The following is a 68,695-nucleotide window of genomic DNA, read 5'->3' on the forward strand; positions in this document are numbered from 1 at the left end:
AGCATTGGAAAGGAGAAACAAGGTGCACAAAGGATCAGGAGAGAAAGATAGCACTAGAGCAAGAAATAGTACGGTATTAGGTGGGATCAGACTAAGAGAGACTACAGAAAGTCTAAGACTGATTTGCAGTGCATGTGTGTAAACGCACGAAGCATGGTAAATAAGGTCGGTGAGCTGCAGGCACAAATAGCCACATGGGAATATGATGTGGCGATATTGGAGACCTGGCTCAAAAAAGGTCAGGATTGGGTACTAAATATTCCTGGATACAAGGTGTACAGGAAAGATAGGGAAGGAAAGAAAGTTGTGGGGGGGATGGCAGTATTGATTAAGGAGAATATTGGAGGGGTCAAGGACAGAATCTATTTGGTTAGAATTAAGAAACAATAAAGGTGCCATTACACTACTGGGTGTATTCTATAGGCCACCAACTATTGGGAAGGATATAGAGGAACAAATTTGCAGGGAAATTACAGAGAGGTGCAAAAGCTATAGAGTAGTGATAAGTGGGAACTTCAACTATCCTAATATAGACTGGGATAATAATATAAGGGGCAAAGAGGGGGAGGAATTTGTGAAATGAGTTCAGGATAACTTTCTTGATCAGTATGTTTCCGACCCAATGAGGAAGGAGGCATTGCTGGTCTTGGTTCTAGGGACTGAGGTGGGCCAAGTGGAGCAAGTGTCAGTGGGGGAGCATTTAGGGGGCAGCGATCATAGTATCATAAGGTTTAGAATAGCTATGGAAAAGGACACGGACCACTCTAAAGTAAAAAAACTCAATTGGAGGAGGGCCAATTTCAGTAGGATGAGAACAGATCTGGCCCGGGTAAATTGTAATCAAAGATTGGCAGGTAAAACTGTAACTGTGCAGTGGGTGGCCTTGAAAGAGGAGATGGTTCGGGTACAGTCTTGGTACATTACCACGTGGGAGAAAGGTGGGGCAGCTAAAGCCAGAGCTCCCTGGATGACAAAAGAGATAGGGAGTAAGATAAAGCTGATAAAAGGGGCGTATGACAGATGTCAGGTTGACAACACAAGTGAGAACCAGGCTGAATATAGAAAGTTCAGAGGAGAAGTGAAAAAAGAAATAAGAGGGGCAAAGAGAGAGGATGAGAATAGACTGGCCGCCAACATAAAAAGGAATCTAAATGTCTTCTAAGACATTTAATAGTAAACGGGTAGTAAGAGGAGAGGTGGGGCTGATTAGGGACCATAAAAGAGATCGACTCATGGAGGCTGAGGGCATGGCCGAGGTACTAAATGAGTACTTTGCATCTGTCTTTACCAAGGAAGAAGATGCTGCTTGAGTCTCTCAGTAAAGGAAGATATAGTTGAGATACTGGATGGGCAAAAAATTGATAAAGAGGAGGTACTAGAAAGGCTAGCTGTACTTAAAGTAGATAAGTCACCCGGTCCATAGAGGATGCATCCTAGGTTGCTGATGGAGGTAAGGGTGGAAATTGCAGAGGTACTGGCCATAATTTTCCAAACATCCTTAGATACGGTGGTGGTGCCAGAGGACTGGAGAATTGCAAATGTTACACCCTTGTTCAAAAAAGGGTGTAAGGATAAACCCAGCAACTTTCAGCAGTCAGTTTAACCTTGGTGGTGGGAAAACTTTTAGAAACGATAATCCAGGACTGAATTAACAGTCACTTGGACAAGTGTGGATTGATTAGGGAAAGCCAGCACGAATTTGTTAAAGGCAAATCGTGTTTAACTAACCTGATGTAGTTTTTTGATGAGGCAACAGAGAGGGTAGATGAGGGCAATGGAGTTGATGTGGTGTCTATGGACTTTCAAAAGGCGTTTAATAAAGTACCGCATGGTAGGCTTGTCATCAAGATTGCGGCCCATGGAATAAAGGGGGCAGTAGCAACATGGATATCGAATAGGTTAAGTGACAGGAAACAGAGAGTAGTGGTGAACAGTTGTTTTCCAGACTGGAGGGAGGTGTACAGTGGTGTTCCCGATGGGTCGGTGCGGGAACCTCTGCTTTTCTTGATATATATTAATGACTTGGATTTTTGTGGCCAGGGCACAATTTCCAAATTTGCAGGTGACACAAAATCTGGAAGGGTGTTGAACAGTGAGGAGGATAGTGATAGACTTCAAGAGGATATAGACAGGCTGGTGGTATGGGCGGATGAAATTTAATGCAGAAAAATGCGAAGTGATACATTTTGGTAGGAAATACGAGGAGAGGCAATATAAACTGGAGGACACAACTCTAAAAGGGGTACAGGAACAGAGAGATCTGGGTGAATATGTACACAAATCATTGAAGGTGGCAGGGCAGGTTGAAAAACGATTTAAAAAGCATATTGGATCCTGGGCTTTATAGAGGCATAGAGTACAAAAGTAAGGAAGGCATGATGAACCTTTATAAAACACTGGTTCGGCCACAACTGGAATATTGTGTCCAGTTCTGGGCACCGCACTTTAGGAAAGATGTGAAGGCCTTAGAAAGGGTGCAGAAGAGATTTACTAGAATGTTTCCAGGGATGAGGGACTTTAGTTACGTGGATAGACTGGAGAAGCTGGGGTTGTTCTCCTTGGAACAGAGAAGGTTGCGAGTACATTTGAAAGAGGTATTCAAAATCATGAAAAGTCTGGGCAGAGTAGATAGAGAGAAACTGTACCCATTGGCGGAAGGGTCAAGAACCAGAAGGCATAGATTTAAGGTGATTGGCAAAAGAACTAAAGGTGACATGAGGAAAAACTTTCTTACACAGCGAGTGGTTAGGATCTGGAATGCACTGCCTGAGAGGGTGGTGAAGGCAGATCAAACCATCACCTTCAAAAGGGAACTGGATAAGTACTTGAAAGTAAAAAATTTGCAGGGCTACGGGGATAGGATGGGAGAGTGCTGGATTGCTCTTTTGCATAGAGCCGGCATGGACTCGATGGGCCGAATGGCCTCCTTCTGTGCTGTAATGTTTCTATGATTCTATGTTCACTTGCCCCACTTCTGATTGTCAGGGAAGCCATTTCATGGTACTGGCAGCTGAGGTAGATTTAAAGGAGCAGGGTCTCCTTTCCTTCTCGGCCACCTATTGTGGTGTTTACTGGGAAGGGGACATCTGTGTCTTGGAACAACCCAACACTTGAATCGGGCCTGATATTTGGGACTATTCTCAGAACCAGTCCAAAGCCACCTGATGGATGAAAGCTCTCTGCCAGCTGAGTAAGTACCTGTATCTGGACAGTACTGCTTTTTCTTTCCAGTATTATGACAGAAAGGTAGGGCTTTCGGAGGCAGTAAATTCAGTATTTTATAAAGTGTAATATATCTAGTTGCTGTAGAACTAAGCTCGGGGGTTGTACTTTGAGCAAAAGTACTCCGCTAGACTTTTCCCCTTTAATGGTAATATTCACTTTATTTTGCAGTTTAGAAAATGTCTTCTTTGTAATGAAAGGAAACTGAGCATAGAGAAGTCACCAGATTTGTTGCTCTTAGTAAAAAAGCTACCTCCAGGATGAAGTGTTCCCTTTAAAGTGTAATTTTACTTCGATCTGGATTTTCAAGAAATAGCCTTGCTCACTGGGATATATTAGACACTGCTTATAAAATCACAAAAAACTATTTGCTTTTTTCCATTAAAGATGTATGAAGGTAAATTAAACGTACAATATCTTCATTGGTTGAAGAAGCCAAAAAATGTACAGTAATAAACAGGAGTAGGTTCCATCAGGCAAACGATGGGTACATTACAATGCCAATTTTAGGGACATTACATTATCAGTGTTAGAATACAAAGATACAGAATCTCATGATATATTGTTTGTGTCCACCTTGTGAGTAATTCCAGCTTTTGATTCATAATGTAAGTTGCAAATGTAAATTTGACACAGTGACTACACTTCAAAAATACTTCATTGGCTGTAAAGCGCTATGGGACGTCATGGGGTTGTGAAAGGCGCAATATAAAAGCAAGTTATTTCTTTCTTTCATTATGATAGCATCATTAACCTTTGACGCATATAAATTTTCTGTTTATTGAATGCTCAAATATATTATCTAATTGATTTAAAATATTCAAATATGCTTAAATAATGTGTTGAAAATGAATTAAATCTACAAATAACCGATGGCATAATGGCATTTTCTGCAATATCACTTGAAATAAGGCAACATTTGTTTATAATCTCATGGGGGGAGGGGGGTTGTTGGGGATGGGGGGAGGGGGGTTGTTGGGGATGGGTGGGGGTTAGGGGTGGAGAGAACGCAGTTGGGGGTGGGTGAGGGGGAGGGAAGGATGGAGACATTTGTGAAAGTCAGACAGTTCAGTTAGGTCTGGGAGGGGAGCCTAGATTAAGGTGAAATTTAATTCTAAACTATTACTCTATGTTCACATGCTGTCCATAAAATTGAAGGCAGCTGAACGATTCACATCAGGCCTCACCTCACTAAAGTGTTTTCAGTCAGCATACTGGAATATTGAAGCACATATGAGGGCACAAATGAAAAACACAATATCAAGTTAAGTTTGCAAGGGGGTCCTATTATTATGCCTGCTGTTGTATAATTAGATATTGAGCAGTGCAGGCACACTGATGAATGTAAGAGACATGAAACACTTACAAGTATTGTTGAAGCAGAGAGAATCGCTGGAGCTTTTCGACGGGGGCACAAAACAGTGATAACAGATTGGCCGCCCTTTTTACACCTGACCTGATTTTCCTTTCCATTGAAGAACATGTATTTCAGGGAAGGGACATGCCACATGCCCACCTGGTCTGATCTATATATGACTCAAGTCCCACACTATGTGGTTGACTCCTGATGCCCTGAGGGAAACAAGGGATAAATACTACCTTGCCCAAAAACAAAACAAAAATCAGTTCCTGGGTCAACGTAGATTGAACACTTTTTTTTAATTTCAGAGATCTCCATACAAAGAAATTGATGCACAAATAAAGGTTAGATTGATGTATTTTAAGTTTATTCATTACAAAATATAATCAGATTACAGGATGATTACCCATAATAGAAGTACTCAATACAGTGAAATAACTTTTATTCAATATGTACACTCATTACTGCAAAGCAGGTTAAAGTGCTGCATACCTATTGGGGGTCAGTGGGATATTTTATTAGAATGAAAGTTGATGCAATTTCTAAGATCTGAACTATTTTAATCAAAATGTAATTCTTAAATTAGTTTAATAAACATTCCATCCCTGACATCATTGGCACTATAACCAGACAAGAGTGGACAACTATGTATTCAAGGCACTTTGGGGTAACAAACTTACTTCAGTGTTTTGCACAATTCAACTTTAAATTACTTTGCTATGGACCAAATTTTAACCTACACCAAAAATGATTAGTTTTATTCAGGGGCAAGTTTGCAGCTTTCTTTGCCAGAACTAACTCAGTATAACTCTGAGGCTGGCCAGTGGAAACATAGCCAGAACCAAACATCTACCTGCTTGGACTTCAAAATAACTCTCCAATCAATTTGGAGTTTATAGAATTTCCTCAGGATCATCTGCCTTTCACAGTACTGATTGGAACAAAGTGTCTGACTGATGTCGCTCTATGGCTGTTCAGATTATTGATTACAACAGTCCCATCACGATGCATTTATTAGTAATTTAAAGGAAAAAGAGACAAGGGGGGAATTTTCAACTTTGCTGTTCTACAGTTGACAGTGCCACTGGGCAAGGGACGAGAAAAATAAACACTGGGGCCCTGTTTCTCCTCCCCTCCATATCTATTTTCGGTAGTTTAGAAATACACTGCTTGACGATGCAAATCACATCAATTGATCACCACATTGTTTGACTATTATATCATCACAATGAAAATAGCGCATGACTCATCTACATTACAAAATCAAAAAAAAAGGGGCCAACAATACATTTTCAGGTGAAGTTGATGCCCTGTTACAGTGTACTAAATAAAGGCATGAAATGTATTTTAGTACTAAATGATTGTAGCTCAAATTCACCAATGTATGAAGTCAAGTTCTTTCAATGCCACAGTATCTTTCAATACAAAGAAGAGCATTTTTGAGGACCTCTTCCTTTGAAGCACTGGCATCGATTACGACACAAGCTGGATTCTCCATTCTTCTGTAAGTTTCCTCCAGCCTGTTGTGCAAAAGATTAGAAATGCCTTTTAAAGAAAAGTCAAAACAGTTCTTGGTACAAACTAGGAAATTTGTTTGAGGCAATCGGTTCCTGTCAGCAAATAAGTAACCTGAAGTTTCAGTATTATGATCTGCTGGTTTTTGTTGCTCGTAATGTAGTCCTTAGTTTCATCTTCAGTACTTGGAGCTAGCATCTAAACTATGCTGCAAGTGACTTGGGAGTACTATACTGAGTCACCGCAAAGACTATGGAGGTTCATCTAATCTGCAGTAACCTCAGTAGATGACCAGAAGAGGCCTCATGTAATTTCAGGACCAGAGTTGTTCTCTTTAAAGAAGAGTAATGTTCTACCGTTACCTTATCTCTGAACATTCGATTGACAAATGCACCCACCAGGACTACACAGAACCTCACAACCACTGAGAATATGGCGGCCCTAATTGTGAGACTAGCTACGGAGTGGCAAATGTTCATTATTGCACGTAAATAAACTTGGTCGTGGAGGTACATTTTTCAAACAAATATTTGATACAGCTGTTGAAGGGATTTGTGGCACATTCCATTAACATTTCCATCCTGCACAGGCACGATGGGCTTAATAGCCTCCTTCTGTGCTGTATGATTTTATGGTTCTATGATTAGTTGCTCCATAAACTTCAGCATGAATTATTTCTTCATATAATATATTCTCCTATTGCGTTGCTCACAGGTGCCTGGAAAGCAGTTTTTGATTTTCTCCAAGAGAAAAGACAGTCCCAGCTGTTGCTCACTAACACCTTGCCACTATTGTTGGAATTGAGGGCCCAACACTGATCTGCTGCTCCAGTTTCCTGCATGCTGAGTTACCAGTCCCCCAACACTCTGAACCAATCCCAATTGCAGAAACATTTTATTAAGAAAGCAAACAGGGACCCTACAATCTTACAATTAGCAGAAATTATAAGCATACATTTATATAATACTCTTCATGTAACAATGTCCCGACACTTTAAAAAGCTGGGAGGTGAACAAGGAACAGGAAGTAAAGGAATTGGGGGAGGGGAGGGGGGTGGGGAGGGGAGGGGGGTGGGAAGGTGAAAGAGTCAGTGAAGCAGAGGGTATATAGTGCTGGAGAATAAAGTCCTGGAAGGATTCAAAAAAAGGACAGGGATCTTGGAGTGCTGAAACTATTTTGTTGTCCTTTTAATGAATTAAAAGTAAATTCCAGTAACAATCACTTGTATTTATATAGCACTTTTAATGTAGGTGCTTCACAGAGACATAGCAAAACAGGTGCTGAGCCAAAGAAGGAGCAAATACTTGGTCAAAAAGGTGGGTTTTAAGAAGGGTCTTAAATCAGGAGAGAGAGGTGGAGAAGCAGAGTAAGCAGTTTATTCTGGATAAACACTTAGTAAATAAGCCAAAGGTGGCTGCCTGTCTCCTCAGTTTTAAGTAACAGCTGTCTTACTTTTGTCGAAATGGACTGTTTGCTTCCAGCTCAATTTCTTCCTTTGTCCTCATCTGTCCTCTTCGTTCCAAGCGGCGGACTCTCTCCTCTGCACTGACTGTGAGCAACAGCACTAAATCTGGTTGAACTAGATCCAGGGGCCACTGGTACAATTCGTGGTGAGGTGGAGGGAGGTTCTCCACCTTTCCATGGACTTCTGTGGCGATCGCATACGCTGCAGTGCTATGCCAGAATCTAGAACACAGCACAACATACCCAAATCCTTATAAAGACATACAGTATCTATAAAAAGTGTGATGAATTTGGTAACTTGTGGGAAAGGTTGACAATAATTTGTGCAAAGGATATTCTTAATGAATTTTCTTAACCTACCAAAACTGGAAACCTATTTGTGATAGTTATTAGGAATAGCTTAATTTACAATGTGAACAAGGCCAGCTTCTTTGGTGACTTCATGCAGGCCTGTCGCTAAGTGGAATAAGTACTGCCAATTTACAGAGTTGTTATGTTTGCTTTGTCAAATAATGTATTGACAAGTGTCTAATAATGTAATTTTTTAACATAAGAAACTAGAAGAGAGCTGTGGATGCTCAGTCATTGAGTACATATCCATTATCCCTACTCTCTGTCTCCTACCTCCTAACCAATTCCCTACCAATGTCAATAGATTGCCTCCAATTCCATGCACTTTCATTTTTGTTAACTGTGTCTTATGTAGAACCTTATCAAATGCCTTCTGGAAGTCCATATAAATAACATCCACAAACGCTCCCTCATCTACGTTAGTTACCTCCTCAAAAGGTTCAGCTAGGTTCATTAGAAATGACTTACCCTTTACAAATCTATGCTGGCTCTCTCTGATCAGTTCATGTTTGTCCAAGTGCTCTGTGACTGTCCCTAATAATAGATTCTAGTAACTTCCCCACAACAGACATTAGACTAATAGGCCTATAATTTCCTAGTTTATCTCTCTTGCCATTCTTAAATAGTGGAGAGACACTGGCAATTTTCCAATCCAAGGGAACAATTCCTGAAACAAGAGAGTTTTGGAAGATCATGTACAATTTTCTCACCGACTTCTTTTAATACCCTGGGGTGGAAATGATCAGGTCCTGGAGATTTGTCTATCTTTAGTCTCATTATTTTCTCCATTACCATTTTTTAAACTTATGTTAACTCTAATACATTCCTCCCCTTGATTTATTTTTACTTTTCCTCATATCTCTGGTACTTTATCCTCATCCTCTACTGTGAAGACCGACACAAAGAAAGTATTTAGCAAGTCTGCCATTTCCTGATTTTCAATCACAGTATTTCCTGTGTCTGTATTTAAGGAGCCCACATTACTCTTAGCCACCCTTTTTCTCTTAATATACTTGTAAAAACCTTTGGTGTTGCCCATGATATCCCTCACAATTTTTTTCTCGTATTCCCTTTTTGCAGGCTCTTTTTGTATCCCTTTTGTATCCCCTTGCTGTTCTTTATATCTCTCCCAGTCCAGGGGATCTCTACTGTTCTTTGAATTCTTATAAACCCTTTCTTTTAGTTTTATACTATCTCTCACTTCTCTTGTTGACCAAGGTCCTTTAATTACACAAGTAGAGCTCTTGCCCTTTAGGAGTATGTACAGGCCCTTATTCTACCAAATACTTCTTTGAACACTTCCCCCCCACCCCACTGTTCGTCTGTAGTCTTATCCGTTAATAGTTCTACCCAGTCTACTGTGGTCAATTTCTGCCTCATCTCGCCAAAGTCCGCCTTACCAAAATTTAAACCCTCAGTTTGTGATTCACCCTTTTCCCCCTCAAACCTAATATCGAATTCAATCATGTTATGGTCACTGTTAGCTGGGTGTTCCCTTACTGTTAGATTATTGACTAATTCAGGCTCATTACTCATCACTAAATCTAATCTGGTCTGTTCTCTAGTTGGTTCAAGAACATATTGTTCCAGAAAGCAGTCTCGAATATACTCAAGAAATTTGCTACCTTTGGAACTCAAGCTGTTCTACTTCTCCCAGTCTATGTGAAAATTAAAGTCTCCCATTATTACCACTCTGCTTTTACAACAAGCTTCTCCAATCTCTGTGTTTATGCATCCCGCTACGTTATCACTGCTATCAGGAGGTCTGTCGACAACTCCTACCCGTGTCTTGCATCCTTTTCTATTCCTCAATTCTACCCAGAACGTTTCTACTGCCCTCTCACCGTTACTGATAGCCCCTCTTTCTAATACTGTAATAGTGTCCTTTTTCAATATTGCTACTCCTTCTCCTTTTCCAGTTTCCCTGTTCTTTCTAACGACCTTATAACCTGGTATATTTATCTTCCAGTCATGCCCAGCTTTAGCCAGGTCTTAGTGATGGCCACTACATCATATCCATTAAGCTGAATTTACGCTTCTAATTCATTGTTTTATTCCTTATGCTACGTGCATTAGTGTATAGAACCCTTATTTGGGCAACAGATTCTACCCTGCCCTTTTGCCCTGATGCAGTTTTTCTCATATATACACTTCTTGTTTTTCAATACTCCTCTTGGATTTTTTATCAGTTATTTTATTATTTCCTATATTTTTTTCTGAACCAGAATTATTTGTTACCTTTAACACCATTGATGATCTGGACTTCGCTCTCATCCCTTTTTCTTATCTTTAGGTTATTTTCACTTTTAATTTTATTTCTGCCTGAGCCCTTCATCCACCCCCCCCTCTCCTTTATTGGTTTAAAGTCCTTTCTACAGCCCTGTTTATTCTTTCAGCTAGGTCCTTGGTCCCAGCCTGGTTCAGATGCAGCCCGTCCCAGTGGTACAGTTCCTTCCTGTCCCAGTACTAGTGCCAGTGTCCCATGAAATGGAATCCCTCCTTCCCACATCAGTCCTTCAGCCATATATTTACTTTCCTAATCTGTTTGTCCCTATGCCTTTTTTAATATTCTCCGAGCTCCTAATAATCCCTCAGCAGGATCTTCTCCCCGTTCTTTCCAATATCGTTTGTCCCAACATGGACTACGACAATTGGATCTTCCCCCTCCTTTTCTAGGTTTCATTCCAGGTGCTTCAAGATATCCCTTATCTTGGCACCAGCTGGGCAACACACCCTTCGGGACTCTCGTTCGTGACTGCAGAGGATGTTATCTCTCCCCCTAATTATTGAATCCCCTATAACTACCACATCTCTATTCAGCTCCTCCCCACTTTTGACTGCCTTCTGCTCCACAGTGCTTTGGTCAGCTTTGTGGCTGTCCTTCCCAAAGCCTTATCCTCACAAGTGGCAAGTACCTCATGCCTGTTGGCTAGGACCAGTGTCTGCAGAACCTCCTTCTCTACCTCCACTAGGTTCCCCCTACCTTGCTGATTAACAGCCACATTCTCCCCTTCCTGCACCTGTGCTTTCCTCTGAGGTGTGACTGTACTCCGGAGAGAACTATCCAAATATTCCTCCCTTTTCTTTATGTGTCACAGTGTCCCTAACTCACACTCCAGCTCAATGACTCTGAGCTGGAGTGATTCAAGGCAGAGACATTTCCTGCAGATGTGGCAATCCGGGACAGTCTTACCGTCCACAAACTCCCACATACAGCAGTCCCGACACACTGCCTTTGCTTCCATTACTATTCTTTCTTTATTAGCAATAATTTATTTCTAGAGCTAATAATATCATTTCACATCTAGATTATATTTAGTAGATGGATTTTAAATTGATTAGTAACTAATTACCCTGAATATTTATTTATTTAACTAAGTTAATAGATTGATTTATACTGAGCTCAAATTCCTCAGACTCTGCCGCTCCTCCCTCTGCCTGACTATGATGTAACTTTTTCAGATTTTTCCCTGCATTTGTTTTAATTCCTGACAGTTCTCCCGCCCTTTTTTAAAATGCTGCCCCTCTGCTGGTTCTCCTGCCCTTTTTAAAATGCTGCCCCTCTGCTGGTTCTCCTGCCCTTTTTAAAATGCTGCCCCTCTGCCGGTTCTCCTGCCCTTTTTAAACTTCTTCTAAATAAGGTCGCTGTTATTCGTTATCAATGATTGCACCACCTGACAAACAGCTACAGCAAATAACACGCAGCAATAACCAGAATCGTATGTCACAGTCTGCACCCTCTGTTGCAATGATCAATATGTAACTAGACGTGACAGTCAGTGCTTTTGGAAGATGAAGAAGATAATCAATTGGACTTGCAGTCGTGTTCTGAAGGAGGCAGTATGTTTTAAAGTTTCAATGAACAGCTGGCACAGCGCTACATAGTGCTCCATTAGGGGGCATGATGGGTGCTCTGCCTACTTCTACATGTGTAAACAATTTTACAACACCAAGGTAAATTTACCTGAGGAAGGAGGAAGCCTCCGAAAGCTTGTGAATTTAAAATAAAATTGCTGGACTATAACTTGGTGTTGTAAAATTGTTTACAATTGTCACGCCCAGTCCATCACCGGCATCTCCACATCATTACTTCTACATGGCAAGTTCCCAGTCTCGGTTGAATGATTGGGAGTAGCCACAGAATGAGTGTTTGACACTACCCCAGAGAGATGGGGGGGTGGGGGTTGGAATCAGAGTGCAAGTTAACCCGTGTAGGTCTGCTAAGATGCAAATTAGTTTGTGTAAAAAATATGTAGTACATGTTCAGAAGCGCACAGGAGGAAGCTCAGAATGGTTAATGGTTCAAAAACCTCCCTTTTCCTGTTTTGTTTTAAAATATATTTATACATGTGTCAAGTTACTAAGTAGTTATTCATATGTATAAGCATCAGACTCAGGTTTGAGATTTTGAGAAACCATTTGTAAGTGCCGAGAGTTTCTGCATTGGGTACTGTGTTGGTAAAATTCAGGCTGCTCCAATTTGATGATAAATTCAGTGGATAATTTCTGAGTGATGAATAATAAGTGTGGCTGTTGAAGGAGACGTTACTGCAATAGAAGAATTAGCCCACTAATGCCAACATTGTGTGTAAATTCTTGATCAAAGAAAAAGTGATTATATCTGATTAACCCTTTGTTAAAAAATATCAAAATAGCATCATATTTTTATGTGTATGTTGATCAAAGTCAAGTCAGAAATGCTGCAATTTAAAGCTGTATTCCCTATCCGACTTGTGCAATTAATTCAAACCATTTGGCTTGTATATAAGGTATCTGAATTTCTGTGGTATTTCTCCTGATCCCGTGCAGGAGATTGCTGGAACTCCTGGAGAAACAGCCATTGTTGCCATTTCTCTCGAGGTTTTTCCAAAATTACAGCAAGAGATCAGGGGAACCCTGTGGAAATTCAGGGCCAAAAGCATTCAATGATTGCATGCTAATCTGTGTAATGAATTTGGAATTTGTATGTAGCTTTGTTTTAAAATGTATTAGGCGGCTACTGAAATAATTATGAGTAAATAAGAACTTTATTGAATCTTAAATGAATAGATGGTGATCATTTCCAAATTGTACCCAAGTGTATATGACCACTTATGCTGCCTTTGTATCAACTCAGCTTCTTTTATACATAGCGAAGCTGGAAACAGAAACTCATCAAGTGGAAAATTCCTGTCATGTTTTCTGCACCACCTACTTAATCTCCAGAGGGAAAGTTCTATATAAATATTTCATGATCCCCAAAAGTAATCAATCAAAATTCCAGAATATTATTTTGTCCTCAGATCTCTGGTATTCACCCTGGCTTGATACCCTCCACACTATGTTTCCCCTTCGCATCCCATGGCTCAAGAACTATTGTGTCCTATGGATTATTTTATTCAAACAATGCAACTCATCAATAATCCCTTTAAATATCATAGAGTCATAGAGTTATACAGCACGGATAGAGGCCCTTCGGCCCATCGTGTCCGCGCCGGCCATCAGCCCTGTCTACTCTAATCCCATATTCCAGCATTTGGTCCGTAGCCTTGTATGCTATGGCATTTCAAGTGCTCATCCAAATGCTTCTTGAATGTTGTGAGGGTTCCTGCCTCCACAACCCTTTCAGGCAATGAGTTCCAGACTCCAACCACCCTCTGGGTGAAAAAGTTCTTTCTCAAATCCCCTCTAAACCTCCCGCCTTTTACCTTGAATCTATGTCCCCTTGTTATAGAACCCTCAACGAAGGGAAAAAGCTCCTTAGTATCCATCCTATCTGTGCCCCTCATAATTTTGTACACCTCAATCATGTCCCCCCTCAGCCTCCTCTGCTCCAAGGAAAACAAACCCAATCTTCCCAGTCTCTCTTCATAGCTGAAGCGCTCCAGCCCTGGTAACATCCTGGTGAATCTCCTCTGCACCCTCTCCAAAGCGATCACATCCTTCCTGTAGTGTGGCGACCAGAACTGCACACAGTACTCCAGCTGTGGCCTAACCAGTGTTTTATACAGCTCCATCATAACCTCCTTGCTCTTATATTCTATGCCTCGGCTAATAAAGGCAAGTATCCCATATGCCTTCTTTACCACCTTATCTACCTGTTCCGCCGCCTTCAGGGATCTGTGAACTTGCACACCAAGATCCCTCTGACCCTCTGTCTTGCCTAGGGTCCTCCCATTCATTGTGTATTCCCTTGCCTTGTTAGTCCCTCCAAAGTGCATCACCTCGCACTTTTCCGGGTTAAATTCCATTTGCCACTGTTCCGCCCATCTGACCAACCCATCTATATCGTCCTGCAGACTGAGGCTATCCTCCTCGCTATTTACCACCCTACCAATTTTTGTATCATCAGCGAACTTACTGATCATACCTTTTACATTCATATCCAAGTCATTAATGTAGACCACAAACAGCAAGGGACCCAGCACCGATCCCTGTGGTACCCCACTGGCCACAGGCTTCCAGTCACAAAAACAACCTTCGACCATCACCCTCTGCCTTCTGCCACTAAGCCAGTTTTGTATCCAAAGTGCCAAGGCACCCTGGATTCCATGGGCTCGTACCTTCTTGACCAGTCTCCTGTGGGGGACTTTATCGAAGGCCTTACTGAAATCCATGTATACCACATCCACTGCGTTACCCTCATCCACACGCCTAGTCACCCCCTCAAAAAATTCAATCAAATTAGTCAGACATGATCTTCCCTTGACAAAGCCATGTTGACTATCCCTGATTAATCCTTGCTTCTCCAAGTGGAGACTAATTTTGTCCTTCAGAATTTTTTCCAATAATTTTCCTACCACTGATGTTAGGCTCACTGGCCTGGAGTTCCCCGGTTTTTCCCTACTCCCCTTCTTGAATAATGGTATTACATTAGCGGTTCTCCAGTCCTCTGGCACATCCCCTGTGGCCAGAGAGGTTCTGAATATATGTGTCAGAGCCCCCGCAATCTCCTCCTTTGCCTCACACAGTAGCCTGGGATACATTTCGTCCGGGCCTGGGGATTTATCCATTTTTAGGCCTGCTAAAACCGCCAATACCTCCTCCCGCTCGATGTTAATATGTTCGAGTATATCACAGTCCCCCTGCCGTATTTCTATGTCTACATCGTCCTTCTCCATCGTGAAAACAGATGCAAAAAATTCATTTAGAACCCCTCCTACATCTGCCGGCTCCACACACAGATTGCCATTTTTGTCCCTAATGGGCCCTATTTTTTCCCTAGTCATCCTCTTACCCTTAATATACTTATAAAACATCTTAGGATTTTCCTTTATTTTGCTCGCCAGTGTTATTTCATGGCCCCTCCTTGATCTCCTAATTTCTTTTTTAAGTATCCCCCTGCACTTTTTGTACTCCTCTAGGGCTTCCTCCGTCTTTAGCCTTTTGTATCTGCCAAAAGCCCTCCTTTTTTTCCTAATCCATTCTCGTATATCCCCTGACATCCAAGGTTCCCTGGAGTTCTTGGAACCACCCTTGACCTTTACGGGAACATGTTGCCATTGTATGGTCTCAATCTCCCTTCTGAAAGACTCCCATTGCTCCGATGCGGATTTTCCTACAAGCAGCTGATCCCAGTCCATTTTGGCCAGATCCTGCCTTATCCTATTAAAATCGGCCTTCCCCCAATTTAGAACCTTTATTTCCGGCCCCTCCCTGTCCTTTTCCATGACCACCTTAAATCTCACCGAATTATGGTCACTCTCACCAAAGTGCTCACCTACTAGCACTTCTTCCACTTGGCCGGCCACATTCCCTAGAATTAGGTCCAGTACCGCCCCCTCTCTTGTAGGACTTTCTACATGCTGGCTCAAAAAGCTCTCCTGGATGCACGTTAAGAATTTTGTACCCTCTAAGCCTTTTACACTCTGAGTATCCCAGTTAATATTGGGGAAGTTGAAATCCCCCACTATTATTACCCTATTATTTGCACATTTCCAACCCAACACTTATCCAACTGCTTTTTCGAACAAATATCTCAGACTTAAATGCTCTGACTAACAGCCTAATCTACATATCCACTGCTGTCTAGTTGGATGGGTGACATTTAGGTGCACTAGAAGCTGCTTTTATGTTGGCCTTCAGCTGCTGACACCTGTAACACGGGTCTTCTGCAGTTTGCAGAAACGTTAAGATAAACTCCCTAGCAGCCCGGAAGATCTGTTTCTTACTGGGTCTTCCTGGGACCAGTAAACAAGCCATTCTGATTGCAACAGTACATTATGGCAGTGATGTTATCACGGAATTAAGCATATAAGTGGTCTGTTCTCCTCTGTGTGACGCAACATCATGATTGTCATTACTTTCATGTGCGCAGCAGCCAAAATACCAGGGCTAGTTTGGGGCTCATTATTCCACACATACTCAAAGTGTAGTGGATTTACATGAATCCCGGCTGCACTATCTATAACTAAATGTGGGAGAACAGTGCAGTTAACTTGCTCTCCCAAGACTTGGGCCACGATATAAAAGCAGATTTAGGCTTGTAAATGTTAAACCAATATCCTTTAGTTCTGAGCTCATAGTAATCTTTCCCTCTTCGTTGTTTGTTTAAATTTGCAGTGTTTGTGTTTCTGTACTAACCCTGGGAAAGGAATCATATTATGGACTGCCTTTCTTTCCAGCAGTATTTCCATTTACTGCAGCAATAATGATGCTGACAGCGAAGTGTATTTATGAATGTAATGAACAATTGTACATTGAAAGTTATAAATTCATCAGTTTTCACTCGAGGTATACATTGTTATACATTGTTTGTTCTTCACTGCACACCATTGAAAGTTGCACACCAATGGACCATCACTGGATATATACGAAAGTCAGTGGACCATTACTGCACACCACAGCAAATTACACACCAATAGACCATCATTGGATATCCATGAAGGTTATTCATTAATGACCACTCACTGGGTATCTCTAAAGGTTATACTTACCGATCCACGATTACTGGAGACTTTTCCGATTCACTAGCGATGACGGAGGCAGTAATGTGGTTGCCCAAAGCATAAAAGGCCCGTCGAATGAGAGGTGGTTCTGCATCAAATGTTTTTCTCAAATGGCCAATGCAGTCTGGTGGGGATTTCAGAAGTGTTGCTTGGATGGATTCTCTTAAAGCCTCAGTCAAAGTAGTTTTTCCTATAGATTACCACAATAAATATAAAGGGTTAAAAGCTACTACCATAGAGCAGTTCTATTTAATTGTTTATTATTCACTTAAAGTGCACAGGATACATACAACGAGAGATGTCCACGGCAATGAAGGAGGAAAATATATGGGTTTTAAAATTCTACATGCTCAACTATCCAATGGCTTACTGGTTAAATGGATTATCTGGTGAGCGAAATAAATCAGAAGGTCCCAGGTGAGGTTCCCACTCTGTGCTGATTTAGCTGATCTGGGACAGTAGATGCTACAACTGACCTCTAGGTTAAGGAAAGAAAAAAATCCCACTCAGATTCCTATCCCCCTGTAGAAGGTGCGTGTACGTGTTTGTTGGGTGAGGAGAGAATGACAGTCAGCTGTGATGCCCTTTATTGTCAAATAGCCTGCCAACAGTCACTATCTAGGCTCGTGCATTAAAAAGAGGCACTTGAGCGAGGTCCTCAGACATCACTCAGCACTTTTCAGAGAGGAGGGGGAAGAAATGTCAACAGTTCAGCGCCCCCCCCCCAGTATATTTTGAGGAGCTGAATGCTATCACTGAAATTACTAAAATCTCAGTTGCAAGGTGTTCAGGCTCTAGCTGAACAAATGGAGTTACAATTTAATTTACTTTCATGTTTAATTACAGTAGTTGTTTAAAATCTATTTTATTGACTGAATCACTACCTAACACTGCCAATATCAGTCCAATGATATCTGACATTTAAACTTCAGAAGACTTTAGTCATTAATAGAACTAGCTCCTTCAAGGGTAAGCTGGCCTTTTGTTCATGCAGGGAATAATTTATGACATTTATACAGTACTAATTTACACAGACTTTTGAACTGAATTCACAGCATATTTTGTGAAGGCTGTTACATGGTACATATTCCAGTTATATAAAATATCTCGATGTTTCTCACCTGTTGCGTCGAGTCCTTCTATCACTATTACTGGAAGTGGGCCCTTTCTGGAAGTCCTCTCGCATTGATCCGCTAATTGTAGAACATCCTTGGCTGTGGGAATTAATTCTGTACACTTTGATGAGGAGAAATAAAAACACAGCATTCAACATAAGAGGAATCTTCAGAACAGACTGCAAATAATTGTTATTTTTCTTAGTTCTTGGTGTCTGAATGCTATTGCTTAGCTCTCTCATCTGTGTTCCTTATATGTTTAGTAAAAAATGATGCAATCAATAAAAAAATAAGTTACGCTTTTATCGCACTCTTTAAAGGAGCCTGTTATGTTAAGTTGGTGGAGTCCACTGAAGCTCGGCCCAGGGTCACAGGATCAGGATTCATGTTCCCAGTGCTTGGCATGGAATCTCCCCTCTCACGAGGAAGCCAGACTCTCCCCATGAAAATGAGGGCCAAGCATAGAGTTTATTCAGGTTGTCCGATCGTACTGTATATCCCAATGGCCATTTTCAAAGTGACGTTGGTCTTAGAGCAGGTCCCTTGCACACCCACCCTCTCCACCAAGCAGCGAACAAATCAAGAACGGAGAAGGAAATAAATACCTTTAAAAAGCGGGAGTCCCACCTTCAACACACACACAAAAACTTTCAAATGAGAATTCCTTAAGGTATTTTGAAAACATGGTGCTGTTGTATAAGTTTAAGACAATGGAATCACATGAATTAACTGATTGCCTCTTTCTTTGCCAGACACAAAACAGCATCTAATGGGGATGCACACAAATATCACGAAAGTCATCAGCAATACAAAATCACTGAAGGAGCGCCCATATCTAGGACTACTGCTAGTATTATTGCTATTTTATCCGACCTGCCGTGTTGTGACTTTTAATTGACCTCTGCTGCTCCCAACACTGAGCCACAGATAAGTGAGGCAAAGCACTATTATTGAGAAGCGCTAATCTCTGAAAAATAAGCCAGCTGATTAAATTGTGATCATTTTCAATATCTAACGCTTCCACCCCCCTGAATACTAACATTACTGCCTCTAACCCAACGCTTGGGTCCTGATGCTGCTGTCTGTCCCGACCACAGTTTCAGAGACAAAAGGAGGTTAAAAAACACATAATATGGGGAAGAGATAAAAGGGAAAGTGAAAAGATTGAGAGAAAAGCAAAAGAGTAAAAAGAGAGAAAAAAGAGGAGACAGAAGTGAAGGTGGCGGAAATGGGTCAAGGATTCAAAGAAAGACAAAATAGGCTGGGATTTGTTCATGATGCTGCCTGACTCAAAAGCAATTTAACCAGCTGCCGCCTACTTACTAGTGGTATCATAAAGATCTGGCCCATCTCTTCAAAAGGTCAGCACACCTGCTTTAAAGAATCAGAAACACCCTTATACTTCTGACTTACCTCTTCTAAAACGCTATAAGCATCTTCATACTTGCAGAATACAACTGAGTTTTTGATGTTTAACACAGAGGGATGAAGCTCTGGCCTTTCAGCCAGGGAGATACAGTTTCTGAAGATCTCCCTTTCCTGCCCATCAGTGACCAACCCCAGTCTCTGCCATATTCTGCCCCCATCGTCCCTCATGTAGCTGCAGAAACTTGTCTGCCCACTTTCACGGACCAGATCTTGCAAGAGACGCTCTGTGCCCTGATCATTTTCACCATCTTGAATCAAAAAACCCTTGATCAAAGATCCCTGCTTGTTTGGGAAAAACGCCATCAGTTCCATAACGCGGCATCTTTCGGGCAGTCTTGCCAGTTTGTCTCGAAGATGTAGGTACGATTCTGCACCTTGAATCCTGTTTTCAGAGGAGATGCAAACTGAGTAGGTTTGACCGCGGGTGAGGAGTCGGTGCAAACGGGAATTCTCATCCCAGGGCCCCTCAGAGGTTGGGTTTAGGGCAAAATAAAGCGGCTCTGAGTTATTGTTGAACTCGATTGCAAAGATCCTTTTAGCCCACTCCTGAAACAGAGTCGACCCGAGTGACTGGGCCATCTTTAGGCTGCAGCGGACATTCATTCCGGCCACAGTGACTGGCGATCGGTGGACACTGAGTCAGGGGTCCACCCAAGGACACTTCGTGAAATTAACACTGAAACTGCTGGGGCTGCGGAATAGAAACCCAGCCGCCGATAAACAAACGTGACGTTTCGAAAGTGAAAGTCCAAAAACCCTGATGAGTTCCCGGAGAAATTAAAGTGAGCGGCACCCCCTCTCCAGACTTCTGTCTCTCCAACTCTCGCTTTCTAGAAATGGGTTTGCTGCAAGCAGCCCGGGAGATCTTGGAGCTTTAAATTTCCCGTCGTAGCAGCTGCGCCCCCTCCGCACCATGGCACCGGCTGCCACTGCAGTAATACACCGGCTCGGTTTCGACAACAGCACCGTCCCCCTCCCCCCGAGAGCCGGGACTAACTCGATTGCCCGGAACAGTCGAGAATCGGGAGGGCGGGCAGTCGGTGCGGGCTCGGGAATGGGTGGAGAGGGAGACTAGGGGATGGAGGAGGCGGGATGAGGGGAGAGAGGGGGAAACTGGACGATGGGGAAGAGAGGGGGGCTGGGGATGGGCAGAGAGGGAAACTGGAGAGGTAGGGGGAATGGGGTGGGCGAGGGGTTAAGCATTTTCTGCAGAACCGGGAGAAGCAGCAGGAGAAATGTGGTGTTTGGGAGCAGTGCCAAGATAGGAGCAGCCAGTAAAGAGGTCAATGAAACCTGGGGACCTCACTCTGGGTAAATAGTGAAAGATTGTGTATGGAATTCGCTGCCCGAGTTGGTGGTAGAGGCAGGGACCCTCAACTCTTTAAAAAAGTACCTGGACCTGCACTTAAAGTGCTGTAAGCTGCAGGGCCACGGACCGGGTGCTGGAAGGTGGGATTAGAATGGTTGTTCTTCGAGCCGGCGCGGACACGATGGGCCAAATGGCCCCCTTCTGTGCTGTATCGTTTTTATGGTTCTATGGTTCCATTGAGCCAGAATTTGCTGTAGCCGGTCAACGAACAGCACCGGCAATTAGTTGGATTTGCCTTTGCCCATTTAATTTCCATGAGATCTTGCATTGGATGTTGCTGGAAATGTGAGATGGAAACGGCGCGGTGTCCTCAACAGGGCATCTGGGATCTCTGTGAACAGGGCAAGCACCTGTGTATCTCCTTAACCAATCAGATTGAAGGATTGTTAAATGAACTGCAGTCTGAACCAGGAAGTGCAAGTTTGAATAGTCAATTCAATGTCAAATCAGGTACAAAAATAAAGAGAGGGAAAGAAAGATTGGGTTAAGAGGGAGAGAAAAAGAGACTGAAAGAAAACGTTTTTAAAAATTTAATTAACATTTTTAAAAAATCTCCATCAACAATTAAAATCTGAAGGAATGAGACTCCACACGTGTAATAGTTAATTTTCAGTGCCAGAGAGGTTAACTGGCAGTAATTAATACTTAACCCGCCTTCAAAAGGGTTACTTAGACAGAAAGGGAATAGCCCTAACTTTCTGTGGCGCATTTACTTCGTATCTACCATCCAAGTATCTACCATTTAATGTCCCAGACTTTCCATCACCATCCCCGGGTATGTCCTGTCCCACCGGCAGGACAGACTGACCAGAGGTGGCGGTACAGTGATATACAGTCAGAAGGGAGTGGCACTGGGAGTCCTCAACATTGACTCTGGAAACTCATGAAATCTCATGGCATCAGGTCAAACATGGGCAAGGAAACCTCCTGCTGATTACCACCTACCGTCCTCCCTCATCTGATGAATGTTGAACACCACTTGGAGGAAGCACTGAGGGTAGCAAGGGCACAGAATGTACTCTGGGTGGGGGACTTCAATGTCCATCACCAAGAATGGCTCGGTAGCACCACTACTGACCGAGCTGGCCAAGTCCTGCGGCAGGTGGTGAGCGAACCACCATGAGGGAAAAACTTTCTTGACCATGTCCTCACCAATCTACCTGTCGCAAATGCATCTGTCTATGACAGTGTGGGTAGGAGTGACCACCGCACAGTCCTCGTGGAGACAAAGTCCCGTCTTCGCACTGAGGACACCATCCAACGTGTTGTGTGGCACCACCACCATGCTATATGGGATAGATTCAGAACAGATCTAGCAGCTCAAAACTGGGCATCCATGAGGCGCTGTGGGCCATCAGCAGCAGCAGAATTGTATTCCAGCACAATCTGTAACCTCATGGCCCGGCATATTCCTCACTCTACCATTACCAACAAGCCAGGGGATCAACCCTGGTTCAATGAGGAGTGTAGAAGAGCATGCCAGGAACAGCACCAGACATACCTAAAAATGAGGTGCCAACCTGGTGAAGCTACAACTCAGGACTACATGCATGCTAAACAGCGGAAGCAACATGCTATAGACAGAGCTAAGCGATTCCACAACCAACAGATCAGATCAAAGTTCTGAAGTCCTGCCACATTGTTGGCCAGGGGTTTCAGAAACTACTGAGTTTATTCCGAACTGCTGACACACAGGCAAAAGCAACTTTTGAACTGAAGTAACCTGAGTTCAGTCGCTGGCCTGAGCTGGCTGGAACCAGTTTGAATTAGCTAAGTTACATGAAAGACAAAGGAGATGTGATAAGACACAAGTCCTTATTTAGAAAAGGAGTAATGAGGTAATGCTACCTAAGTCCATGGGACAGAGCCAATGAGGAGAAAACACGGATTAGATGAGCAAGCCTAAACCAACGGGAGAGAGACAGCACAGCTTGAAGAGATAAGATTCGGAATAAGAATGAAGAATCTCGGGTGTGGAGCCAGCAAAGACTCCGGAGACCAACCATCACGGAAGGGGAAGAACCTACGTCAGGGACGTAGAGACGACGTTGAAAGAGCGAGAGAGAACGGAACGCCTGGCCAGCGTCAGCTCTCCTTTTCGGGTATTATCCTTTATATTCTGTGACCACTCAGGGAGTGTCAGAGAAACCTAGTGGGTGTGCGTTTAGATCCTAGTTTGGGTATAAAACTGTATAACCTGGTGCAAACTGCATGTCTATATCTAACCAGACGTATAAGCTATATGTATATGATCTAATGACGTGAATAAAGTGAATTGAGAGTTACGAGAGAATTGACTCTTCTCCTCTTTGTACTAAGCAAATAACTGTAACCGGTGACCTCCGGTCAACAACATCCAGTCGTGAATGGTGGTGGACAATTAAACAACTAACGGGAGAAGGAGGCTCTGCAAACATCCCCATCCTCAATGATGGCGGAGTCCAGCACGTGAGTGCAAAAGGCAAGGCTGAAGCATTTGCAACCATCTTCAGCCAGAAGTGCCGAGTGGATGATCCATCTCGGCCTCTTCCCGATATCCCCACCATCACAGAAGCCAGTCTTCAGCCAATTCGATTCACTCCACATGATATCAAGAAACGGCTGAGTGCACTGGATACAGCAAAGGCTATGGGCCCCAACAACATCCCGGCTGTAGTGCTGAAGACTTGTGCTCCAGAACTAGCTGCGCCTCTAGCCAAGCTGTTCCAGTACAGCTACAACACTGGCATCTACCCGACAATGTGGGAAATTGCCCAGGTATGTCCTGTCCACAAAAAGCAGGACAAATCCAATCCGGCCAATTACTGCCCCATCAGTCTACTCTCAATCATCAGCAAAGTGATGGAAGGTATCGTCGACAGTGCTATCAAGCGGCACTTACTCATCAATAACCTGCTCATCGATGCTCACTTTGGATTCCGCCAGGACCACTCGGCTCCAGACCTCATTACAGCCTTGGTCCAAACATGGACAAAAGAGCTGAATTCCAGAGGTGAGGTGAGAGTGACTGCCCTTGACATCAAGGCAGCATTTGACCGAGTGTGGCATCAAGGAGCCCTAGTAAAATTGAAGTCAATGGGAATCGGGGGAAAACTCTCCAGTGGCTGGAGTCGTACCTAGCACAAAGGAAGATGGTAGTGGTTGTTGGAGGCCAATCATCTCAGCCCCAGGGCATTGCTGCAGGAGTTCCTCAGGGCAGTGTCTTCGGCCCAACCATCTTCAGCTGCTTCATCAATGACCTTCCCTCCATCATAAGGTCAGAAATGGGGATGTTCGCTGATGATTGCACAGTGTTCAGTTCCATTCGCAACCCCTCAGATAATGAAGCAGTCCGAGCCCGCATGCAGCAAGACCTGGACAACATCCAGGCTTAGGCTCATAAGTGGCAAGTAACATTCGTGCCAGACAAGTGCCAGGCAATGACCATCTCCAACAAGAGAGGGTCTAACCACCTCCCCTTGACATTCAACTAAATTACCATCGCCAAATCCCCCACCATCAACATCCTGGGGGTCACCATTGACCAGAAACTTAACTGGACCAGCCATATAAATACTGTGGCTACAAGAGCAGGTCAGAGGCTGGGTATTCTGTGGTGAGTAACTCACCTCCTGCCTTTCCACCATCTACAAGTCACACGTCAGGAGTGTGATGGAATACTCTCCATTTGCCTGGATGAGTGCAACTCCAACAACACTCAAGAAGCTCGACACCATCCAGGACAAAGCAGCCCGCTTGATTGGCACCCCATCCACCACCCTAAACATGCACTCCCTTCACCACCGGCGCACTGTGGCTGCAGTGTGTACCATCCACAGGATGCACTGCAGCAACTCGCCAAGGCTTCTTTGACAGCACCTCCCAAACCCGCGACCTCTACCACCTGGAAGGACAAGAGCAGCAGGCACATGGGAACAACACTACCTGCACGTTCCCCTCCAAGTCACACACAATCCCGACTTGGAAATATATCGCCGTTCCTTCATCGTCGCTGGGTCAAAATCCTGGAACTCCCTTCCTAACAGCACTGTGGGAGAATCTTCACCACACGGACTGCAGCGGTTCAAGAAGGCGGCTCACCACCACTTTCTCAAGGGTAATTAGGGATGGCAATAAATGCCGGCCTCGCCAGCGACGCCCACATCCCATGAATGAATTTTAAAAATGTGCAGGAATTTCACGACGTTCAATGCATTTGAATGGTGAGTCAGACAGCGAGGTGCCGTTTTCACAAAGAGTCTCCTACAGCAACTTCCAGATTGTCCCATTTAACTGCACATCTGCCCTCGCCTCATGTTGCTGTGCGATTTGCACATAAATAATGGTGAACGCCGTTAGCCTCACCATTATTTTGAAAGGAAAATCTGGGCCATTACTTCCATTTGTGGGCGAATGGGGAGTAATGGGGTGGAGACCGAAGATTTTCATTGGTTGGACCAAGGAGGAAGGGAGAGGGATGGTTCTTGATCCATGGGATGCTTCACCACAAGTGGCTATTGAGGTAGAGACTTGAGAGCGCCAACACTGGCACAGGCAGTGGGGACCGAATGGCCTCATCCTGAGGTTGACAAGAGGCAGTCGCAGCACAATGGTGTGATGGCCTGGTGAGCAGAGGCAGTGATAGTACAGTATTGGAAGAGCAGGAGTTTTTTTTAATATAGTACCTGTTAATGACAGTGATACTTGTGGCAGTCAGTTTCTGATTTTACAACACAGCTGAAACCCTAGGCCATTTTGGGACTGCTCACCAATCCTGGAGCAGTAGAATTCAACTCTGACGAGGGAGGTCCAATATTGCTTAAGATCATCGAGCAGATGGCCATCGACTATACCAATAGCACTGGTAACTGCCTGCAACTGAGTTAAGGGCACATAGAAACATTGAAAATTTAAGGCACAGAAGGAGGCCATTCGGCCCATCATGTCTGTCCCATTTGAAATAGAGCTACCCAGCCTAATCCTACTTTCCAGCACTTGGTCTGTAGCCTTGTAGGTTATGGCACTTCAAATGCACATCCAAGTACCTTTTAAATGAGTTGAGAGTATCTGCCTCTACCACCCTTTCAGGCAGTGAGTTTTAGACCCCCACCACCCTCTGGGTGAAATTAGTTTCCTCAGCTCCCCTCTAAACCTTCTACCAATTACTTTAAATCTATGTTCCCTGGTTATTGACCTCTCTGCAAATGGAAATAAGTCGTCCCATTCTATCTCAGTCCCTCATAATTTTATATGCCTCAATTAAATTTCCCCTCAGGCTCCTCTGTTCCAAAGAAAACAACCCCAGCCTATCCAATCTTTCCTCATAGCTAAAATTCTCCAGTCCTCTCAACATCCTTGTAAATCTCCTCTGTACCCTTTCTAGTGCAATCACATCTTTCCTATAATGTGGTGACCAGAACTGTATGCCTTAGCTATTAAAGGAAAGTATTCCAAATGCCTTCTTAACCACCTTGTCTACCTGTCCTGCTACCTTCAGGGATCTGTGGGCATGCACTCCAAGGTCCTTCTTTTTCTCTACACCTCTCAGTATCCTCCCATTTATTGTGTATTCCCTTGCCTTGTTTGCCCTCCCCAAACGCATTCCCTCTCACTTCTCTGGATTGAATTCCATTTGCCACTTTTCTGCCCACCTGACCAGTCCATTGATATCTTCCTGCAGTCTACGGCTTTCCTCCTCACTATCAACCACACGGCCAATTTTTGTATCATCTGCAAACTTCTTAATCATGCCCCCTACATTTAAGGCTAAATCATTAATATAGATCACAAAAAGCAAGGGACCTCATACTGAGCCCTGCCGTACCCCACTGGAAACAGCCTTCCAATCACAAAAACAGCTGTCGACCATTACCTTTTGCTTTCTGCCACTGAGCAAATGTTGGATCCAATTTGCCATGGATCCCATGGGCTTTTACTTTTTTGACCAGTCTGCCATGTGGGACCTTGTCAAAAGCTTTGCTAAAATCCACGTAGATGACATCAAACGCGCTACCCTCATCGACCCTCCTTGTTACCTCCTCAAAAAATTCAATCAAATTAGTCAGACATGACCTTCGCTCAAAAAGTCCATGTTGACTGTCCTTGATGTCACAGATGTACATATTGTGTAGAGAGGAAAAGTGATTTTAACAGTAAACTAGCTCATATGTATGCAGTTGTGCCATGGGCATTTTCGGAACACCAGATAATAATAGTTAACTGAAAAACCCAACCAAATGAATGCTGCTGGTCAGGAAAGGCTTGTAGTCGATCGGGGAAGTGCAGTGCTAAAATCAGTTATGGAGAAGTTAGCACTCCCTTTGGTTCATTACTGATAAAACACCTACAGAACGAAGTTTTTCTCGTGCAATAAAACGACTGAGCAGCAGAGAGCAGTAGCTTGTGTGAAAAACAGTGTATCTAACTCCCCCAATTCAACAAACACAGCTCAACGAGTTTGGAAATGTGAAAGAAAATTATACATTCTACAGTTATAGTCCCTGAAAAGTAAATCGAATGATAAGAAAAAAGTCAGAGATCTTTAATCCTTTCGTTCCATGAATGTATCTTTTTCCAGGTGATCTTTCGTTGTGTTTTTAAAGGATGAAAGTTCTGCATTGTTGAAGTGGTGGTAATTTTGAGGGGCGGAGAGATAATAATTTTGTGTGAGAATAAAGAAGGAAATGTTACTTGTGGGGTGGATAAAAAGAGACTATGTTTCACTGTGTCAACCAGGCTGCACTGCAACGTCTATTCACAGGCGCGATCCGACTACTGATGAGCACGGGGGCTTTGACCTGCTCCGTTTCCGACCTGGGCCGATTCACCCCTCTTTACACAACCTGGTGATCCTGGATTCCTCCGGGGACACCATATTGACGCCCAACTTAGTGAGGACACCTGATCGGCACAGTCCGCAGCAGCCCAGAACTCCTGGCCTCAAGCGATCCGACAGCCTCAGCCTCCGAGCGGCCGGATTACAGGCGCGCGCCACCGCGCCCGGCGACAACTCGCCTCACAAAAGGGATACTTCAACCCGACGTCACCGGCGCCGCGTGTGCGACGTGATTCACGTCTCCCTGACACGTCACTGTAGGAGGCGGGGCTACGAACGCCGGCCCAGGTTCGACTCATTAATATTAATATAGGGGCGGGGCGGAGAGAAAAGTTGCTCAAACTTCTCGCTCCTGGAGAAGGAAAATGTTTTTATTTATCATCTTGTCGCCCGCAAAAAGTTATTCACATTTCTCTACACATCTGAAATGTAAAATTAATGTCAGATATTACAAGGAGAACACGATTATTGCACAAGCTGAAAAACACTGGACCTGTTGATCGATATTACGACCTGTTGGCGCCTCTCCCGTCGCTGCAAAGTGGGAAGCGAGTCGGTGGGTTTTATGGTCGAGAACCGGTACCGGGGTCGGGAGCTAAATAATGGGCGGTTGTGTCCGAGCAGGATGCAGAGACAGTGTCAGGTTCTGGATTGATCAGAGAGCCTGTCAGAAGCTACGAGCCGCTTGAATTTTTCTTTTAGGGCAGAGTTTGCTTTTTACAAAATAAAATCCATTGAAAAGGTTTTTTTTGAAGGGACGGTTAGTATCAGTCTTGCAGAGGTACCTTGTCCCCGTGCCTTATGGTGTAAGACTACTGCTTCTGAGCAGGTATTTCATAACGGTGCCCTGCACAAAATCCGCCAAATTCATCATGGTGGGGATATCAGGTGGGGTCTGCACAATCCAGCAGACTCTGACTCACCTGGTCCCATGAATACCAGCAATCCTCCGCTGCTTCATTCATGTGCAAGCCAAGGAAATGAGTCACTTGACTCAGCACTGTAGTCATGGGAGTGTACGCTCACCATCCAGCACTTCTCTTGGACATTTATTTTCAAGTGTTTTAGCACTGCGGAATTTAGCATAGAAATAGACTAATAGCTATAGTTGTTGCCATACATTGGTGAACTGAAAATATTAGATTTCCATTATTTGTTTAGTTACTGAACGTTGAAGTTCACAAAAATGAACCTTTCCCAGAATATTCCTCTAAAGTGCCTGTTGGTTGGGCACACCAGTTAATAATATGGTCACTGACTTTACCACATTTCCAGAAGCAAATTGACTTAAATAGCTTCAGTGTCCAAGTACTTCATCCATTTTATTAATGATCTGGAGTCTGGGTTCCTTTCTCTAACTACATTGTGAGACAAAGATTGGCAGGTTGACTGGACCCCATGAAATATCATGGCATCAGGTCAAACATGGATAAGGAAACCTCCGACTGATTACCACCTACCGTCCTCCCTCAGCTGATGAATCAGTCCTCCTCCATGTTGAACACTACTTGGAGGAAGCACTGATAAAGTGGCAAATAACATTCGCACCAGACAAGTGACCATCTCCATCAAGAGAGAGTCTAACCACCTCCCCTTGACATTCAATGACATTACCATCGCTTAATCCCCCACCATCAACATCCTGGGGGGTCATCATTGACCAGAATCCTAACTGGACCAGCCATATAAATACTGTGGCTACAAGAACAGGTCAGAGGTTGGGTATTCTGTGGCGAGTGACTTACCTCCTGACTCCCCAAAGCCTTTCCACCACCTACAAGGCACAAGTCAGGAGTGATGGAATACTCTCCACTTGCCTGGATGAGTGCAGCTCGAACAACACTCAAGAAGCTGGACACCATCCAGAACAAAGCAGCCTGCTTGATTGGCACCCCATCCACCACCCTAATCATTCACTCCCTTCACCACCGGCGCACTGTGGCTGCAGTGTGTACCATCCACAGGATGCACTGCAGCAACTCACCAAGCCTACCACCTAAGGACAAGGGCAGCAGGCACATGGGAACACCAACACCTGCACGTTCCCCTCCAAGTCACACACCATCCCGACTTGGAAATATATCGCCGTTCCTTCATCGTCGCTGGGTCAAAATCCTGGAACTCCCTACCCAACAGCACTGTGGGAGAACCTTCACCACACGGACTGCAGCGGTTCAAGAAGGCAGCTCACCACCACCTTCTCAAGAGCAATTAGGGTTGGGCAATAAATGCTGGCCTTGCCAGTGATGCCCACATCCCATGAAAGAATTAAAAAAAGGATTATATTGCTGATATTTCCTTAACTGTTTACATCTTAGGATTTAATTTTGTTTTTAAAATTGTCTTGTCCAGGTATGGAGAAATTTAATTTTTTGGGAGGAGAACCTTTTCTACGCAATCATGGGGAGTTCCTGGGGGCGCTGGTACAGTACTGTAAACAGGAGCTGAAAGTGCCCAGTGTCAGTGTTGGGAGCAATGGGAGTCTGATCACCGAGAAGTGGTTTAAAAACTTCGGTAATTCGTTTTCTGCCTGTACTCAGGTCTGGGAATGGGGGTGCATGTGTGTACATATTATATTCGGATTACAGTTTACATTCTAATTAAATACTATGGAAAGGAATTACACTTAAACAAACATATATATATTTGTGAATTAAAATCTCCCAATGGCCCAGTTGATAAATATACTGTTTGATGTGGAATTAAACCATACAGACCAAGAATCTGGTCTCAACACTCAATGTCTAGGCTCTTGGGTGAGCTACCGAGGGCAGCTGGCATCTGTAGAACCAAAACCCAGCAAGGTGCCAGTACCTTCAAAAGTTGCCCTCCGGAAAAAAAACTGATTGGTGTGGAATATTTGTTAAGCGTCGCTAACATCATCTAAGGGCAGAATATCTTTCCTGAATCCATTTTTTCTCTGCTATGAATTCCTGAAAATGGGAGCTAGGTATGAGAATTAACTCTTAGTATTGTAAAACTACATTTATTTATGCGACACATTAAAAACTATTCATTAATATCAGACCAAGTGCACTAATGTGCTGTACCATTGGGCATTGGGCATTCTATCTTCACGATTCCACACAAAATGAGTTCCCAGTTTCACTGGGGTATGTGGTGAGGTGCCAAGCATGGTTATGAGGAACCTTGGCAGGGAAGGGAGGGAAAGTCAAAGACCTCAGTCAACATCTCCAACCAGCTTGGTTACAGAGCAGAATTTGTAAATTAATACTCTGTAGCTTTTTTCTCTGTTTTACTGCAGCAAGCAGAATCGACAATTGTTATTGTCCAACTTTTGAAATTATATTGCTGCAGCTCAATGCTTAATGTCAAACATTCATGTCACAGGTAAGGATCACATTTCTTGTGACAGTTTTGAAGAGGACATCAATGGCCTGATAAGCCGTGGGCAGGGGAACAAAAATCACATTGAGAATCTCAAGGTCAGACAGTGGTGCAAAGATTACAAAGTGGCTTTTAAAATCAACTCTGTCATCAATGTTGAAGAAGATATGAATGAACAAATCAAAATTCTGCATCCAGTAAGATGGAAGATAATTCAATGAATTCACACTTCTTGGTGTAATAAGATTGGTAGCTATAAAATTTAAGAACAGGGAGGCAGAATTCTGGTGTAACTGTGGTGGGGGGAATTGCTATTTTGGGTGGAACTGCGATTTGCCAGGTTTCTGCACCCCCCCCGCCCCCCCACCAAAGGTGGCACCAAAATCCTGAGCTTGGACGGGCAGGCTCTTCTTCTGCTCTACAGAATTATGCGGAAAAGCCAGCTTAAGGGCATGTGTGAGAGCTTCCCTCGGCTTCCTTGGCAATTCCACCTTGCTCACCCTGATAGTTTCAGCTTCGGAAATCAGGGCCCCAAGGAGAAAAATGCCAAAAGTAATTGATTATCATAAATAGGCTACCCCTCTGCTCCATGAGTGGAATTGTAAAAATTTAAATGGTTCTTTTCTTCAGCCTGATTTGGACCTTGGGTGTTCCTCCTTGCAGTGGCAGGATGCCAGCATATGCTCCACCACGACAGGCACGGTTGACACCCCGAATATTCAAATGATCCTGTCCCTGGGTCAATGGCTGGTCAACACAGTGGGCGGGAGTGCTGAAAGAATTCTGGGAATTCCACCTTTTCCCTGAATATGTAAAACTTTGGCCATTGGCCAAAATCCTAAAATGGAAGGATAGGTGAGAGGTCACCAGACAAATCAACAACATACACAGTGGAATGTGGGAGAATTACTGCTTCAGACATGTCTCTGTTTTAATGCAAAACCTGCAGCAGGTGGTCAACAGTCAGCACTAATTCGAGAGGGAGTTGGCCATTGAGAGAGGCAACTGCTCCAGACATGGCAGGGCCATGCCTCGGTTCTGATGCAAAACCAATCGACACCTCGGACGTGGGATGAAAAGGAAGCTTTGACAAGTGCTCAACAATCGGAATGAATTCGTAGAACAATGGCCCATCGACAGAAGCAATTGCAACATGATGAGAGACCATCAAAAGCCATCAAAGATTCTTAAGGACTTTGTGAGAACTGTTTAAACAGACATGAAGTGCCTCATTTAACAACGAAGACCATTGTAAGAGAGGGGTATATAAGTGAAAGCTCGAAACCCCTCTCACTCTTGTTTTGCTCTCTTGCTCTTGTTTGCTGTCCCTGGCTCTTGCTTCTTAGCTCTTTTCCAGCTTTCTCGCTCTCTCTCTCTTTCTCTTCCTCTTAGTTCCTGCTCTTCTTTCTTTTTTTTCACCCGAGCTCTCCAGGGAGGAGAGCAGCTTCCAGCGAAACCAACAAACCCTACGTGAGAGAACCGGTCAGCCAGACCTGCATGTGCAAAGGATTGGTGAGCCTCGACCATACGTGTGTGTATGTGATAGGTGTCCCCAGGGTCCCCACCAACCTCTTAGTTTAGTGGGATAAAGTACTGTAGTGGGTGTGTGTAACTCAATGTACTGTGTAGGACCGTTTTTATCATTATTTTCTTTGTGTTGATGGTATAACAAAACCAACATTCCAATTCAATTCAAACACCGAGTTTTTGTGTTCTCTGTGCTATTCGGCTACTTAATCCATCACCGGGTGCATTAGCATAAGTCCCATTTTCCTGAACCCCCGATCTGTGAGGTATAAGTGTTCCTTGGCTAGACCGGGGACCAGATATCGGCACCGATCAATAGGATGAGCATAACCCCAAAATACCCGACAGTGCCATCTTGGCACACTCTATTCCCTCTGGATTTCTAGGCTTAGAACTTTTTCTTTGTTCGTCTTGCGATGGTATATAAACAGATTTTGAATGACTTGAAATGTGTGCTTGATTGAAGTATAATAAAATATACCAGAAAAAGAACAAGAAAACAAACTGGAAAGAATATTAGGCATATATGTCAGGGAGCTGAAGGGGGAGAAGGCTGCCAGGATGAACTCAGGAGAGGGGGGAATGGAGAGTGCCAGGATGAACTGGGGGGAGGAAAGTGCTAATATAAATTGGGGACAAGGGGGGAAAAGAAGATTGCCTCCATTACACAGGTAATAGAATGTTGAGTATACCCACAGCTTAAGTTCATACATGAAGAAGTCCAATTGGATGAGGTACCAGAGGACGTTTAGCGTGATTTCAGCAAGAGGTTATGAGAGGAAGAGAAAAAGGGGAAAGAAAATAATAGGGGAGGAGAATAGTTTTGTGACAGAGGGGTATGAGCCTCGATAGCAATGGATGGTGTAACATTCCACATTAGGGGCAGGGCTAAAAAATCACAGCTAAACCCAAACATGTCCTGACCCGACATCCACACATGTGATTTCATACATGTCGATGCAGAAAACTAGCGCATGATGATCAACAGCTTCAGAAAATCTGATTAAACCTCAAAAAAGCCAAAATTCAAAAACAACCCTGACTCTAAGTCAACTGACATGTAATTACACTAAAACCACTTTGGGGCATGGGCTGTTCACAACTTAAGCCTGTCTCAGAATTGATGTGGGGGAGAAACCACTTTATTTCTCCTCCCCTCAGGAAAATGGGAGTCAGCTGCTGCAATTTTATGCAGAGTTATTTGGATCCAATCAAAATGCTGAATGGAAGGAAAGCTGAAAGTCTACCATTTAGTTTGTACATTTTGCCCAGAGTTTGTTGTGTTGGGGGAGTGCTGGATTGCTCAATTGCTTGTGTGATGAATGTAGGACCAAAAGATCCTCGGTTTGAATCCTGACAAAGTTCACTCGGCCTTTCATCCTTTAAAGGAGGATAAAATGAATAGGAAGTGGGAGGCAGTGTGAGTATTCAGTATTTACCACACTATATAAATTACTGTCTTTAGACACTTTGACATTGTCAGCAATAGAAAATAAGATATTCCCTATGTAACAAATCTCCCACTCTCCCCTCCATGTTGCAGGTCTGGTCTCAGGAGAGCAGTCTAAATGTGCCTTTCCTCACATTTACCTTTAGCTTCAAAATGAGCCCTGGTAGTTTGCTCATGTGCTGGGGAGTAAAAAGGAATGTGGGAGTAGGATAGTTAGAGGGATAGACACTGTTCTCTGCAGCCAAGAGCGAGAGTCTCGAAGGCTGTGTTGCCCACCCGGTGCCAGGGTTAAGGATGTCTTCTCAGGGCTGGAGAGAAATTGGAGTGGGAGGGGGAGGATCCAGTTGTCGTGGTCCACGTAGGTACTAACGACTAAGGTAGGACTAAGAAAGAGGTTCTGCTGAGCGAGTTTGAGCAGCTAGGGACTAAATTAAAAAGCAGAACCAAAAAGGTGATAATCTCCGGATTATTACCTGAGCTACGAGCAAATTGGCACAGGGTAAATCAGATCAGAGAGATGAATGCGTGGCTCAAGGTGTGGGAGAAGTGGGTTTCGATTCATGGGGCACTGGCATCAGTACTGGGGAAAGAGGGAGCTGTTCCGTTGGGACGGGCTTCACCTGAACCATGCTGGGACCAGTGCTCTGGCAAACTGAATAACTAGGGCGGTAGAGAAGGCTTTAAACTAAATAAAGGGGGGAGGGCTCAGGTGGGGCGAAGTTTAAATTGATAAAGAGAAAAGACAAGGAAGTAGTACAGGAAAGTGATGGGGGTAATGATAAACAGAGTGTACAAACATAAGAGTGCACTAGCAAATGGGGCCGGGGTAGGAAAGAATGGTAAAAAGACAAAATTAAAGGTTCTTTATCCGAATGCGCGCAGCAATCGTAATAAGATAGATGAATTGATGTAACAAATAGAAACAAATAGGTATGATCTCGTGGCCATTACAGAGACGTGGTTGCAAGGTGACCAAGGTTGGGAGCTAAATATTCAGGGTTATTTAACATTTCGGAAGGACAGGAAAAAATGTAAAGGTGGTGGGGTAGCTCTGTTAATAAAGGATGAAATTGGTATAATAGTGAGAAATGATCTTGGCTCAGAAGATCAAGATGTCGAATCAATTTGGGTGGAGGTAAGAATTAGCAAGGGAAAGAAATCACTGGTGAGAGTAGTATACAGGCCCCCTAACAGTAGCTACACTGTCGGGCAAAATATAAATCAGGAAATAAGGGGGGCTTGTAAAAAAGGTAATGCAATAATCATGGGCGAAATTAACTTTCACATAGATTGGACAAATCAAATTGGCAAAAATAGCCCTGAGGAGGAGTTCATAGAGTATATTAGGGACTGTTTCTTAGACCAATACGTCGGGGAACCAACCAGGGAACAGGCCATTTTGGATATGGTAATGGGTAACAAAACAGGATTAATTAATGATCTCAAAGTAAAGGATCCTTTGGGAAGCAGTGATCATAACATGATAGAATTTCACATCCAGTTTGAGAGCGAGGATCTTGGGTCTGAAACTACTGTATTAAACTTAAATAAGGGCAATTATAAAGGAATGAGGGTGGAATTGGCTAAAGTGGACTGGGTAAACAAATTAGATGGTATGATGGTGGATAAGCAGTGGCAAACATTTAAAAAGATATTTTATGACTCGCAACAAAAATATATCCCTGTGAGGAGGAAAGACTCCACAAAAAGGGTGAACCAACCATGGCGAACTAAGGAAGTCAAGGATGGTATCAGGTTAAAAGAAAAAGCATACAACATGGCAAAGATTACTGGTAAGCCCGAAGATTGGAAAACTTTAAAAACAAGCAAAGGATGACTAAAAGAATAATAAAGGGGGAGAAAATAAATTATGAGAGCAAACTAGCAAGAAATATAAAAACTGACAGTAAAAGCTTCTACAAGTATATAAAAAGGAAGAGGGTAGCTATAGTAAACATTGGTCCCTTGGAGGATGAGACTGGGGAAATAATAATGGAAAACAAGGAAATGGCAGAGGAATTGAACAGATATTTTGGATATGTCATCACAGTAGAAGACACTAATAATATACCAATAATAGTAGAAAATCAAGGGGCAAAGGGGAGGGAGGAACTAAAAACAATCACTATCACTGGAGAAAAAGTACGAAGTAAACTAATGGGTCCAAAGGCTGACAAGTCCCCTGGACCTGATGGCTTGCATCCGAGGGTCTTAAAGGAAGTGACTACAGAGATAGTGGATGCATTGGTTGTAATCTTCCAGAATTCACTAGATTCTGGAAAGGTCCCAGCGGATTGGAAAACCGCAAACATAACACCCCTATTCAAGAAGGGAGTGAGACAGAAAGCAGGTAACTATAGACCAGTTAGCCCAACATCTGTCATGGGAAAATGCTAGAATCCATTACGAAGGAAGTAATAGCTGGACATTTGGAGACTCATAATACAATCAAGGAGAGTCAACATGGTTTTATGAAGGGGAAATCATGTCTGACAAATTTATTAGAGTTCTTTGAGGAAGTAACGGGCAGGGTGGATAAAGGGGAACCAATGGATGCAGTATATTTGGATTTCCAAAAGGCATTCGATAAGGTGCCACATAAAAGATTACTGCACAAGATAAGAGCTCATGGTGTTGGGGGTAATATACTGGCATGGATAGAGGATTGGCTAACTGACAGAAAGCAAAGAGTCGGGATAAAAGGGTCATTTTCAAAATAGCAATCTGTAACTAGTGGGGTGCTGCAGGGATCAGTGCTGGGGCCTCAACTATTTACAATATATATCAATGACTTGGATGAAGGAACAGAGTGTCTTGTGGCCAAATTTGCTGATGATACAAAGATAGGTGGAACAGCAAGTTGCCTGCAAAGGAATATTGACTGGTTAAGCGAATGGGCAAAAATTTTGCAGATGGAATACAATGTGGGAAAATGTGAAGTCATCCACTTTGGGAGCAAAAATAAAAAAGCAAAATATTATTTGAATGGAGAAATATTACAAAATGCTGTGGTATAGAGGGATCTGGGTGTCCTCGTCCATGAAACACAAAAAGTCAACATACAGGTGCAGCAGGTAATCCGGAAGGCAAACGGAATATTGGCCTTTATTTCTAGGGGGATGGAGTATAAAAGCAGGGAAGTCATGCTACAACTGTACGGGTGCTGGTAAGACCACACCTGGAGTACTGCATACAGTTCTGGTGCCCTTATTTAAAGAAGGACATATTTGCATTGGAGGCAGTTCAGAGAAGGTTCACTAGGTTGATTACGGGTATGGAAGGGTTGTCTTATGAGGAAAGATTGAACAGGTTGGGTCTATACTCATTGGAGTTTAGAAGAATGAGAGGAGATCTTATTGAAACATACAAGATTCTGAGGGGACTCGATAGGGTAGATGCTGAGAGGATGTTACCCGTCATGGGGGAATCTAAAACTAGGGGACATAGTCTCAGAATAAGGGGTCGTCCGTTTAAGACGGAAATGAGGAGGAATTTCTTCTCCCAGAGGGTCATAAATCTTTGGAATTCTTTACCCCAAAAAGCTGTGGAGGCTGAGCCATTGAATACGTTCAAGGCTGAGTTGGATAATTCTTTGATCAGCAAGGGAGTCAAAGGACATGGGGAAAGGGCGGGAAAGTGGAGTTGAGGTAAAATTCAGATCAGCCATGATGTGTCATGATATCACTACCAGACAGATAGAAACATAGAAAATAGGAGCAGGAGTAGGCGATTCGGCCCTCTGAGCCTGCTCTGCCATTCAATATGATCATTGCTGATCCTCTATCTCAATATCATATTCCCGCTCTCTCCCCATACCCCTTAATGCCTTTTGTGTCTAGAAATCTATCTGGCTCCTTCTTAAATATATTCAGTGACTTAGCCTCCACAGCCTTCTGTGGCAGAGAATTCCACAGGTTCACCACCCTAAGTGAAGAAATTTCTCCTCATCTCAGTCCTAAATGTTCTATCCCGTATCCTGAGACTCTGACCCCTCGTTCTGGACCCCCCCAGCCAGGGGAAACATCCTCCCTACATCCAGTCTGTCTAGCCCTGTCAGAATTTTATATGTTTCAATGAGATCCCCTCTCATTCTTCTAAACTCAAGTGAATGCAGGCCGAGTTGACCCAATCTCTCCTCATACGACAGTCCTGCCATCCCAGGGATCAGTCTGGTGAACCTTCGCTGCACTCCCTCTATGGCAAATATATCCTTTGTTGATCTCACTGTTGCCATCGGAACAGTGCGTTTATTGGTCCCAAGAAGACCTGCGGCAATTGGGAAGACCTATTAAAAAATGGGTCTTCTCAGCTACTGGTTTTGGTTGCAACTGGTTGTACAAGAACAGTATAAATAGTAGTGTGTCTCAATATTACATGTCTTAACTGGAGTCTAGAAGGGATTTTCGAGTCTAATTAACATTAAAGCTTTTGTTATGGGCAATGTGTTCAGTCAACCTTTAGAGAATGGTGGAGAGCTATTTATAATTGTAATTAGAGCAATTCTGTAGTGTACATTGCTTTCTTTGTTGTGGGTTTGAATATTGATGGCTTTATGAGAGCCTCATGCTTTGAGTCTCAATGCTCAATTTGAGTTGTGCTATGCTTATTTAGTGGTGATCATTACTGACATCTACTTTTAACGTTTTCCTCTTCTAGCAGTGAGAATATGTAGATGTTTTTAAAAATAAATATAGCAGCCCACTAAAGGGGCAGAGGAAGCAAAGTTTCACTTGGAATATCATATTGTGTTTAGGTGTGGATGTGAATGTGCCCATATATAGATATTGAACAGAAATGGCAGTGTGCAGGTTACATCAGAAAGTTCCACGGTCTGCTGAGGTGATCATGGAACCATCAGGTGCTGGTGGATGTGTAATCTGAATGAAAAGTACTTCTAGCCTCGGTTTATGCCCTGAATGATAAGATGGGACTGTGGTGGTGATATTGTAACTGATGGTTCACCTAGAAAAATATCTCCAAACATTGTTCTCCTTTTGCATCTGTGACCTGCATTCAAATTGAATAAATATCTCCTTTGTGGTTGGAAGGGTGCTCCTCCTGACTCACAAGGAGCGCTCTAAAAAGCACTTACCTTCTTGAATTGACTGCTCCATTTCACTGCCGGGTTTCCCGAGCCCTGAGAAACCCAGCCGGCAGCTGTTAAATTTAACTCAGATTCCCAGCTGCACTGTGGGAGCCTGATTTAAATATGATAATAAAATGTCCCGCCTCTCCAAGACAGGACACGCATGGCTCGCAACATGCGGCGTAAAAACGACAAAGGATGCGCACATCGATGGGTTGGGGACGCATTCCCTATTTTTTCTATCACCGCCCCCTCTGACGCTCTTCCGCCCGTCATGCAGGGATTGATATCGAGGCCAATATATCACCCATCATTTATTGTAGAAATTTACACTGAATAAAGTATGCTCCTTTTTACAACACAGCCAGCTAACCTGTGTCTCTTATTAGTTTCAAGTTTAGGCTGGGATAGTTTCTTTCTGACTGAGAAGTGTGAAAAACAGAAATTAAATACATTCCTGACTGAAACTCTTTAAACTATGTCCAATCAAAACAATGATTTGAAGTTGTTTTGTCTGACTGAGAGGTGTGAAAAATAATGAAACACACAATTCAGAGCAAGGCTACATGAAGCTTTGTAGCTAATGTGGCCTTCGTTTATCCTGCCATTCCTTTTAACTTCTTGATCTTTGCTCCAAGTAAAAAAAAATGGCCTTCGCAAATCTGGCAAGTTTGCGTCACTGATTATACAAGACATGCATGTCAGGAGCCGATATTGCTATCACAGCACTTGACCCAATATAAAAGCAGCTTGAAGAGTATACTGTACTTCATATAATCCAAATAAGTCATTCATCATTTAAATGATTTGTATTCAGTCATGTGATATGGCTCCGACTGCTGACTGATCTATTATTATTTGACAATACAGTTTGGACTGTTATTAATATACCTTATTATTGTTTGTAACTCTGACACTTAACAGGGCCCATATAATAATTTTAATTTCTACGGGTCCCAAACAATACTATAAAGAGAGTGTGCTACAATTAGTCCCAACAGCGAAAGGCTGAAACATGATTTACTAAAGGGCAGATGTAGTGTCAGTTCTGTGATAATGGACATTTGAAGATGTAACTTGCTGACAGCTGGCAATGTGATTGAAGGTTGCATTAGGGCATGAGCTGGGAGTCTCACACCAAATGAGTCTTTCAGTCTTTTTAACATGAGGATAGAGCCGCCTAATCCCAACATTTTAATTAAAATCAACACCTCCTTATGATATCTCATTACTGTTTGTGGAACCTTGCTATGTGCAAACAGCTTCCGTGCTTGCCGACAAAACAGTGACTATGAGGGGGAGTTTTAACCCCCCCACGACGGGCGGGAGAGGGTCTCTTTTTTTTCCCCCTGCCCCATCTCCCCGTAAATATTGGGGCCTACATTTCAAAAACAATTAATTGGCAAGGAAAGAACAACAATACCAACTCACACATGGTGCCTTTAACGTAGAAAGATCTCCCAAGGCGCTTCATGTTCAAAAAAATGGACACCAAGCCAAAGAAAGAGTTATTAGGCGGGGTGAGTAAAAGCTTGGTCAAAGATATGGGTTTTGAGGAGGTTCTTAAAGGAGGAGAGGGCAGTGGAGAGGTAGAGAGGTTTAGGTAGGGAATTTCAGAGCGCAAAGCCTGGAATGAATGCACAGTTGCCAACGTTTTGGCGAAAGAAGAGCCCAGAGTCAGAAGAATGCAGTGTTCTCAGAGGTTTTAGGACTGAAAGAGGTTACAGAGATAGGAAGGGGCGAGGCCATGAAGGGATTTAAACATGTGGATGAGAAGGTTAAAGTTTTGGATGAGCTGATGTTTATAGAAGGTGGAGGATGGGAGGCCAACCAAAAGAGCATTGGAATAATTGAGTCTGGAGGTGACAAAAACATGGATGAGGTTGTCAACAGCCTGGTTCAACTTGAGACAGCGGCTGGGGAAGGGGAATGGAATTGGTGGCAAGGATACTAAGTTTGTGGCAGGGCTGGAGACAATAGCTTCTATCTTCCCAATGTTTGACTGGATGAAATTGAGGCTCATCCAGCATTGGATGTCCAACACACAGTCTGACAGCACAGAGGCAGTGGAGGGGTCGAGCAAGGTGGAGGAGAAGTAATATTACAGTATCATTGTATGTTACAGAAGGAGGCCATTTGGCCCATCGTGCCTGTGCCGGCTCTTTGAAAGAGCTATCCAATTAGTCCCACTCCCCTGCTCTTTTCCCATAACCCTGTAAATGTTTTCCCTTTAAGTATTTATCCAATTCCCTTTTGAATGTTATGATTGAATCTGCTTCCAGCATACTTTCAGGCAGTGCATTCCAGATCATAACAACTCGCTGCTTACAAAAATGTTTCCTCATGTCGCCGCTGGTTCTTTTGCCGATCACCTTAAATCTGTGTCCTCTGGTTACCGATCCCTCTGCCACTGGAAACAGTTCCTCCTTATTTACTCTATAAAAACCGTTCACGATTTTGAACACCTCTATCAAATCTCCTCTTGACCTTCTCTGTTCTAAGGAGAACAACCCGAGCTTAAGAAGATAAGAAATAAAAGCAGGAGTAGGCCATACGGCCACTCAACCATTCAGTAAGATCATGGCTGATCTTCTACCTCAACTCCACTCCTCATGTCCATTGATTCCCTTAGTGTCCAAAAATCTATCGATCTCAGTCTTGAAATATACTCAACGACTCAGCATCCACAGCCCTCGGGATAGAGAATTCCCAAGATTCACAACCCTCTGAGTGAAGAAATCTTTCCTCATCTCGGTCCTAAATGGCCGACCCCTTATCTTGGGACTATAACCCCTAGTTCTAGACTCTGCAGTCAGGGGAAACAGCCTCTCAGCATCTACCCTGTCCAACCCTCTAATAACTTACACGTTTCAATCAGATCACCTCTCATTCTTCTAAACCCCCAGCTTCTCCAGACTCTCCATATAACTGAAGTCCCTTATCCCCAGTACCATTCTAGTAAATCTCTTCTGTACCCTCTCTAAGGCCTCCTAATGTGTGTGGTGCCCAGAATTGAACACAATACCTCAGCTGAGGCCTAACCGGTGTTTTATAAAGGTTTAGCATAACTTCCTTGCTTTTGTACTCTGGGCCTCTATTAATAAAGCCCAGGATCCCATATGCTTTTTTAACAGCCTTCTCAACTTATCCTGCCATCTTTAAAGACTTGTGTACATGCACACCCCAGGTCTTGCTGTTCCTGTACTCTGGGCCTTTAAAATTGTACCATTTAGGTTACATTCCTTCTCTGCATTATCACGTCACACTTCTTGGCATTAAATTTCATCTGCCATGTGTCTGCCCATTTCACCAGTCTGTCTATGTCCTCCTGAAGTCTGTTGCTATCCGCTACATTGTTTACTACATTCCCGAGTTTTGTGTCATCTGCAAACTTTGAAATTATACCCTGTATATCCAAGTCCAGGTCATCAATATATATCAAAAAGAGCAATGTTCCTAATACCGACCCCTGGGGAACACCACTGTATATTTCCCTCCAGTCTGAAAAACAACCGTTCACCACTACTCTCTACTTTCTGTCCCTTAGCCAGTTTTGTATCCATACTGCCACTGTCCCTTTAATCCCATGAGCTTTAATTTTGCTTACAAGTCTATTATGTGGTACTTTATCAAATGCCTTTTGAAAGTCCATATACACATCAACTGCACTACCCTCATCAACCCTCTCCATTACTTCATCAAGTTAGTCAAACACGATTTTCCTTTAACAAATCCGTGCTGACTTTCATTTATTAGCCCATACTTTTCCAAGTGCCAAATAATTTTGTCCTGGATTATTGTCTTTAAAAGTATCCTCACCACTGACGCTAGGCTGACTGGCCTGTAATTACCAGGCTTATTCCTCTCTTTTTTGAACAGGGGTGTAACATTTGCAATCCTCCAGTCCTCTGTCACCATCCCCATATCTAAGGAGGATTGGAAGATTGTGGCAAGAGCCTCTGCAATTTCTACCTAGGATGCATCCCAGCTGGAACGGTGACTTTTCTGCTTTGAGTACTGCCAACCTTTTAAGTATCTTCTCTTTACCTATTTTTATCCTATCCAATATCGCTACTAATCCCTTCTTTACTGCTACTTTGGCAGCATCCTTTTCTCTCGTGAGGACCGATGCGAAGTATTCATTTAGTACCTCAGCCATGCCCTCTGCCTCCATAAGAAGATCTCCTTTTTTGTCCCTAATGGGTCCCACACTTCCTTTGACTACCCTTTTACTATTTATATGTTTATAAAGGACTTTTGGGTTCCCTTTTATGTTAGCCGCTAATCTATTCTCATATTCTCACTTTGACTCTCATTCCCTTTTTTAGATCTCCTTTGTACTTTCTGTATTCAGCCTGGTTCTCTACTGTATTATGAACCTTATATTTGTCTTAAGTCTCCTTTTTCTGTTTCATTTTCATCTCTACATCTTTAGTCATCCAGGGAACTCTAGCTTTGGATGCCCTTCCTTTCACTGTTGTGGGAATGTGTCTACTCTGTACCCGAACCATCACCTCCTTGAAGGCATCACATTGTTCAATTACTGTTTCGCCCACCAATTTTTGATTGCAATCCACCAGAGCAACATCCATTTTTAACTCACTGAGATTAGCTCACATCCAGTTATGAATTTTTACGTTTGAGTGTTCCTTGTCCTTTCCCATAACTATTCTCAACCTAATAATATTATGATCACTGTGCCCCAAATGCTCCCCCATTGCAACATGCTCGACTTACCCCACTTCATTCCCCAGAACTAGATCCAGCACTGTTTCCTGCCTCGTTGCTCTGGGAACATAATGATCAAGAATACATGTATATGCTGCCCCTCTTTGCCCTTTATACTGTTACTATCCGACTCTATATTGGGATAATTGGAGTCCCCCATTATTGGAGGATTGGAAGATTGTGGCCAGAGCCTCCGCAATTTCCATCCAGACTGGGTGACTTTTCTACTTTGAGTGCTGCCAATCTTTTAAGTGCCTCCTCTTTATCTATTTTTATCCTGTCCAATTTCTCTATCAACTCCTCCTTTACTGTAACATTGGCAGCATCCTCTTTACTAAAGGCAAATGAAAAGTACTCATTTAGTTCCTCAGCCATGCCGTCTGCCTCCACGAGACAATTTTTTTTTGGTTCCCAATCGCGCCCCCCCCCCCATCCCTTGACGACCGTTTTACTATTTATATCTTTATAAAACACTTTTGGGTTCCCTTTTATGTTACTCCAGTTAATTTCCCTGACAGCTCACCTTAAGGTAATGAGCTTTTGCCTACATGTGAACTACAACCTCTTCACAATACATGAGAGCCATAGATAACACATTCTAATTATGCTGTATTTAGGACTATTTAATTTGCTGTCTGATTGAGGGAGACACAAGGGTCGATTTTAGCACCCGCGATCGGGTGCGTTCCTGGCGGGGGGTGCTCCGAAAATCGGGGAATCCCGGGGCGGGTCAGGAGCCCGGCTCCAACCTGCCCACTTCCGGGTTTCCCACAGACGCGCCGACATGTGCGCGCAGCCCCCGCATGTGGGACTCCCGCAGGCAATTAAAGCCGGCTGGGTGCCACTTTAGCTATTTATTTAGGTATTTCAGGTCGTTTACAGACCTGATTAAGGAGATATTTCAGGAGGGTTGGGATTTTACAAACAACTGGCAGTGTTTCCCGTACTGGGGGAAACACTCCCAGTTCAAAAGGACGTGTTGCAGCCATCAGCCTGTGGCAGCTGCAAAGGTCCATTTGACAGGTAGGGGTGGAGGGAGACCCTCACTCATTGCAGGAGGCCGCTCTGTCACTTGGGACAAAGTTTGGCCTCCACCACCCTCCTCCTAACAAGAAAATTCACAAACTTGCACACTTACCCCAGTGTCCAGACACATGTACCTACCTTGCGGACCCCCTCAGATGTACATCTTCCGGATGTGGCCCACCTCGCTGGTCTTGTAGTACTACAGTCCTGCCACTGTCTCCAATCGCCCGAAGATAACCAGAGGCAAAAGCCAATTATCAGTTCCGCTTCTCTCCGTTCTCACTAATCGACCTCTCGAGAGTCGTGTATTTAATTTTATTTCAGTGAAGCCTCAAGTTTTATTTAATGATGCTGAAGTGTAAGGGCCTTTTCAATTTATTGAGTGCACATCTTTATTTAGGTTTTTTTCTCAACTTTTCCCCAGTTTATTTAATACATTTACGCTCACCTTTCTTTCTTTGCTGCAATTTTTCCCAATTCTGTGTCAGGCTGCTTTAAATTCATGAATAATCCATCTACATTTAATTCACTTTTCTTGGATCCATTTGGGCCGAATGGCCTGTTTCTGTGGAACTCGATGAACACCTCCCACTGTCCATCTGTAGTTTTATCCGTTGATAATTCTGCCCAGTCTACTGTGGTCAATTTCTGCCTCATCCTTCCAAAGACCGCCTTACCTAAATTTAAAACCTTAGTTTGTGACTCACCTTCCTCCCTCTCAAACCTAATATCAAATTCGATCATGTTATGGTCACTGCTAGCGAGGTGTTCTCTTACCGTTAGATTATTGACTAATTCAGGCTCATTACTCATCACTAAATGTCGTCTGGCCTGTTCTCTTGTTGGTTCAAGAAAATATTGTTCCAGAAAGGAATATACTCAAGAAATTCATTGTTCTTGGAACTCGAGCTATTCTGCTTCTCCCAGTCTATGTGAAAATTAAAGTCTCCCATTATTACCACTCTTTTTATAACAAGCTTCCCTGATCTCTGTGTTTATGCATCCCGCTACTTTATCACTGCTATCAGGAGGTCTGTACACAACTCCCACCAAAGTCTTGCATCCTTTCCTATTCCTCAATTCTACCCAGAGCATTTCTACTGCCTACTCACCCTTACTAATATCTGCTCTTTCTAATGCTCTAATAGTGTCCTTTGTCAATATTGCTGCTCCTCCTTTTCTAATTTCTGTGTCCTTTCTAAAGACCTTATAACCTGGTATATTTATTTCCCAGTCATGCCCAACTTCTAGCCAGGCCTTAATGATGGCCTCTACGTCATACCCTATCAAACCCTTTCATTATCTTAAAGGCCTCTATCAGATCACCCCTCAGCCTTCTCTTTTCCAGAGAAAAGAGTCCCAGCCTGTTCAGCCTTTCCTGATACAAATATCCTCTCACTTCTGGTATCATCCTCGTGAGTCGTTTCTGCACCCTCTCCAATGCCTCTTCATCCTTTTTATAATATGGAGACCAGAACTGTGCACAATACTCCAAGTGTGATCTAACCAAGTTTAACATAACTTCTTTGCTCTTTAATTCTGTCCCTCTAGAAATGAACCCGAGTGCTTGATTTGCCTTCTTTTATGGCCTTATTAACCTGCGTTGCTACTTTTAGTGATTTGTGTACCTGTACCCCGAGATCCCTTTGCTCCTCAATCCCATTTAGACTTTTATTATCCAAGCAGCATATGACCTCCTTATTCCTCCTAACAAAATGCACCATCTCACACTTATCTATATTGAATTTCATTTGCCAACTAGTGGGGTGCCGCAAGGATCAGTGCTTGGGCCTCAGCAGTTTACAATCCACATTAATGACATAGATGAAGGGACCAAGTGTAATGTATCCAAGTTTACTGATGATACAAAGCTGGGTGGGAAAGGGTACGGTAGCATTGTGGTTATGTTACTGGACTAGTAAGACTAGTAATCCAGCAGGCCTGGACTAATAATCTCAGAGTCATGAGTTCAAATCCCACTATGGCAGCTGGGGAATTTTAATTAAATTTAATTAATGAAATAAAAATCTGGAATTAAAATACTAGTATCAGCAATGGTGGCCATGAAACTACCGGATTGTCGTAAAAACCCATCTGGTTCACTAATGTCCTTGAGGGAAGGAAACCTGCCGTCCTTACCCGGTCTGGCCGAGATGTGACTCCAGACCCACAGCAATGTGGTTGATTCTTAATTGCCCTCTGAAATGGCCCAGCAAGCCACTCAGTTGTAAAATCTCGCGAAAAAAAGTCACAATAAGAATAAAACCGGACGAACCACCCGGCATCGGACCACGAGGCATCGGACACGACAAAGGCAAACCAAGCCCAGTCGACCCTGCAAAGTCCTCCTCACTAACATCTGGGGACTTGTGCCAAAATTGGGAGAGCTGTCCCACAGACGAGTCAAGCAACAGCCTGACATAGCCATACTCACAGAATCATACCTTTCAGCCAATGTCCCAGACTCTTCCATCACCATCCCTGGGTATGTCCTGTCCCACCGGCAGGACAGACCGACCAGAGGTGGCGGTACAGTGATATTCAGTCAGGAGGGAGTGGCCCTGGGAGTCCTCAACATTGACTCTGGACCCCATGAAATCTCATGGCATCAGGTCAAACATGGGCAAGGAAACCTCCTGCTGATTACCACCTACCACCCTCCCTCAGCTGATGAATCAGTCCTCCTCCATGTTGAACACCACTTGGAGAAAGCACTGAGGGTAGCAAGGGCATAGAATGTACTCTGGGTGGGGGACTTCAATGCCCATCACCAAGAATGGCTTGGTAGCACCACTACTGACCGAGCTGGCCGAGTCCTGAAGGACATAGCTGCTAGACTGGGCCTGTGGCAGATGGTGAGCGAACCAACACGAGGGAAAAACTTACTTGACCTCGTCCTCACCAATCTACCTGTCGCAAATGTATCTGTCCATGACAGTATTGGTAGGAGTGATCACCGCACAATCCTCGTGGAGATGAAGTCCCGTCTTCGTACTGAGGACACCATCAAACGTGTTGTGTGGCACTACCACCGTGCTAAATGGGATAGATTCAGAACAGATCTAGCAGCTCAAAACTGGGCATCCACGAGATGCTGTGGGCCATCAGCAACAGCAGAATTGTATTCCAGCACAATCTGTAACCTCATGGCCCGGCATATTCCTCACTCTACCATTACCAACAAACCAGGGGATCAACCCTGGTTCAATGAGGAGTGTAGAAGAGCATGCCAGGAGCAGCACCAGGCATACCTAAAAATGAGGTGCCAAACTGGTGAAGCTACAGCTCAGGACTACATACATGCTAAACAGCGGAAGTAACATGCTATAGACAGAGCTAAGCGATTCCACAACCAACGGATCAGATCAAAGCTCTGCAGTCCTGCCACATCCAGTCGAGAATAGTGGTGGACAATTAAACAACTAACGGGAGGAGGAGGATCTGTAAACATCCCCATCCGCAACAATGGCGGGGTCCAGCACGTGAGTGCAAAAGACAATGCTGAAGCGTTTGCAACCATCTTCAGCCAGAAGTGCCAAATGAATGATCCATCTCTGCCTCCTCCCAATATCCCCACCATCACAGAAGTCAGTCTTCAACCAATTCGATTCACTCCACGTGATATCAAGAAACGGCTGAGTGCACTGGATAGAGCAAAGGCTATGGGCCCCGACAACATCCCGGCTGTAGTGCTGAAGACTTGTGCTTCAGAACCAGCTGCGCCTCTAGCCAAGCTGTTCCAGTACAGCCACAACACTGGCATCCACCCGACAATGTGGAAAATTGCCCAGGTATGTCCTGTCCACAAAAATCAGGACAAATCCAATCCGGCCAATTACCGCCCCATCAGTCTACTCTCAGTCATCAGCAAAGTGATGGAAGGTGTCACGACAGTGCTATCAAGCGGCACTTACTCACCAATAACCTGCTCACCGATGCTCAGTTTGGGTTCCGCCAGGACCACTCGGCTCCAGACCTCATTACAGCTTTGGTCCAAACATGGACAAAAGAGCTGAATTCCAGAGGTGAGGTGAGAGTGACTGCCCTTAACATCAAGGCAGCATTTGACCGAGTGTGGTACCAAGGAGCCCTAGTAAAATTGAAGTCAATGGGAATTAAGGGGAAAACTCTCCAGTGGCTGGAGTCATACCTAGCACAAAGGAAGATGGTAGTGGTTGTTGGAGGCCAATCATCTCAGCCCCAGGACATTGCTGCAGGAGTTCCTCAGGGCAGTGTCTTCGGCCCAACCATCTTCAGCTGTTTCATCAATGACCTTCCCTCCATCATAAGGTCAGAAATGGGGATGTTCGCTGATGATTGCACAGTGTTCAGTTCCATTCGCAACCCCTCCGATAATGAAGCAGTCTGAGCCCGAATGCAACAAGACCTGGACAACATCCAGGCTTGGGCTGATAAGTGGCAGGTAACATTTGCCAGGAAATTACCATCTCCAACAAGAGAGAGTCTAACCACCTCCCCTTGACATTCAACGGCATTACCATCGCCGAATCCCCCACGATCAACATCCTGGGGGTCACCATTGACCAGAAATTTAACTGGACCAGCCATATAAATACTATGGCTACAAGAGCAGGTCAGAGGCTGGGTATTCTGCGGCGAGTGACTCACCTCCTGACTCCCCAAAGCCGTTTCACCATCTACAAGGCACAAGTCAGGAGTGTGATGGAATACTCTCCACTTGCCTGGATGAGTGCAGTTCCAACAACACTCAAGAAGCTCGACACCATCCAGGACAAAGCAGCCCGCTTGATTGGCACCCCATCCACCACCCTAAAGATTCACTCCCTTCACCACCGGCATACTGTGGCTGCAGCGTGTACCATCTTCAGGATGCACTGCAGCAACTCGCCAAGGCTTCTTCGACAGCACCTCCCAAACCCGCGACCTCTACCACCTAGAAGGACAAGAGCAGCAGGCACATGGGAACAACACCACCTGCACGTTCCCCTCCAAGTCACACACCATCCCGACTTCGAAATAAATCGCCGTTCCTTCATTGTTGCTGGGTCAAAATCCTGGAACTCCCTTCCTAACAGCACTGTGGGAGAACTTTCACCACACGGACTGCAGCGGTTCAAGAAGGCAGCTCACCACCACCTTCTCAAGGGCAATTAGGGATGGGCAATAAATGCTGGCCTCGCCAGCAACGCCTACATCCCATGAACAAATAAAAAAATATTAATAATGTGGTCACTGATTGTGACCTTACCACATTTCCAGAGGCATATTGACTGAAATAGCTTTGGTGTCCAAGTACTTCATCTATTTTAATTCTGATCTGGAGTCTGTGTTCCTTTTTCTAACTAAATTGTGAGACAAAAATTTGCTGGATTATATTGGTAGTGATTCCTTAACTGTTTACATCTCACGATTCAATTCTAATTTTTGTTTTGTCTTGTCCCGGTATGGAGAAAATTAATTTTTCCGGAGGAGAACCTTTTCTACACAATTGTGGGGCGTTTCTAGGGAAGATGGTACAGTGCTGTAAACAGGAGCTGGAACTGCCCAGTGTCAGTGTTGTGAGCAATGGGAGTCCGATCACCGAGAAGTGGTTTAAAAGCTACGGTAATTAATTTTCTGCCTGTACTCATGTCTGGGAATGGGGGTGCACATGTGTATATATTTTACTCAGATTACAGTTTACATTCGAACTAAATACTGCTGAAAGGAGTTACAATTAAATAAATATATATAAGAATAAAGTATACTCTCCCAATGGCCCAGTTGATAAATGTACTGTTTGATGTGGAATTAAGCCATATGGACCAAGGATGAACTCCTCGTTTCAAAATACCACATTTACTTATGATCCACATTAAAAATGTTCATTAATATCAGACCAAATGTACTAATGTCCTGTACCAGGGACATTGAGCAATCTATCTCCATGTTTCCCCATAAAGTTAGTTCCCAGTTTCACTGGGGAATGTGGAGAGATGCCAAGCATTGATGAGGCACCTTGTCTGAGGAAAAGGAGGTAAAGTCAAAGACCTCAGTCAACATCTCCAACCAGCTTGGTTGTAGTCGCAAATATTCAAATGAGAACTTTGAAGGCCGAAGTGGAGAAGGGTTCCATGTGAACAGCAGTTGAACTTGGCCATTCGGTCCTAAGAATTTGTAGGGTCTAGGACTGCCCTTTTGTAACATAATACTCAGTAGTTTTTCTCAATTTTAATGCAGCAAGCAGAATTGACAATTGTTGTTTTCCAGCTTTTAAAACTATATTGCTGCAGCTGAGTGCTTAATGTCAAACATTCATGTTACAGGGAAGGATCTGGACATTTTGGCCGTTTCTTGTGACAGTTTTGAAGAGGACACCAATCGTCTGATAGGCCGTGGGCAGGGGAACAAAAATCACATTGAGAATCTCCTCAAGGTCAGACAGTGGTGCAAAGATTACAAAGTGGCTTTTAAAATCAACTCTGTCGTCAACAAATTCAATGTTGAAGAGGATATGAATGAACAAATCAGGATTCTGAATCCAGTGAGGTGGAAGGTAAGTCAATAAATTCACATTTCTTGATGTTATAAGAGTTATAAGCTATAAAATTTAAGAAAATGGGGGGCAGAATTCTCGTGTAACTGTGGTGGTGGGGGGGGAATTGCTATTTTGGGTGGAACCGAGATTAGCCAGGTTACTGCCCCTCCAAAGGTGGCCCCAAAATCCTGAGCTAGGAGGGACAGGCTCTTCTGCTCACCAGAATTATGTGCAGTTTGAGGAGATATCTGAGAGCTTTCATGAGCTTCCCCAGAGGAATCGATTATCATAATAAGGCTGCTCCTCTGCTCCCTTAGTGGAATTGTAAGGATTTAAATCGTTCTTTTCTTCAGCCTGATTTGGACCTTGGGTGCCCCCTTTGCAGTGGCAGGATGCCACACCAAATTTACCAGCATATGATCCACCACTACAGGCACGATGGACACCTTGAATATTCAAATTGTCCCATCCCCGGGTCAATGGCTGGTCCCAATGCCCCAGTTATATGAAGCCCTCCCTCCTGCACCATTGATCCAGCCATCCATTAATCTGTCTTATCCTTCTATCCCTATAGTGCGTGAGACTGGGAGTATCTGTATATGTGGTGAGATCATGATGTGTCATGACATCACTACCAGATCTCACTGTTACCATTGGAACAGCGCATTTATTGGTCCCAGGAAGATCTGTGGCAGTTGGGAAGACCTATTAAAAAAATGGGTCTTCTCAGCTACTGGTTTTGGTTGCAGTGGCTGCACAAGAACAGTATAAAAGCAGCTTAAGTTAGTAGTGTGTCTCGATACTACGGGGAAAAAATTGGATAGGGCCTGTTTTTGGGTGGGAGTAGCACGATCCGCTATTACCCCGCGCCCAATGGTCCCTGTGCAGGCACGGCGAGATTTTTGTCAGGCCTGAGGACTTACCTGCAATCTGCGTTGGAAATCAGCGTTGAACGAGGATTCCATGCAATTCGCACTTTCCACCAGTAGGGGGACGCTCCAATCTCTTAAAGGCAGGCTGTCCATTAGAAATCTCTTGAAGGTGGCTAGTACCTGTTATTTGCTGAATATAACAGCCTGCTGTCTGTACAGAGTCTGAACGGAGATCGGAGATCATACATCGCACACGTAAAGCACAGATGCAGGTCCCATCCCTATTTTTACATCCTGATGAGTTATGTTAAAACATTGAATAATGCACCACTAAATCCCACATCCTCCAAACTGCATGCCAGACCTTGCCAATCTGCCGATCTGAGGCTGCTGATGCACCAGAGGCCTTGGTGCAAGAGGTGGACAGAAGGAGGGACATCCTATATCTGCGGGGGAGGGGGGAGCAAGAGGCCCTCCATCAATCACAGATTTAGAATTCTCAATTGAGCTGTTTGCAGAAGAACGTTCCAAATTTCTCCCACCCTTTGCGTGTAGAAGCATTTCCTAACTTCACTCCTGCATGTCCTGGCTCTAAATATTAGGCTATGTCCCTGCGTCCTAGTATTCAAGTGTAACAGACCCCCAAAAACAGGTACAAATGTCTCGGCAGCCAGAAGCAATAATCCAGCCACTAACAACTAAATCCTGCATGGTCCCGTTAAATAGCGTCGATGGGGGGTCCTCTAGGCACTCTAAGACACATTCAGGTGGGCGGGGTTAAGACTGTGCGTTGAGTTGAGCGTTAAGTCCCAAAATGGTGTCTATCACTTTAAATCAGCATTGTACACTGATTGAAGCCATTTTCTCCCTACTTTACATGATTCCAGCGTTCGTTATCTGCGCCTGCACTAACTCCTATACCAAGATGGTGTCTGGCGCACCTCACACTGGAAATATGCGTGCACATCCAAGGCGCCATCTTGGATGTCGAAGAGGCCATGTCGCGCCGAAACAACGGGCGCTACATGGCCCAATTTAGCACCCTACATGTCTTAACTGGAATGTAGAGGGAATTTTCGAGCCGAATTAAAGTAGCTTTAATATTGGTAATGTGTTTAGTCATCCTTTGGAGAATGGTGGAGAGCTATTTATAATTGTAGTAATGACAATTCTGTAGTGTACAGTCCATTTTCTTTGTTGTGGGTTTGAATATTGATGGCTTTAAGAAAGCCTCTTGCTTCAAGTCTCAATGCTTAGTTTGAGTTGTGCTTTGCTTATTTAGTGGTATCATTACTGATGTCTATTTTTGATACTTTCCTCTTCTTGCAGTGAGAATATGTACATGTTTTTAAAAATAAATATAGCAGCCCACTAAAAGGGCAGGGGAAGCAAAATTTCACTTGGAATATCATATTGTGTTTCGGTGTGGATGTGAATGTGCCCATATATAGATATTGAACAGAAATGGCAGGGTGCAGGTTACATCAGAAAGTTCTACGGTCAGCTGTGGTGATCATTGAACCATTAGGTGCTGGTGGATGTGTAATCTGAATGAAAAGTATTTCTAGCCTCGGTGTGTGCCCCGAATGATAAGGTGGGACTGTGGTGGTAATGTTGTAACTGACGAGTCATCGGGAAAAATATCCCAAAACATTGTTCTCTTTTTGCGTCTGTGACCTGCATTCAAATCCAGCTGAAAATTATCGAATGGATATCTTCTTTCTCTCTGGTTGGAAGGATGAAACTGTGTGAAATTTGTTTTTGTCTCATTCAATCTGTTGGGCTAATGTTCACAGCAGGACACTGCTCGTAACTTGGCACTAATTGGCAATAATTAGGCATTCTTACTTAGATAGGCCACATAGCCGAGGAAATACAGATAATATACATTCTATAACATCTCAGAAAACTGGAGAACACATACTCGATTGTCATATGAGTAGGTACGTTTGTGATAATGAGAATGCATAATTGCTGTATTCATTTTATTCAATGTAGGTATTTCAGTGCTTGTTGATTGAAGGGGAGAATGCTGGAGAAGAAGCTTTGAGACATGCAGAAACATTTATTATCAGCGACTAAGACTTTCAGAGGTTTTTGGATAAGCATAAAAAGATCAAGTGCCTCGTGCCTGAATCTCATGAGAAGGTAAGATGTGCAGGAATAGAAACAGTACTGGTGGTACCACTTGAGTAGCGACATTAGATGAGGGAAGCATATTGGGCTTTCCTTTCCATTTATGACCAGCAGCAGTCAGTTTCTATCCTCTGTTAAAAGTGATTCATTTGAGCACTTCTGCGATCACAGTTTTAGCTTTGTTCATCACTGCTGGCAGCTAGCCGTGGACCTGATGGTCAATATGACGGCTGCAGTCACATCTGGGGCCTGAGTCCATCATTATAATGTCAATAAAAATGCATCTCTAATTCTGAAGGGCTGATTGTTCCTTTTCATTTGAAATCACAAAAGTGTGCAAAGTCGATCCCCTCCAATGAATCCTGCCTGGAGTAACAAAGATTCATATGAAAATTCAGACAGATTCCTAGCACATCCATATACCTAGACTACAATAAATACTGTTGCTTTAGTGCATGCTTATGCAAATTCTAAGAATTGATGTAAGCCCCTGTCCTGATATCGTTTTTTGACTAATGTTGTCTTTGCAGTTGTGGGCCTGTCTGCATTGAAGTCATGCTCTATTGCACATATTATAATTTTAGATCTTCATGTACTTCATCTTCAGTTTTATGTCTTTGTGTTGTTTTCATTCCTGTTGTTTTGGCTATTGTACATATTCCTGCATCTCTATTCAACAAATAACTTAGTTGTGGTCCTAATTCATTTTTGTGCCCTCTCCACAGATGCGAGATTCCTACCTCATCCTTGATGAATATGTAAGTACTGTATTATTGCACCTGACAGAATACAATACACTCCTGTCAAGTTCCCACTATTACTGCCAATATTTTTTAAAAAGCATATAAAATGTGCTGCTGCATATTCATTTCTATTAAAAAAATATTTTTGTTACTAGAATAGGACACTAATATAATGTAAAGACATTCACACTAACTGAGAACGGCACAATTAAAAAGGGTGGTGGAAGCAAATTCATAGTAACTTTCAAAAGGGAATTGGATATACACTTGAAAAACTTGAAAAGGAGTAATTTGCAGGGCTATGTGGAAAGAGCAGTGGGGTTGGACTAATCGGAAGCTCTTTCAATGAGCCCGCACAGCTATGATGGGCCGAATGGTCTCCTTCTGTGCTGTATGATTCTATACAATTACATTTTATTGAGGTGCATTAAGAGGGAGTGTGAGGACTGCAGTACATTCCACATAACAGTGTTGTGCTTACATCCACTCTTTTAGTACAATACACTACTTAGTCCAGCACTGCAGGATTTTTAGGAACAATTTATGATGGTTTCTAGATCCGAGAAATGTGGTTAAAACTGCACAGAAAAGTAAAGAAAATTGTAAAGCTGATTTTTGTCTTGTAGAGTCACATGTTTAAAAATTGAAATAGATGATAGGAAATGTAATACGGATATTTCTTTGTATGAAATGCTTATATTTGCATTAGGTCAGTGGCAGGTGGTGAGCGAACCAACACGAGGGAAAAAAATACTTGACCTCGTCCTCACCGTTATACCTGTAGCAGATGCATCTATCCATGAGAGTATTGGTAGGAGTGTCCACCACACAGTCCTTATGGAGACAAAGTCCCGTCTTCACACTGAGGACACCATCCAATGTGTTGTGTGGCACTACCACCGTGCTAAATGGGATAGATTCAGAACAGAACTAGCAGCTCAAAACTGGGCATCCATGAGGTGCTGTGGGCCATCAGTAGCAGCAGAATTGTACTTCAGCACAATCCGTAACCTCATGGCCCGGCATATACCATCAACAAGCCAGGGTATCAACCCTGGTTCAATGAGAAGTGTAGAAGAGCATGCCAGGAATAGCACCAGGCATACCTAAAAATGAGGTGCCAACCTGGAGAAGCTACAACACAGGACTATATGCATGCTAAACAGTGGAAGCAACATACTATAGACAGAGCTAAGCGATTCCACAACCAACGGATCAGATCAAAGCTCTGCAGTCCTGCCACATTCAATCGTGAATGGTGGTGGACAATTAAACAACTAATGGGAGGAGGAGGCTCTTCCCCATCCTCAAAGATGGCAGAGTCCAGCACGTGAGTGCAAAAGACAAGGCTGAAGCATTTGCCACCATCTTCAGCCAGAAGTGCCAAGTAGATGATCCATCTCGGCCTGCTGCCGATATCCCCACCATTACAGAAGCCAGTCTCCAGCCAATTTGATTCACTCCATGTGATATCAAGAAACAGCTGAGTGTACTGGATACAACAAAGGCTATGGGTCCTGACAACATCTCGGCTGTAGTGCTAAAGACTTCTGCTCCAGAACTGCCAGCGCCTCTAGCCAAACTGTTCCAGTACAGCTACAACACTGGCATCTACTCGACAATGCAGAAAATTGCCCAGGTATGTCCTGTCCACAAAAGCAGGACAAATCCAATCCGGCCAATTACCAACCCATCAGTCTACTCTCAATCATTAGCAGAGTGATGGGCGGTGTTATCGACAGTGCTATCAAGCAACACTTACTCACCAATGATCAGTTTGGGCTCCACCAGGACCACTCAGCTCCAGACCTCATTACAGCCTTGGTCCAGACATGGACAAAAGAGCTAAATTCCAGAGGTGAGGTGAGAGTGACTGCCCTTGACATCAAGGCAGCATTTGACCGAGTGTGGCACCAAGGAGCCCTAGTAAAATTGAAGTCAATGGGAATCTGGGGGGAAACTCTCCAGTGGCTGGAGTCATACCTAGCACAAAGGAAGATGGTAGTGGTTGTTGGACGCCAATCATCTCTGCCCTGAGGAGCTTTTGCAGCAATGTCCTCGGGCTGTGTCCTAGACCCAACCATCTTCAGCTGCTTCATCAATGACCTTCCCTCCATCATAAGGTCAGAAATGGGGATGTTCGCTGATGATTGCACAGTGTTCAGTTCCATTCGCAACCCCTCAGATAATGAAGCAGTCTATACCCGCATGCAGCAAGACCTGGACAACATCCAGGCTTGGGCTGATAAGTGGCAAGTAACATTCGCACCAGACAAGTGCCAGGCAATCACCATCTCCAACAAGAGAGAGTCTAACCACCTCCCCTTGACATTCAACGGCATTACCATCACCAAATCCCCCACCATCAGCATCCTGGGGGTCACTATTGACCAGAAACTTAATTGGACCAGCCACATAAATACTGTGGTTACAAGAGCAGGTCAGAGGCTGGGTATTCTGCAGTGAGTGACTCACCTCCTGACTCCCCAAAGCCTTTCCACCATCTACAAGGCACAAGTCAGGAATGTGATGGAATACTCTCCACATGCCTGGATGAATACAGCTCCAACAACACTCAAGAAGCTCGACACCATCCAGGACAAAGCAGCCCGCTTGATTGGCACCCCATCCACGATCATAAACATTCACTCCCTTCGCCACCGGGCGCACCGTGGCTGCAGTGTGTACCATCTACAGGATGCACTGCAGCAACTCGCCAATGCTTCTTCGACAGCACCTCCCAAACCTGCGACCTCTACCACCTAGAAGGACAAGGGCAGCAGGCACATGGGAATAACACCACTTGCACGTTCCCCTCCAAGTCACACACCATCCCAACTTGGAAATATATCGCTGTTCCTTCATCGTCGTTGGGTCAAAATCCTGGAACTCCCTACTTAACAGCACTGTGGGAGAACCTTCACCACATGGACTGCAGTGGTTCAAGAAGGCGGCTCACCACCACCTTCTCAAGGGCAATTAGGGAGGGACAATAAATGCTGGCCTTGCCAGCAATGCCCACATCCCATGAACGAATAAAAAAATAGGTGTCGTTTTCGGCTTCTTTGGATACCTTTGGCTCATGATTATAAGGATAGACGTAGAAAAGACGTTTCCACTTCTGGGGTAGTACAAAACTAGGGGTAATCAATATGATAATCACTCCTAAATCCAATAAGGAATTTAGGAGAAACTTCATTACTCAGAGAATGGTTAGAATGTGGAACTCGCTACCACAAGGAGTAGTTGAGGCGAATAGCATAGATGCATTTAAGGGGAAAACTCGATAAGTACCCGAAGAAAGGAATCAAAAGTTATGCTGATAGAGTTGGATGAAGTAGGGTGGGAGAAGGCTCGTGTGGAATAGGACGAATAGCCTGTTTCTGTGCTGTAAATTCTATGTAGCTGTCTGTAATTCTATGTAATTTTTGTTGTCACACTGCAATGAAATAACACTGTTATGATCCTTGGCACATGACATCATAAGGAAGCTGAATTGTCTTCAGATATTGAAAATAAAAGACTGAATAATGCAAGAATATACAAGAGTCTCCTGCTTGACTGTCCATGTTTCCTGAAAACTCCCTAAACATAGAAACAAGACTTTAAATTTGTTCAAATTTCTCAGAATACAATGAATTCACTGAGGACCAGAAAAATGATGCAAACACCCACCAGTTATCAAATGAGAGCATGTTGAAATCTGATTTTTAAAAATAAATTATTGTGAAAAGTAACAAGTCCGCAGTTTTTACTTGTTGGAAAAACAAAACACAGTGGCAGACATTTTCGCTGGAACTTCCAACTTCAGCAGTGGTGTAAAACAGGCAATGTCGGATTGGCCACCTATTATACCACCCGCCCGATTATACTTTCCATTGAAGTCAATCGGGCAGAGTGTATCAAGGGGAGACTGATCCAATGACGCCCATTTTACATCCTCACCACAGTTGAAAGTTCCAGCCATTATCACCTGTGGAATAAAGGATACAATTCAGAGGTGAGCCAACCAATAGATCTGACAGATGATATGTATTAATATAATGTATGTAAGAATTTTATATTTCCAGATTTTTAATCATCTTTCCTCTCTGCCCTCTCAATAATTTTCAGATGCGCTTCCTAGATTGCACGCAAGGCAGAAAAGATCCGTCCAAATCCATCTTGGATGTAGGCGTTGAGAATGCTATTAAATTTAGTGGGTTTGATGAGAAGATGTTTTTTAAACGTGGGGGGAAATATATATGGAGCAAAGCAGGTATGCATCTGGAATGGTAACTGATTGCTGTTCTACCTTCATGTTTGTACATATCATGAAAAGTGTTCATGTTATATGTACATATTGTGCATTCAATCAGTGATTTGGATCCTTTTCCAACTATCATTGTCTGCAATAGTCAATTTTCTGATAAAGTTGATCCTTTTTTGATTAATTATTTCAATATTTTGAACCATTTTAATTATCCAAAAGAATACGGCTCTCACAATGCAATATCCTTTCAAGCACACCCTAGTTATACACAGCAATATGGGATATGCATTCGTGCGCACGTAAAATCACTGCAGTAGTTTGCAATGAAGTGCAGAACTTACAGCAATGGAACAAAATGTTATTGCAAAATAGATATTTACTTTTTTATATATTTTGCAATCTTTTCTGAAATGCCTTTGTACTTGAAAGTTTTTTTATTGTCTGTATTGTAGTGTATTGAAAGGCTGTTTGAGCTAGATCTTAGGACAACGTATGTGATGCACCTCTTTCCCCAACCCCCCACCTCCCCCCGCCCCCACCACAACAAAACAAAACACTTCTGATATACAATGTTGATATTACACAGGATAACTAATAGAGAGTTGGTTGCAATATGGGCCAATAGATTTGGTGAGATTGGCTGTATTTTGAATGGCTCATTTTTTTTTTACTTCATTTCAAACCGATTACAAGCTGATATGAGCGACCCACCAAAAATGTAGCATTAATGGTCCAGGTATTAAAGAAAAATGTAATAAATTAAAAATCTTAAAAAATATATTTTTAAGCGAGAAATCAAGGACTGGTTTTTACATTGATACAGCAATGGTGTATATTTTCAGTGACATTTATGTTTAATACAGAGATTTATTATTTGTACTTTGTAAAATAATGTAGGTTTTTATTTTTTTATATACTGAACATTTGAATTGTTTTAATACACGGTGTAAGTTATTTCAAAGTATATATAGTCTGTTCTGTTGGTTCTTAGTGAATAATCACTTTACTATTAAATTCTATCCACGTGCTTTAGCAGAAATGCTCACTTATCTGAAGTTCATCATCACTTATTTATACCACACATGTCACTATTCCAGCAGTGGTTTACTTTTTTGCTTAAGGCACCGTTGGGGCTATTTTGATACAACTTCAGAGTCCCAGTTTGTTTTAAATTTTCGCAGAATGCAGAGGTTGAGGGAAAAGAGTGCACATTTCATTCACTACTGATAAGTTACTAAGCAAAATACATAAAGTCAAAAAGATGATTAACAAAAAGTTAATTACAAAAGAAAAAATAGGATCATTTTCTCTCTTTTATCACTTTTTTTTGTACTCACCTACCGTTGTTTGCTGTTGAGCACGACTTATCCCCTCTCGCATTTTCTCTCATATTTTTAGTGCTCTGCCTTTTTCTCTCCTGGCCTGTGTCCTTTCACTGTTAATGAGCCCTCCCATTCTTTCCACCTTTACTTTCACTCAAAGCCCATTACACCCTCTTGCAGTGTCTTGCTTCATGTTTTTTTTTAATTCGTTCATGGGATGTGGACGTCGCTGGCGAGGCCAGCATTTATTGCCCATCCCTAATTGCCCTTGAGAAGGTGGTGGTGAGCCGCCTTCTTGAACCGCTGCTGTCCATGTTTTTCTCATCATTTCATTTTATTGCACCATGCATACAAATAAAACTTTATCTTTTGGTCTTTGCTTCACTCACTTATTTACTTGTCTGTGTATATTAACAATTATATTTTTGTGTATATAATGCTGGCATTTTATTGCAATATTATTTTGTACCAAAAAATGCTTTAAAAGTTTTAATAAAGTGAATAAATATGCAATGCCTACTTTGTACTGAAATCTTTAGGGTAACACAGTACTTGTCCTTTCATTTGGCTAATATTAAGCAGAGATTCTCCACTGTATTTTCGGAAGTCGAGCCAAAGAACCCCCGGAAAAATGGCGTCCATGAAGTTATGGCAGACGAGTTGGAGAATCTCCGTAGAAATTCACCATCTAGGTCACGCTACCTCATCTGTTTTCTGCACTAACTGACCTGAGCGGATCCAGCATTTTCTGTTTTTGTTTCTAATTACCAGCATCTGCAGTTTTTTTACTTTCTGTTCACCCAGTTACATACTGTGTGATCCTTAACAGTCCTCTAAGTAGATGGCTTGGAATTTTCTCCATGGGTACATATTAGGCACAGCGGGGTAGAGTTTCTACTCATTTATAAAGAATATACACAGCACAAAAACAGGCCATTCAGCCCAACAGGACCATGCCGGTGTTTATGCTCCATGTGAGCCTCCTCCCTCCATCTTCATCTAACCCTATCAACATATTCTTCTATTCTCTTCTCCTTCGTGTGTTTATCTAGTTTCCCCTTAAATGCATCTATGCTAGTCGCCTCAACTACTCCTCATGGTAGCCTGTTCCACATTCTTGCCACTCTCTGGGTGAAGAAGTTTCTCCTGAATTCCCTATTGGATTTGTTAGTGACTATCTTATATTTATGGCCTCTCATTCTGGTCTCACCCACAAGTGGAAACATCTTCTCTACATCTGCCCGATCAAACCCTTTCATAATCTTAAAGACCTATCAGGTCACCCCTCAGTCTTCTCTTTTCTATCAGCCTATTCAATCTTTCCTGATCGGTATTACCTCTCATTTCTGGTATCATCCTTGTAATTCTTTTTTGCACCTTCTCCGGTGCCTCTATATCCTTTTTATAGTGTGGAGACCAGAACTGTTCACAGTACTCCAAATATGGTCTAACCAAGGTTCTGTACAAGTTTAGCATAACTTCTCTGCTTTTGAATTCTATCCCTCTAGAAATGAACCCCAGTGCTTGGTTTGCTTTTTATGCTCTTATTAACCTGTGACGCCACTTTTAGTGATCTGTGTATCTATGCCCTTATTTCCCTCTACTCCTCATCCCCATTTAAACTCTTATTTTCCAAGCAGTATGTGGCCTCCTTCTTCCTACCAAAATGTACCACGTCACACTTATCTATATTGAAATTCAATTGCCAATTACACACCCATTCTGCAAGTTTATCTCCATCAAAGACGGGCACCTCAGCACCTCACTCTACCGCAAGCCCACGGACAACCTCACGATGCTCCACTTTTCCAGCTTCCACCCTAACCACGTCAAAGAGGCCATCCCCTATGTACAGGCCCTGCGAATACACAGGATCTGCTTAGACGAGGAGGAACGCGATGGTCACCTACAGACGCTGAAAGACGCCCTCGTAAGAATGGGATATGACGCTCGACTCGTCGATCGACAGTTCCGACGGGCCACAGCGAAAAATCACATAGACCTCCTCAGAAGACAAACACGGGACACAATCAACAGAGTACCCTTCGTTGTCCAGTACTTCCCCAGAGCGGAGAAACTACGCCATGTTCTTCGCAGCCTTCAATATGTCATCGATGACGACGAACACCTCACTAAGGCTATCCCCACGCCTCCACTACTCGCCTTCAAACAGCTACCCAACCTCAAACAGACCATCGCTCGCAGCAAATTACCCAGCTTTCAGGAGAACAGCGTCCACGACACCACACAACCCTGCCACGGCAAACTCTGCAAGACATGCCAGATCATCGACACAGATACCACCATCACACGAGAGGACACCACCCACCAGGTACATGGTTCATACTCCTGTGACTCGGCCAACGTTGTCTACCTCATACGTTGCAGGAAAGGATGCCCCGGAGCATGGTACATCGGCGAGACCATGCAGACACTGCGACAACGGATGAACGGACACCGCGCAACAATCGCCAGACAGGAGGGTTCCCTCCCAGTTGGGGAACACTTCAGCAGTCAAGGACATTCAGCCACCGATCTTCGGGTAAGCGTTCTCCAAGGCGGCCTTCGAGACACACGACAACGCAAAATTGTCGAGCAGAAATTGATAGCCAAGTTCCGCACCCATGAGGACGGCCTCAACCGGGATCTTGGGTTCATGTCACGCTACATGTAACCCCACCAGCGAAAAAAGGTTATCTGTTTTTAATACAACTGGACATTCTCTCTCTCTCTCTCTCTGCCTTTCGGGTCTCCTCCTCTCTCTGTCTTTGTGACCTGACCCATCGTGTATTCAGTATACTGGGATGTAATGTTTTCCGTGGCTAACCTGTCTGAACACCAACGACACCTTTGATTGCTGTGATCGTCTCCCAGCCAAGGTGTTATAGGGGGCAGTTGGAAAGATTATCTGTAATCACCAGGCATTGTTCTCTGACTATATATGCTATGCGTTTTTAGAATCCCTTCACTCACCTGACGAAGGAGGAAAGCTCCGAAAGCTTGTGATTTAAAATAAAACCGTTGGACTATAACCTGGTGTTGTGGAAGTCCTTACATTTGTCCACCCCAGTCCATCACCGGCATCTCCATATCATCTCTAGTTCTTGAACTCTCCACTAGGGGAAACAGGTACTTCCTATCTCCTCAATCTGGACCCCTGATATAATTTTGTACATCTCAATCAAGTCACCCCTCAGCCTCCTCTGCTCCAAGGAAAACAACCCCAGCCTATCCAATCTCTCCTCGTAGCTGCAATTTTCAAGCCCTGGCAACATTCTTGTAAATCTTCTCTGCACTCTCTCCAGAGCAATTACATCCTTCCTGTAATGTGGTGACCAGAACTGTGCACAATACTCCAGCTGTGGCCTTACCAGCGTTTTATACAGTCCATCGTTACATCCCTGCTTTTGTATTCTATGCTTCGGCTAATAACGGAGAGCATTCCGTATGCCTTCTTCACAACCTTATCTACCTGTACTGCCACCTTCAGGGGCCTGTGCACATGCACTCCAAGGTCTCTCACTTCCTCTACCCCTCTCAATATATTCCCATTTACTGCGTATTCCCTTTTACTGTATGCCCTCCCTAATTGCATTACCTCACACTTCTCCGGGTTGAACTCCATTTGCCACTTTTCCGCCCACTCCACCAACCCATTGATATCTTCTTGGAGTCTACAGCTATCCTCTTCACTATCAACTACACGGCCAATTTTTGTGTCATTTGCAAATTTGCCAATCATGTCTCCGACATTCAAGTCCAAATCATTAATATATACCACAAACAGCAAGGGACCCAACACTAAGCCCTGTGGCACACCACTGGAAACGGACTTCCATTCGCAAAGACATCCATCGACTTTTACCCTTTATTTCCTGTTACTGAGCCAATTTTGGATCCAATTCGCCACATTTCCCTGTATCCCATGGGCTTTTACCTTTCTGACCAGTCTTCCATGTGGGACCTTGTCAAATGCCTCACTAAAATCCATGTAGACAACATCCACTGCACTACCCTCATCAATCCTCCTTGTCACTTCCTCAAAGAATTTAATCAGATTTGTAAGGCATGACCTTCCCTGAACAAATCAATGCTGACTATCCCTGATTAAACCATGCCTTTCCAAATGACAGTTTATCCTATCTCTCAGTATTGATTCTAATAGTTTGCCCACCACTGAGGTAAGACTGACTGGCCTATAATTGTTTGGCCTTTCCCTCGTACCCTTTTTAAACAATGGTACTACGTTTGCAGTCTTCCAGTCCTCCGGTACCTCCCCTGTATCTAGTGATGATTGGAAAATGATCCTCAAAGCAACCGTTATTTCCTCCCTGGCTTCCTTCAATAGCCTAGGAAACAATCCATCCAGCCCTGGTGACTTGTCAACTTTCAAGGATTCCAGTCCCTCTATTACTTCCTCTCTCATAATGTTTACTTTATCCAATATTTCACAACTCTCCTTTTTAACTACTACGTCCGAATCATCCCTTTCCTTTGTGAATACGGAGACAAAATATTCATTTAAAACCCTACCCACATCCTCTGGTTCTACACACAAGTTACCCTTATCATCCCTGATAGGTCCCACCTTTTCCTTAGCTATCCTTTTGTTCTTAATGTACTGATGAAACATCTTTGGGTTTTCTTTAATCTTACCAGCTAATATTTTTTCATGCCCTCTCTTTGCTTTCCTTATTTCCTTTTTTACGTCATCCCTGTACTTTCTATACTCCTCTAGGCTTTCTGCCGTATTTAGTTTTCTGTGACAGTCATAAGCTTTCTTTTTCTGCCTTATCTTGCCCCGTATACTTCTAGACAACCAGGGGGCTCTAAATTTGGCAGTGCCACCCTTTTTCTTTGAGGGGATGTGTCTGCATTGTACCTGTAGAATTTCACTTTTTAGTGCCTCCCACTGGCTTGCCACTGATTTCTCCTCAAGTAGTTGTGTCCAGTCCACTTCTGCCAAATCACCTCCTAGTTCTGTAAAATTTGCCTTCCCCCAATTTAAAACGTTTACTCCTGATTTAACTCTGTCCTTTTCCATAATAATGCCAAAACTAACTGAATTGTGGTCACCATCCCCAATATGGTCACCCACTGTCACTTCACCCATTTGCCCATCTTCATTTCCCAGGACTAAATCTAGAATTGCATCACCTCTTGTTGGGCTTGTAGCACCAGCGCTCTGGCCATTTTTATGAATCGTATTTTAAATCCAATTCCCCCAAGAAAGAACTGTACTGTTTGGCAAGCTTGTGGGAGTGGCTTAGAGAACAGGATTGACTGGCAGGAGTTTCGAGCCAGGCTTACCTGACTAAGGTGCATTGATATGCAAATGGATATTTCACACTGACAGGCTGGGTGGAAGAGAACCCAAGCCGATTGACGTTATCGCCATTTAACATGATTACTGGAAACAATACTCCGAGAGGTAACTCAGAGACACGCAGTCTCCTGGTGGGAGGCAGGATATGGCCGGGCCATTGTCTCCCAGGAGAGAAGCCAGATAAACAAGATCGGTTTGAGATCGAAACCCATTACATGCTAATGGGGGCCATCAACTCAGGAAATGACAGACACCCAGTAATCAGCACCCATTGTCTCTCCAGGTGCAAGGCCTGGGAGCGGGATAACGAAATAGCATTTTTCACAAAGATTTCAAAGGTTATGAGTCACTCCAGGCCACAGGAGGGGCCAGACAGATGACTTGAGTCAACACATCGATCAGTATTAGTATCGTTTTGAGCTCAGTACAGTATCAGCTCTGCTCTCGGCTCTGGTGGGGTCTGAGCTCTGCTCTCTGCTCCTCGGCATCAATCTACAGTGAGTCTCCCGAGTGGGGCTCTGCTCGATTCAACGGAACACTGCCAGAAGCTGAGCGCTGCTCTTCATCCCTCATCAATGGACCTCGACTCAAACTGGAACTTGGATACTGCGTCGGCGGTACGGAACTAGGAGCGAGACGTGCAGGAAGAAGCTGCAAGCAAGACAATGGGCAATTGGGGTGAACATATTGCCTGCGCCTACACATGCACGAGACCACTTAGCTGTGTGAGGAGGTGATTGTAAGTCCCAACCAAACCTCAGGGATGTTAGTGCGGGGGCGGGGGGTCCTGTGTTAGTTTATTTGACAGGAGGGTTTCTCTTATTAGGCCGTGGTAATTTAGCACGATAGGGCTTATTGGACAAGCCAGGGCTGTACTGTTTGTACTGTTTACTAGTGTCATTGTTAATCTTATTAAACACAATATGGTTGAGCCCGAAAACGTGTGTCCGAGTCTGATCTGTCCTTATAATCCCTATCGTTCCAGAACTTATAGTAAGAGGTGTGTTTTCGGTATGCCCGAGAAAACCACTCACAGGCTTGTCACGTACTGGCTAAAAAAGTTCTCCTGGACACCGATCAAGAATTTTGCGCCCTCCGTGCCCCTCACACTGTTTGAATCCCAGTTGATGTTAGGGTAGTTGAAGTCCCCTACTATTATTGCCCTCTTATTTTTGCACTCAGAAATTTGCCTACATATTTGTTCTTCTATCTCCCTTTCACTATTTGGGGATCTATAGTACACTCCTAGTAGTGTGACTGCCCCTTTTTTATTTCTTAGCTCAACCCATACGGCCTCGATTGATGATCCATTTCACATATCATCCCTTCTCACAACTGTAATTGATTCTTTAACCAATAATGCAACCCCCCCTCCTTTTTTATCACCCACTCTATCCTGCCTGAAAACTCTATATCCAGGGATATTGGGCTGCCAATTATCCTCCTCTTTAAGCCAGTTTTCTGTCATAGCAATGACATCATGCTACCATGTGTCTATCTGTGCCCTGAGCTCATCTGCTTTGTTTGTAATACTCCTTGCGTTGAAGTATATACCCTTTAACCTCATCAAATTCATGTGCTGAACACTATTTAACCTTTGCTTCTTTTGCCTTTCTGAGTCGCTAACTACGTCACTAACTGCTTTTCTACTTTCCGTTTCCTGGTCTGAATTTGTCCTATCTGTACCTGCCCTTTGGTTCCCATCCCCCTGCCATATTAATTTAAACCCTCCCCAACAGAACTTGCAAATGCCCCCGCAAGGATACTGGTCCGGTTCTGCTTGGGTGCAACCTGTCCAGCTTATACAGGTCCCGCCTTTCCCAGAATCGGTCCCAATGCCTCAGGAATTTAAACCCCTCCTTCCGACACCATCTCTCAAGCCACACATTCATCTGGTCTATTCTCACTAGCACGTGGCACTGGGAGTAATCCTGAGATTACAACCTTAGAGGTCCTGCTTTTTAATTTATTTCCTAACTCCCTATATTCTGCTTGAAGGACCTCATCCCTTTTTTTACCGATGTCATTGGTACCGATGTGGACCACAACCTCTGGCTGTTCACCCTCCCCCTTCAGAATGTCCTGCAGCTGCTCCGTGACATCCTTGACCCTAGCACCAGGCAGGCAACATACCATCCTGGAGTCACGTCTGCGGCCGCAGAAACACCTATCTTACGATGGAATCCCCTATCACTATAGCTCTCCCATTCTTTTTCCTCCCCTCCTGTGCAGCTGAGTCACTCGTGGTGCCACTAACTTGGCTCTTGCTGCATTCCCCAGTTAAGCCATCTCCCCAAAAATATCCAAAGCGGAATATCTGTTTGAGAGGGAGATGGCCCCAGGGGACTCCTGCTCTACCTGCCTAGTCCTTTTACTCTGCTTGGCGGTCACCCATTTCCTTTCTGCCTGCGTAATCTTCACCTGCGGTGTGACCACCTCACTGAACATGCTATCCACGATAATCTCAGCATCGCGGATGCTCCACAGTGAATCCACCTGCAGCTCCAGCTCCGAAATGCGGTTAGCCAGTAGCTGCTTTGGACACTCTTCCTGCACACATGGTCGTCAGGGACACCGGTAGTGTCCATGACTTCCCACATAGTGCAGGAGGAGCATATCACGGGTGCGAGCTCTGCTGCCATGACTTGCCTTAGATTAAGCTCGTAAGTTACTCCCTTTAAGGAGTTTACTCCTTTAAATTACTCTTAATTTAGAGAATGTTAACTTCAGTCGGGACCTTGATTCACTAAAAAACACTACTTGCTATAAGACCTGCAGACCTAACCTTTCTTTTTACTTTAGTTACTGCATTGTA

The 68,695-nt window shown here is 43.7% G+C and overlaps 2 protein-coding genes across 2 annotated transcripts; one reads left to right on the forward strand and one right to left on the reverse strand.

Moving 5' to 3' along the window:
• Nucleotides 1–4,940: 4,940 nt before the first annotated feature.
• On the reverse strand, nucleotides 4,941–20,353 carry cmpk2 (cytidine monophosphate (UMP-CMP) kinase 2, mitochondrial). The gene is made up of 5 exons (XM_067983740.1): nucleotides 19,368–20,353; nucleotides 17,961–18,075; nucleotides 16,828–17,029; nucleotides 7,550–7,783; nucleotides 4,941–6,102 (listed from the first exon to the last, which is right to left on the reverse strand). Exons 1-5 carry the CDS (start codon nucleotides 19,983–19,985, stop codon nucleotides 5,973–5,975), a joined length of 1,299 nt encoding a protein of 432 aa, XP_067839841.1. The 5' UTR covers nucleotides 19,986–20,353; the 3' UTR covers nucleotides 4,941–5,972.
• A 7,060-nt stretch (nucleotides 20,354–27,413) lies between these two features.
• rsad2 (radical S-adenosyl methionine domain containing 2) lies at nucleotides 27,414–59,258 on the forward strand. The gene is given in 8 exon segments (XM_067985259.1): nucleotides 27,414–27,822; nucleotides 29,918–30,079; nucleotides 30,917–31,110; nucleotides 50,145–50,316; nucleotides 51,018–51,247; nucleotides 54,100–54,249; nucleotides 54,963–54,995; nucleotides 59,094–59,258. Coding segments are annotated over 8 exon segments (1,515 nt in total).
• The last annotated feature ends 9,437 nt before the right edge of the window (nucleotides 59,259–68,695 follow it).

Source organism: Heptranchias perlo, chromosome 5 (assembly GCF_035084215.1).
Source record: "Heptranchias perlo isolate sHepPer1 chromosome 5, sHepPer1.hap1, whole genome shotgun sequence".
NCBI lineage: Eukaryota > Metazoa > Chordata > Chondrichthyes > Hexanchiformes > Hexanchidae > Heptranchias > Heptranchias perlo.

Bases quoted from the DNA above. Each gene is read 5' to 3' on its own strand.
- cmpk2 (XM_067983740.1), bottom strand. From the start codon at position 19,985: ATGAATGTCCGCTGCAGCCTAAAGATGGCCCAGTCACTCGGGTCGACT. The intron at 18,076-19,367 runs GTAAGTCAGAAG...TCCTCATCAAAG, and splicing joins CTTATAGCGTTTTAGAAGAG to TGTACAGAATTAATTCCCAC. The intron at 17,030-17,960 runs GTGAGAAACATC...GGTAATCTATAG, and splicing joins AGAAGGACTCGACGCAACAG to GAAAAACTACTTTGACTGAG.